Consider the following 72089-nt stretch of genomic DNA (forward strand, 5'->3'; position numbering starts at 1 on the left):
ACGGAATGCCTTGCGACCTAGTGTCAGATCGGGGACCCCAATTCGCCAGCCGGTTTTGGAGGGCCTTCTGCCAGTTGATGGGAGCCATGGTCAGCCTTACTTCAGGTTTCCACCCCGAATCGAATGGACAGGCTGAACGAACCAACCAGGACCTTGGTCAGCTGCTCCGCTGCTTGACGGCAGGGAACCCAGCCTCTTGGGTAGACCAACTGCCCTGGGCGGAGTATGCTCACAACACGCTTTGGCACTCATCCCTGGGCATGTCTCCATTCGAGTGCCAATTTGGGTACTCTCCTCCCTTGTTCGCAGAACAAGAGATGGAGGTGGGGGTTCCCTCTGCTGTGCAGCTTGTCCGTCGATGTCGTAGGACCTGGCAGAAGGCTCGGGCCACCCTACTGGCAACCTCGATGGCCAGAAAGCGGATTGCGGATCGCAAGAGGTGTTGTGCTCCATCTTTCCATGTGGGTCAAAGGGTGTGGCTGTCCACCCGAGACCTCCCGCTGCGGGGTTTCTCGCACAAACTGTCCCCTAGGTACGTGGGGCCCTTAAAGATACTTCGGCGAGTGAACCCGGTCTCCTTCCGGCTGCAACTGCCCGCAAGTATGAAGGTTCATCCCACCTTCCATGTGTCCCGCCTGCGTCCGTTTGTGTGTGGGGCCCCTGTGCCTCGGGCCCGGCCCCCTCCCCCACGCATGGTGGGGGGTGCCCCAGCGTACACCATCCGGCGTTTGCTGGACATGCGTACGGTCCGGGTTGGTACTCAGTATCTGGTTGACTGGGAGGGCTACGGGCCTGAGGAGCGGTCCTGGGTTCCAGCACGCCAAATCCTGGATCCTACGCTGATCAGGAATTTCAGGCGTGATCGTGCAGCTGGTTTGGGGCCGTCGGGTGCCGTCCCTAGGGGGGGGGTACTGTGAGCAGGCAGCATGTACCGTCAGCCACCAGCAGGGGGCCCGGCCAGCAAAGTAGGAAAGCTGGTGGGGTTGGAGCAAAGAACTCCAAGCCCCAGAATTCCCAGCGGTAATCAATGCTGACCAGACCCACCTGTGTGGCATGGTATAAATACACCCAGCCAAACACACTTCCCCGTCGCACCTGTTTATGTTGAGAAGAGAAAAGAGAAAAGTGAAGTTTAAGCTGTGAACGGAAAAGAGAAAAGTGAACAGCTGTGAAAAAAAAAAGTAAAAAAAAAAAAGAGAAGTTTAAGCTGTGAACAGAAAAGAGAAAAGTGAACAGCTGTGAAGAGAAAAGTGAAAAAGAGAAAAGAGAAAAGAATTTGAGTTGTCTTTAGTTTGGTTTTCCTTTGTTTGTTTTCCCGCCTTTTTGTGTTGCTTACACTCAGTGCTTATACTGCCACCCCTCACAGCTGTGGTGGCACAGTGGAAATACACTGGGCTCCCATTATCAAGGTTGGGAGTTCAAGCCCAACAGTCACCAAGCACACACCACAAAAGGAGTTGTCTCATTTGACAATAATAAAACAAACTTTAACTGCACTTGAGTCCAAACCCCACACCACACCGTAACACTATTAGGCAGTTATAGTTAGTTTTTAATACTCTGAAATGACCGTATATTACATCTTAAAGGAACGCCAACAGAAATAGCTTGTTTTTCCCTAGGGGAAGTTGTAAAGTGGTTGAGTAAAAATGTATGATGACTCTTCTTTGTACATAGAGTCACACAAATGTATTTAGGCGTTAAATGGCATAAAATACATTTCTAAAAATGATAATAAGTGTTTTCTAGTTGATATGCTCAGATACAGACGACATTGTGTCCATTAAATGACATAAAATGGAAATGTCCTTGAGGCAATAGCACTGCACAGCATACACAATAGTTGTATATTAAGATAAATGAAGATGCAATGATGTCTGACATCTGTATTTTCCGATATCACCAGATACTAAAATCCAAAGCAAGCTATGCAGATCACCAAAATGTGAAGTGACTTGTTGTACAGTGGTGATGAAAGGAACCACAGGTCACCAACACCATTCTCTTTACTACCCAAAACAATCAGTGAAACTACATGTGTGTGTTAGATGTAATACTGATTATGGGAAAAATCACTTTATTGTGTGAGGTCCATTGAAGATCTTCATCAACCATGGTCAACACATCATAAAACAGTGTGTTAGACATCTTTTGAGCAAGCTAGTGGCAAGAAAAAACTTCCTCAGATCAAGAGGAAGAAACCTTGAAGGCACCAAGTCACAAAAGGGGAAACCATTCTCCTCTGGTCGACACCGGATAGCACAACAAATGACAGAACAACTGATAATTTGACAAGAAAAACAAAAGTGAATAAAGAGGATATGATAAATGTGACATCAAGCCATAAATGATGAAAATATGAGGGAAATGTGATGAAAGTCCATGCAAGAAAACAGTCACAAGCACAGCTTGTGACTGGCGAGAATGAAATCAATGGGAGGACCCAGAGCAGGACAGCATCACAGCAGGCAGCTGTGTAGTGCAGAGCCAGGTCTGTCAGTACCAGGACAGAACAGTGCGAATGGGGCATCTTAATACATGGGAATTCACCACCACTGTGAGCGAATCTGGTAAGTATTGCCAGTATCTGTCAGATGCTGATCCTTTTTAAAGCAATTTTCATTCTGGTATCGTTGTGCATCGCTAATGAGAATTCATAAATGAGAAAAATGGTTGGTAGAAAAGGGGAGTGATGCTCCAAACGCACACACACTCACACACACGCAAACACGCTTACTGTGTGTATCATGTGAGATTGGAGGAGGAATAGAGATATTGGAGAGGAAGTAATTTTTCTGAAAACATCAATTCGGCCTGTCAACATGCAGCCGTTATTCATATAAACTCTCTCTCACACACACATGCGCACACACACTCACTCACTCGCTGAGATGTGGCCTTGGCCCTCAGACACATTCACACATATAAATGACACTGGAGAGAGAGACAGAGAGAGAGAGTGTGTGTGTGTGTGTGTGTGTGTGTGTGTGTGAAGTACCAGTCTGCATACAGTGAGCAGCAGCCACATTTGAAAAACATCCACTTGCTGCTTAGTCTGCAGGTCTGACACCTGTCTACACACACACACACACACACACACACACACACACACACAGACACAATCACACAAATTCTTTTCAGTAACTTTCCAAAATGAGTAAGTCCTGCAAAGCAATGAATCATTTAATTAATCAATATATGCATAATTTATGTTCTTAATATTTAGATTAATATAATTAATATATTAATCTGTAAAATAAATGTAAACAATATATACAACGATATATACAAATAAAATAAATAAATAAATAAACTTTGGTTGGGGTGACTCAGATGCTCTTTTACAAGCGTAATTTACAACCCTGTTATTTTGCCTTAAAAATTAAGGCTCTGAGCTCTTCCTTGATTGGTTTGTTCACAGAAACACAGCACAGCTTAGCACAGCGTCAAACCTTAACAGATGTTGCTTTCCTCTCTGTGTCCTTGCAGTGCGGTGTGTGGCACTCGCTTGATTCACCTCACTTTCCTGCAACACCACTCTGCAATAACTCATTTCAGGGAAATTTACATGACGTTTATCACACTCATCATGAAAGACATCAGTGGAGCAGCACAGATGGCTAGTTTGTATATAGCATTAGCTATGCTAATGAACAGCGGCTTTTATCACTCCTCAGCTTGTCTTTTACAGTCATTTAACCCCCATGAGCAATAGAAAAGTCACTGTTGTGCAACAGAGCAGGAACACTGTCATTATTTTGACCCTATAGGCAGAGGTAGAGCTTCCTTCAGCCAGCCTTTCTCCCTTCTCTGGTCGGCCTAACTTAGGCTTTTAGCCGTTTTAGCCTTGCTACCATATTTGTCTGAAGTAGCTGCTGCCTAACAGTCCACTTGCTGTGTTGTGCATCTCCTGTTAGTTTCTATTTTTTCTATTATTTGTGAAGAATTTATTATCTGTTGGTTCTGAGTAAAGTATTCTTATTCATGTACATCCTTTGTACAAACACTCACACACACAGAAAGGTTTGAGGATACTTTCTGCCATATATACCAATATGTTCAGAACACATCTGAGACTTGTGGGTTTTCCTGCGGTTTCAGAGGGTGAGTCACTGTGACATGTCATGAAATTGAAGTTGTATTAAAGGTCAGCAGAGTGGTGAGCGCTTCTTTATTACTGAGAGGGCTAACAGCCCACTATTGAGGTCAAAAACAGGGTTAGGGTTTATGATGCCAGCTTATTTTTGGCAAGAGAGGGTATTATTTTATGGTTGTGGATAAGGTGCCTCATTGAAATACTGCACCTACTGTAACACTATCATTCACTGTCATTACAACATCATTAGCCACCAAACACCATCATCCTCTGTCATTCTATGATACATTTTCACAAAAATATAACCATTCTTTACCAAACACTATCATCATGTCATTAAATCTCTTTATTCTCCAGCAAACATCATTCTACCTCAAACACCATCATTCTCCATCAAACATTATCTTTATCCACCAAACAGCAACACCTACATTCTCAACTTGACGTCAACATGCTCCATCAAACACCACCATTTCTCAACAAACACCACCACTCTTCAACAAAAAACATAATTCTTCATTAAACAACATTATTCTGGACCCCAAACACAATCAATATTTAACAAACACCATAATTCTCCACAAAGCACCATATTGTTCAACAATCAACATCATTCTTCATCAAATACCATCATTCTTCATCAAATGCCATCAATCTCCACTAAACACCACAAATTCATCAACAAACACCATCATTTTCATCAAATGCCATAATTCTCCACCAATCATTCTCCACGCATCATTCTTTTACAACATCATTTCTTTTACAGCACCATTATTTTTCAACAAACACAATCATATACCATCATTCTTTACCAATCACCAACATCTGCATTTTACACTAAACAGCCTCATTCCATCAAATTCCATCAATCTCCACTAAAACACCATAATTCACCAACAACCACCATCATTTTCATCAAATGCCATGATTGTCCACCAAATGTATCTTTATAAATCAAACACCTACATTCTCAACCTGACATCAACGTTCTCCATCAACCACCATAATTTTTCAACAAACACAATCATATACCATCATTCTTTACCAATCACCAACATCTGCATTTTACACTTAGCAGAATCATTTAATCAAATTCCATCATTCTCCACCAACAGTCTCTTTCTCAAACACCGACATTCCCAACCTAACATCAACGTTCTCCACCAAACACCATAATTCTTCAACAAACACCATCATTCCCCATCAAACACCATAATTCTCTGTCTTTATACCAAATCATATACCACTCCATAAACATTGCAGATCATTATCTTAATATATAATGTATTAGCCCTGCACCAGAAGTCATATTCATATTCCTATGCTGTTTCAGGACATCTCAGCATCAGCCTCCTAGACAAACTCTTCTTGACATTGTTTAGATCTCTTCTAATTCCTTCTGCTGGCTAAGCAGTAGCCCGGGCTGCAGTAGCTAAGCTCTAAATTCTTGGCTAAATGAAGATGTCTAAGCATAAGGCATTAGCAGGAAGAGTCGTGTTAATCACTCAAACAAGTTCATGAACTCGCTGTGAGCGATGGACGTCGTTTCTGCCTCTTAATTTTTATGCGACGTTCAATTAAGCTGAGCAATTGGATAGTTTCATTGGAAGAAAAATCTCTCACGGCTAATATAGACCTATAGACAGAGAATATATTTAATTTGACTTCATAGTACCACCTTACTGTACCCACATAGCATGAAAATACAAAATCAGTGACTGGTAGCTGTGCTGTATCATATTTCATACTCTTTCCAAAACACAGCAGCATAGAAACCAAGAAACAACAGAATATGAACATCTAAAGGAGATCTTGCTTTGTCACATCACTTTGTCAAAACCTGAAACATGTTTTTGACAAAACCTATAAATTCTGCATCATAAATTGCACCCCACTGTCTTGATACTGGTAGAGCCACTTCCTTTTTTTCCCCACTGTCTTTGCCTGGGAAGGTTTCGTAAGTGAAACTTGTCCATTGCATTACCAGTGACAAGTGTCCTCATTTGGAATAGATGAGGGAGGCAGAGGTTGCTGGTCTCTCTCTAATTGAAAGAGAGTCAAGGTGCTGGACATGGGGAAAGCATCCTCACATGGCTGTGTACAAATGGATAGTTAAGCAGGGCACAGCCGAATGTTTTTAGTCGATTTCCGTCACCTCGTTTGTCAGGAGGAACATTTGTCAACAGGCATATTGATTTAGCAATGTGGCGGAGATTGGCTGGGAGTTAGGGGACTGTAAATCAGGTTACAAATCAAGAGAGCCGGGACGCAGAGGAGTCTGCGGCGCTCAGAAAGCGCTCACCCAGATGAAGGTTAAACGCTAGCACATAATCTGGAGCGACTTAGGGAATTTCATGTCCCTCAGAGTTCATTTGAAAAACATCAGTACACACAGAACAGGTAGCGTTAAAAAGAGAGATGTGTTATCAAAGTGAGAGGTGGACGATAAGGCCACAATTTTATATGCTGGACTGAAAGACATCGCCGTCATACACAGTACATATCAGGAACCACTTAAGGTGATTTGAGGAACCTACAAAGAATCTTTTCTTCTAAAAAAACTTTTCTTCAAGTTTCCTCAAAGCTCCTAAAGAGGTTTCTCCACAGTTTCAAATTGAAAAGCCTCCAAAAGTTCCTCAAGGAGCTTTTAACAGTTATTGGCTTTAATGATTTTTGCTACTGGAGGGTCTTTAACCCCTTAAAACACCTATATTTTGATGGCTGTTTAATAACTTCTATTGCCAAAGAATAGTCCTTGTAGGTAATTATTAGTAATTAATAATTATTAGTTCACATGTTCATTTTGTGCTGCGTTTAAACCCTAGCAGTGTTGTACTCTGTTGTCAGATCCCACTGTTCTGATTGGATAAGATTATTAGCTTATGATGGGGTATTTTTTTATATTATGACAATTTTCCTAACATTACATTTTAAAAAATACATCGCCTTGGTTACACTGTCGCAATATATCGCAGCATATTGAATCGTAACCCTGTATCATGACCTGTATCATATTGCCAGGCCTTCACCAATACACAGCCCTAAAACCAACTGAGCTATTTAGAACAACTGACCTAATACTCAATGAGTTTTTTCCTCCCTACATCATTTACAAAAGTTGACACAAGTTGAGAAACTTCTGGTCTGTGACGGTGTATGTGTGGGTTTGCCGGCGTGTGTATGTGTGTGTGTGTGTCTCCACTGAAGGCGAAAGCCCAATTATATTTGGTGTAAGACTGACAGAATTCACCTGAAAGCCGAAAAAGCACACCTACACTCCATCTGAGAAACCTGTGAGCAGCACGATCAGACTCCCCCGCCACACACACAGGAGTACACACTTCACACGAGCCCCTTTTAGCACATGGACATCACAGGAACCCCTCATAGCACACATACGCACACACACGCACAGATCACAGAAAAACCTTGAATCAAGTATTTCACTGTTGTTTCTCACGCCATCAGCATGAGGGGACACTTCTGACGGCTTTCTATCGCACTTTCACATCTCAGTCGGGAGTTGAAGACCACCTCGGAGACGCTCTCATGCAACACACTCTCACTTACCACACCGTTGAAGGCAACAGCTGGATCCTTGTACTTAAAGAAGTATTTTAAGTTGTTCCTTGATGTATCAATGGTAAAAATATGATTTTTTTTGCTTGGGATGCAAAATGCTTTGATTTACCACCCTGTTATTTCACCTATATTTCAAAATATGATGTTTTTTCCTTTTATGATGGACTTGTTAAAAAGAAAACTCTGCTTTAATTGGCTGGTTTATGGCACCGCAACAGCTCATTGATCATTGATCATCAACAGATCATTGTAATTATTCTTTGTTAGTTTTCTTAAGTCTTACTGGATAGCATTGCTGTCGTCTCTGGGCCCTGCAGGCTTCCAGACAGCACAGTGTGTGGTTAGCTAGCTGAAGAAACTGTGGTAAGGTTTGCTTGCTGAGGTTCATTTTAGCTTAGCACGGCTATTCACTCACTTCACCAGCTTCCCCACAGCGTGCCACGCTCTCCTGGCCCTTGTGCAGATGCCTGTAGTGCTTCCTCTTGTCAGTCCAAGTTGTGTCTTACCCTGTGGACTAGCTTTGGCTTTTGGCCTTTTTAACATAACTTCCATATTTAACAGCGCTGTTGTGCAAAAACCTTCTATCTCCAAAATGGTACTTCGTGAGAGAAGGAAAAAAAACTTCTAATCGTTCAATGGAAGTCAATGTAAAAAGATTTTATGTCATGTCATTTTGAAACATTTCTATTGGTCCATTCATCATGATATTTGAATGCAATGTATATAACTGCCAGATTCAAATGAGGTCAGAGTAAAAACTGGCAAAAATGGAGATACAAGGTTTTTTACGTGACAGTGATGATATTCTCATGAAGAAGCGATTGCATTTATCCTTGAAATGATTTTGTTACATTAGAGTTTTGGGGTTTTGGTGTTTTACAGCTTTATTTATGTGGCAGTTGCTTTTGAAAGAGGACACAACATTGTTCTATGTACTAAACTCTCATTTTTCAGGTAAACACAGTTGTTTATGCTAGGGCAAGTTCTAATAAGTATGTTTAATTAAAGCAAATGTGAAAGGAAATTATAAAGCATTTTCCTTCTGTACCATGACAGCCACAAGATAAATACCTTTTATTCATTTTTAATCCTTCTGTGAGAACTGCACACAATAGAAAGATAAAAACAAATCACATAAATGTAAATATAAATAGCAATAAAACAATGTAAAATTGTGAGAATGCATTAATAAAATAGCATTTAAAAATTGACATAAAAATAATTATCTATGAAGACAAATATAATTTTAAATATATTTTAATAATTATTTCAATATACTAGTCCTTAGCAAATGTATGTAATTAGCCATAATTAGTAAGAAAAAATAAAATTACTACAAAAATGTTTACAAAATAAATGTCAAAGGAATCTATAATGATTAATAGAGATATACATGGTCAAATTGCTCTTGCACTGCAGCTATAACAAGCAAGTATATTTTAAGGTAGATAATATAAAATGTATATAAATAGAGAATTGAAGTATATAATTTATTCTTCAATAATGTCTTTTTGATATCAACATGAAATGAAATATAAAATGTTGAAATTAATTAAAATAGTGTTGGTGTCTGGTTTAGAGTATTCAAATCAGCAAATTTTGTACATACAATTTCTAAAATTCTTTTCTTTAAAAGACTTTTTGTAATTCGTAGTTGTAAAAATATGGTATCAGGGAAAACTTTTGATATAGATGAGCATTTTAATAGGTGGGGTGGTTGGAGGGATAGTAAATCATGCTGCTACAGGTTAAAATGGTCCCACTCACTAACACATGGTGACATCATCAATCTTCAGACCACACTTTATAGGTAGCACTTTACAGTAAATGTAATATTTAAAAAATGATGTGATATAATAAATCCTTTCATAATGTGACCAGACATTAACAAAGTGAACAGTCTATTGACTTTAAAGGAAAAGTTTCATTTTTTTTAATGAATCAAACCGTCGAGTCTTCCATCTTACCCAGAATCAGCCAAGACATGTTTTGTGTGCAAAGTTTGTTGCTTTGGTTTCTTACTGGTTCTACAAGGCCATGAAGCTTTGAGGCTTAAAACACAAACAAACATAACAGTGTGTTGCTGTAGCCTTTTGCCCCACAGCATGTGTGGCAAAACACCTTGGCCTCAGAAAGCCAGTTTAAAGCCCCCTGCAATTCAAGCCCCCACGTTCCACGTGACTGAGCAAAGTGAAAGCCCTGTTGGCACCATGTTGGCCCAGATAACATGTAATGAAGCAGTTCAGAGCCCAACAACCACAAAAAACACCAGAAAATTAATGACGCTCTCATTTTTTTTGAAGCCAGAGTACAACACTGCGGGGAGCATCCAGCTAGTTTTAATACCACCATAACAGAGATTTTAAATTAGAGTTATTTCCATACTAACACATAGGCCTAAAACACGTGTTTACCATATCCACTAAACTCTTCAGCAACTTATTCACTGTTCTCAAGTTTGTTCTGTATACTTACAGTGATGGTCAAAAACAACCCCTGCGCTTCTTTCAGAAAATGCACCACTTCTTTCAAACTGTTTGCATTGGAACAACACAAAAAACAGATAGCAGTCCACAATTCCATAAAGTGACTGAACAAAAGAAATATATATTTTTAATATTCAGTTAATTAATTTAATATTCAGTTCAACTTAATTCCATTTCATTCAAATAGCCCTTTTTGTCAAAAAGCATGTCATCGAAGCCACCCGGACCAGCAGCACAAATATCCTCCAAGGTCGCCTCCCACTCCCAGCTCCTTGCCCAGGTCGTGGTCCACATTAGCAAACAAAGGTTTGGTTAATCTCTCTTAAAAAGCCTATGGACCACCGGCGGGGCCAAAAGTGTTATCACACACTGGACCACCGGCTGAGCCAAAAGTGTTATCACACACTTCTATTCCAAAGAACAGCCCCACCAGTTTTGCACAGAAGATCCTGTAGTTACTGAATACGAGACCATAGTGTGTAATAAGAATTGGAGTGTGGAGTGGTTAAGCATTTCTCATCAACACTCCCAAGCTATTGCATGAATTAGCTTCAATCCACCAGCTGTACAGCTGGTTTCACTTAATGAAGCACAGATCAGCCTAACCTGGTAGTTTCCTGCACTGCATATCCAGTATCCAGCCACTGCAAGGGTGATTCCAAACCACTGAAAGTGAAAACCTTCAGTTGGACTAAAGGTTTTGGGTTGAGGTTAAGGTTTGGAACAGAATGAGGGTTAGGATTAGGTTTTAGGGTTGAGGTTAGGTTTAGGAAAAGGATCAAGATTAAGATTAGGTTTTGGGTAAGGATTAGGGCCAGAATAAGGGTAAGGATTAGGTTTTGGGTAGAGATTAAGGTCAGGATTAGGTCCAGGATAAGGGTAAGGATTAGGTTTTGGGTGGAGGTTAAGGCTAGAATTCAGACCAGGATTAGGTTAGGATTATGGCCAGAGTTAATGTTTAATTTTTGTTTAAATTAAGTTCATTATATATCATATTATATTATATTACATTATATTATATTATAATATATTAAAATCCATTTACTGATTTCTGCAGTAATCTGAATATTCAACTGGTCATCTAAACAGCATACTTTAGTTAGTAGATCAGAGTAAAGTCTAAAAATCTGATAAAAAAAACTAATAAAGAGAGCTGTATATTAGCTCAGTTATCAGATGAAAAAAGACCACGATATCAGAAATCAGCATTAACATAGCACCCACAAGACAGCTAGAAAAACATTTGGAGTGATGCTGAAACTTGCTTCATGAAGTTTGGGTTTTACATGGCATTAAGGTCACGTCTTATTCTGTTAGATTATTGGCTGGTTGCAAAGCAGAACTCTGATTACTGCCTGATTCATGTAGACCTGGGTTTTTCTCATTATCTAATTAATAAGTCTATGTAAACACATTTTATCCTTGATTTTCTGCAGTTATCAGATTGTAAAGTGCATGTAAATGCACTTTAATAAGTACTGATTTATCTGCCAGGCCTAACTCCACCCCTCAGCAAACACTGCAAACAAAATTCTGCTTAATCTAGAAACAATGGGCCTCATTCCAACCGTTTTAGGAAAAAAAACTGCTCCTGAAAATGCACTTTTCACACGAAACATTTAGCAGTTCACCACATTCTCCAGTGTTTTCTCATTTGGGATTTGTTTATCGACAAGAACGATGGGATCCATCATTTAAAAAAAACACATCATGAATCTGATGTAGACTTTTTGTTTGAACTTTCTCAAGAACAAATTTAAGAACATCCATAGGACAAACTGCCTAGAGAATTCCCACTCTAGGCAGTTAATAGATTTTAGAGGTGCAGAATCACTTTAAACAGATAATTAAGCCCTTTTCAGATGGGATTAAATTCGCATGGGGTCTTTGAGTAATTCTCTCTTTTACAGATATCCCTCTGTGATTTTATTTGTGTCCAGATAGTCCACGTCCATCTTCCCCCTCCTCTAAGAAAATGACAGGGGGAGTTACCTATTGTTTTTCACTGAACTTGGAGGACATCTGATCATTTTTATCCTGTCTGCATACAAATCTCTGTGATTTCTAAGCAGATGTTGCCTTATGCTGGAACAAAAGGTTTCTGGCCACTGCTTTGAGCTGTATTTACTCCCCAAGTGCATGTATCCAGGATGATCCAGAACATATTAAACACTTTCTGAATCATGAAAAAAAAGAAAATCCCAAAATAAATCTTAATCTAAATCTTACAGAGTGGAATTAAATGAAAAAAAATGTATTTTGGGAGGAAGAACATGCCTCTAGTGCCTCCTCCTCCTCTCAATCGAATCTTTTATGAATGCCTATCTTTCCCTTCACTGTTCATGATGACGTTTTTGGATCCCATAACCACCCCGTCACATCCTTTTAACTCTCAGTCCTAGCGAGGCGTCAACTGCGCACCATCTCACGCACCATATTGTCTTGCGTGGCTTGAAACAAGCAAAAGGTATGTACTAAATCTCTTAATTATCATGGGTTTGTTTTGGGTGTAACATGCAATAAACCAATCAGCGTGTTACTTGCCATTCCCTTTAAGAGCCAGGTGCGATCTGACTTTGCCCGATTGCTATTTCAATGGCGCAGCTACCTGGACATGTCCAGTGCTTCTCAGCAGAGGGAACTGACCTGCTTGTTCACGCTGTGAAGGTGTGTGATCAGTTAATTTATAGGAACAGCAGGAACACATTGTTGATGAAAAAGTTTGCATAGCTGCCAACTGGCATACCCTGTGGGTTTGTGCAGTGCTGCATGTCCATGTGTGCACACCTCTGTGTTGACAATTCACAGCTAAGGAGGAAATGAACATCTGACTGTTCACATCTGCCTAGTTTGTTTTTAGTCAGTGGTGCAGTGAATGGGAAGCAATTGAAACTAACCTCCTTCTGTAATGGTTGGTAGCTGAAAAGCTACCTTCATTCCAGGCACTGAATTAAAAACAAGCTTAGGTTAAGTTTAGGTTGGGTTAATGTTAGAATTCAGTTTAGGTGTGGTAGGTTAAGTTGAGCTTGAGGTTTGGGTCAGGTTAAGTTTTCGCTGGTGATAAGGTAATAGAATTTTACTGGTTGCTTTGTAACATTCTCTGTTCAAGTCATTTGATTTCTGAGTATCTGGGTTGCGTCAGTAATTTGTGTATATGTACGAGGGCTGAACTATATTTAGTATATATTGATGAATCTTATAAATGCTCTTTTACTCACATATGTACAAATTCCTCTTGGGACCAGGCTGAACCTTGATCATAAAATACCTCCAAAATGGTGCTTAACCTAAAATGAACTTTGCTGATGGGCTTTAGATGGGGCTTGAGTTTACACAGGGTCCTGATGTATTTTTATCTTTCACAGGAGCTCCTTTGTGATTTTATCTAGATCTTTTTTGTTTTATCACTGGGGAGACGTGTTAAATTTTGATCACAGATGTCCCATTAATAAACAAATCTAATCTGAATAGACTTTAAGACTGCAAGGCTAATGACTCTCATGTAAAGAAATAGTCATAATAAATGAACCAGTTTCCAAAAGAGCTTTTTACATGATGACACCTCTATGTAACATCAGACCTGTGCATCTGTGCTTTGAGAGCAAAGAAAGCAACGGTGAACGAGGGGGAGAACTGTTGTTCTTATCTCTGGCAGCTGCATTGTGCTTTGCTGGTAGACCTCTGAGGATACTGTTTCTTTAGAACTTGTGAACCGTGAAGATTTTTGTGTATGTGTGAAAGCTCTAAAGTACTTAACCCGCTGGGTGTGAGCAATTATGCAATTTTCTCTCACCGTCCAAGGTTAAAAGTAGAACAAGAAAAACCCCATAAACTCAAATAAAGAGTGACCTTTGTTTACTATTGAGAGTTATTCAAATGGGGAATATTGGGGATTTTTTTCCCCCTACACAGAATGCAAATAGGTCAGCGACATGCCTTGGGGTTGCTGTGATGTAAGATAAAAGATTTGTGAATTTGAAATCCCGCAGCTGTCATGTTGTGGATAAAAATAAAAAAAATAAAAGACTTGATTTAGTTCTTACTGTCTGTTTTCCAACTATATCCACAATGTGGCCTCGTCATCTCCCACAGGATTGGAGTTAAACTTTTGTTTGCAATCAAGAAGGACAATGCTATTTATCTAGTCAGCGCACTGGTGGTTCTACCTTGTCTGGCACCTTGGGTGTACCACTGCTTCATTAAGATACATTAAAGTCCAAATGTTTGTGGACACCACTTTTAGTGAATAAATAATTGGCTTGGGTGATACGGTAATACTGTATACCATGGTATTTAAAAATGAGGATGGTCTTTCAAAATGACAACATATCTGATGTGTCACATTTCTGTTATGTCTCTATCTAGTACAGGGCCAAATAAGGCTTGTTTTTGTGCATTTAAGAAAGTCACAGGGTGGGGGGGTCTCTCATTGGTGATGTAATACTTTGAAAACAAGTGGGAAGCAAACATGAACCATGTGTGTTTTCAGTCAAAAACACTCCTAAGACCATTCACTAAACTAGATATGTGTGATTTGAACATAAGTAAGCTGATACACCTTCTCTGCTGTGGGGTTTAGCCTGCTAGCTTACACAGTCCAAACATGGCAGAACCGGTCTTGCATTTCATCTTTCTGTCACTCCCAACACCAGTCGCTTGACTTTGTTCTCTTGAACTCCAGTTTCATTGTCAACACTTCTGTAAGGGAGCTCAGCAGTTCGACAACAGTTGCACTGTAGCAAGTGGGCTACAGATCCAATACCATGGGGAAAAAACATAGCTTTCTGTCCTTTCAACACCACTTGCTCATCATTAGTCACCAGTCACTCAAGTCATTCCTGTCAGCCAGAGCTGAATTTCTATTGATGTTCTAGAGTGGAGGTGTACCGAGAATGGACGTCTCGCACATTGAGTGCCTTCCAAGAGCATAACAGTGGTACCCCAGGGGCCATTAATGCCAGAGGGAAATGACAACGAAATGGTGAGCAGCACAGGGCAACCAACGTGCCACCGTGTACCAGTTACTCTCTATAATAAATACCTTCTGTAACCTTAGACGGTCCATGCCACAACATCTCGCTAGTGTCATCCGAGCCAAATATCTCTCATCTGTACCAAGAGCCCTTTGAGCTTCAAGTATGGCTCCCCTTGAGCTGCCATCCTTTAAGATTCACGAAAGACAAGCATCCAGACTTTTTCTGTCCTGGCACCAAGTGGTGAAACGAACTTCCCCTGGGTGTCTAAACGGCAGCATCGCTTGCTGTCTTCAAACATTGACTGAAGACCCACCTTTTCCAAGAGTACTTGGGCGAAGTGTAGTGCCAAGTATTGTGGTTCCCATACTGACTTTTGTATTTAGTAGTATCCTATATTCTTTATACTATGTGTCTGTTTGATACATGTCTTCATACCATAATTATTCTTAATACTTAATCATTCTTGGGGTAAATCTAACTTATATTTTTTATTGAAATGCATGTAATATTGAAGTGCTGAAAGTATAGAAAGCATGAAAGTTGAAGTACTTAATGTTTGCCAAATTTCTGTAATACTTTACAATACCACTGACAAGACTGGAGTAAAACAATAAAGTTATGAGTCTCAGTCTTGCTTTAAAGTACAAGCTGTCCACCCTGGTTAATGAGCACCACAGCTCTGGGGAAGAAACTGTTAGTATGTCTAGTTGGGCTGGCTTTGATGCCCCTAAATCTTCTCCTAGAAAGAATTGGATGGAAGAGGTGATGACCGGGGGAGATGGGTCAGCTCTAATTTTGCCAGTTACTCTGCTGTTCTGTGATGTCCTGAAGCATTGGCAGGTTACATTCAGTGGTTCCCTTCACTGTCATTATTCTGCACTAATGTTTGGTTTATTTAGTTTATTTTCTTTAAGGCTTAGGATTCAAACCATATAAGCAAATCAGGGCTCTAACCAGTCAGTGACTGTATTAGTGATGAACCAAACCTATCTAGTGGAGCCAGTCCAGGAATATTTTATTGGATTAGGATCCAGCTAATTTAAGCCCTAATCAATTTCTAATCCTTTGTTATTTTTTATTGCATTTTATTGATGCTGACATTGTTGAGGCTCTCTGTGAGGTCTATTCACAGAAGACAAAGTGGTGTAAATGTCGATAGTGTTGATCTATTTTGAAGTTAGATATGAAAACCTGTAATATCTGTAGCCCTGCTCTAAAAATGAAAACAATTTAGGCATTTAAAAGCTATAAGAAGATAGCAAAGCATTTTCAGATACCCGTTTCCTCCATTTGTAATGTGATTAAAAAGTGACAGCAAACTAGCAAGTAAAGTCAAGCTGAGACCTGGAAGACCAAGAACATTTCAGAGAGAACTGCTCGTGGCATTGTTAGAAAGACAAATATCTGCTTGAAATATTGTCAGGAAGATTTAGTACTCTGGACACTGGTGTGGTGGGGTACTCTCCTACTGTGCAGTAACACATGTATAAATATGACCTTAATAGTAGAGTCATCAGAAGAAAAGTCATGCTCAAAGGTTTTAAAAATAGCATCTTAACAAGCCTAAAGAGCTATGGAAACAAGTCCAGTGGACTTCCAGTATGAAAGAAAAAGCTTAAAAAAGACATTTTTTTGTTTGTAAAGCCAAGCCTGGTTCTGAAGAACCCCATGCTCTGGACATTTTAGTGTTTACCCTGCTTCCAACAAACCTGATCCAGCTTATCCGGTAATTAGCAAGAAAAATGTGCAGGGCAGGAGGTCATCCATGACCAGGGTTGAGAACCACTGAAACAGTGAACCACTACCACTTAAATTACCATTTGAAAGTTTTAATAATTCTTGGCATGGCTGGTTAATTGGTTCTTCTTAATGATGAAGAAAAGGTTAAAGACTTTTTCAGTGGAGTTATGAAATAACTGAATTGTGGGAGGAGGAACATATCTGAAGCCCCTCCTCCTTCCACAATCGTCCCACAGTTCTATCTCTACTCTCCATGTTAATGACAAAGTCTTCACACCAAACCACCACCCTGTCTCTCCTCTTTAACTCAGTCATATCTCTTAGTCTTAGCTGCACTTATCTGAGGTCTGGCCTTCTAGCTCAACTCAGAAGCCTCCTGAACTCCAATGCAAAGTTCTCAGCATTGCCTCCCTGTTACAGTCTCCTTTCACATCACATGCAACAATGGTTCTGTACAGAACAGAGGATTTCACTATTTTCACAAGTCAAAGAATCCTTTTTGGTTCTAGATACACTGTATAAAAGTTATTTCACATGAAAGCAAAACTATGAAGTCAGAACATACAAGGTGATTATCCACATTTCCAAAAGTTCATGTTTTGCTGCAGTATTTAAACCAGTCAAACAAAAATACAGATTTTCTTTTTTTTAAAGAGCAAAGTTATATTATTAGTGAATGTCGAGTAGTGTAGTGAATAACAGCAACAGACTGGGCAATCCTACTAAGCTTTCCCAGTAATTTTCCCAGCTTTTCTAAGACATGATACCTACACTACTCAACTCTACTCTGCTTTTTTTCATTAGGCAAATTTTGTACCTGGTACCTGGAACCGGATACTCTTTTTGTACCTGTTTGCTCGTGGTTCCAAGTGAAGCGAGTAGGGGCTAAAACATAACATATAAACCTTGCAGTTTGATGTCTGAAAGGCCAATAGACAATTGTTATACAATGTAAAGCAAGCCTCTCAATGGCAGATTGATTCGCTTATTAGCTACATGTGTATTTTAATAAAACAGCGCTAACTTAAAAATCACAAATAGCACCAAGCTAACCTGGCTAGCTTGACACAAACATAGCTAGCTACCAAAGGCTATTTATCTACCAAAAATTATTTACTTTATTAAGGGTTAATAATGTATTGCGATGTCACCTAGTGGAGAGCTCTAGAAGTGGAAAAGGAACCAGGTACCAGGGATCAAAAAATGAGCGATTGAGTCAAATAAAGTAACTTTTAAATAAAAAAGTTGAAAATGTTATTTTAACATAATGAAAAAGAAGTGTTTTTTTTACTGTGGGCGATTCATGTCTTACTTAAAAGATGTGGCTGGTGTATGTATAACAGTACACCAAAAATAGGTTGTTTAAATGTTTGCTGTGAGCTTTCTGGACAATTCCAGATGTTCTTTCGGTGTTTGGATGTATTACATAACCCATCAAACATCTTTTTTTTTTCTGAAAAATACAAATTTGCTGACGTACAGACATCCAGCAACCACAGTAAGAAGCAATGCAACCCCACTATGCCGTTCTGGACATATCATCCAGTCCTACCATGGAGCTATTTTTATTTCTAACCAACCCTTTTCCACATATTGCAGGTTTTTCTCGAACTTTCTTGCAGTTTAGTGCCTCTGACAACGGCGGAGGCGGTGAGTATTGTTTTCCCATTAAACAAAGCAAAGTCGATCCCAAAGCTGTACAGGTCAACGGGAAGAAAAGCTCCGCTCTCAAGCCTCAAACCCACTAATACAGCAATTTAGGCATGTTTACCAGCAAAAGGCCTATGTACACACACATGGACAAACACACACATACAGACGCGGTGCTCATCCATTAAGTCCCTGTTTTATTGATCCACAGGGAAGGACGATAAATTTAGACTGGGATCAACTGTGATTCATTTACAACAAGCATTCACAGCTTGATCTTATGACCTTAGAGACACAGACATACACACACAAACAGGCGCACACACACAAACCCTGAAGTGGTGAAGCATTGCGGGGACAGGTGCTTCTGGGCCTGTTCCCATGGAAATGCAGTGATTATCTTTAAGTCTCTTTGTGTCACTGACCACTGCCTTTCAGACGCACTAACACACTCCACTCAGTCCCCACATGAAGACAGATGAGCCTGTTAAAACACACAGCCGTGGCATCTCTGGGGAAACGCACTGATCCAGACACGGCTTAACTGGCTCACGACTTGACCTTGGTCATTATAAGAGGCAAACTAAAAACTCGCGTTATGGGGTGTTTGCTTTATGACAGTTGTGGGGCTGCACAGTATTTTGCGGTTAATTGTCGCTGTAATACTGATATCACAGAAGGCTACAATAGGCCGATTTGAGTCAGCTTAATTATAGGGTGTTTCTGTTGTGTGCTGTGAGCACCATCTAAACAATTGCAGATGTTTGGGGTGAATTTTAAAGTGCTAATCTTATAGTTTTGAGGATTTGGGGATTTAGGGACCTCTCTAGTGAGAGTGTGTAATTACACCAGTCATGTGGAAGTTTACATTTATTCAGTCAGTCAGACTGCAGACAGTAGTGGAGTGTTCACAGAGAGCTGAAGAAAATGTCTTCAGAAAATTATCAGAGAGTTATTAGTAAAATAATTGTGCATAATTTGCGCAAAAAGTCAGGTGCAGCATGAATGATGGCCCAAAACCTTTTGCAACACTTGTTTCACAACAGACACAGCGTTGTGAGGCTAAAGTGCTTTCTGTTTGTCTCTCTACATGGCTGTATATGGCTTGGATAAGTAGCGTGAAAGACTACAACAGCAGTAAAGCTCTATTCCACACTATTACGGTTAAACTTTAGCAGTTAATCTGTGGTTCACATGTGTGCCGATCCATACCTGTGACAGTTCGTTCTGAGTGTATGGAGGTGCTATATTTGATGCACTCCTTACCTACATGTTAGATCTCTGCTAAAATACTAAAATACTTGCAATTAAACACAATGGACAATCTAACATCAATTTTATGATAAGATGTAATTATCGCGACAGGCCTATTCCAGCTTACTACTAATTAGGAAATTTCCTAATTAGTACTTAGAAGGGCTCAAATGTAAACTTCCCATTTGATTCCCACTCAAAATGAACTTTTTCAAGAGTGATAATTGTGTCCTTTTTACCTCAATATTATTCAGGCATAGTGCATCATCCCAAAAACATGTACGCAAATGTGTTTAATAATTCTCACCCAGTAAATTTAGTTTTAATTGTCATCAAAAGCTACTACTACTGAGTTCCTGAGGTTATTTTTGGAAGGCATAAAAAATCTGTGTAGTGGAGGTTTGCTAATCCCATTCACAATACATACAAACTATTTTAGTGGTTGTGGCATTCCTGGACTAGGTAGGTAATTTGTTGTAGTCCATCTCCCTCAAACGCAGCTTTTAGGAAGCTCCAGGCTGTTTGCTGTCACTGGAATGACTGAAGCCATCCTGCCGGACTGGCCATCACCTACTGTGGACAGCTAGTTTGACAGAATGGGTCAAAATTCAGAAAAAGGGACATCTCTCTATATGTAGACTGACTGTATTACGTCCATGCCTGTTATGTTTGTGTGCTGAATTAGGGTTTCTTATGGATCACTTGATAAATTACGTCACAATTCCTGAGTTGGCACATTATGTATCAGCAATATTTCTAGAATTTGAAACAATTGAATGTGTAATAACAAGATTATGTTCAATTCTACAGCCTGTAAACAAAAAGCATAGTCCACACTGTGTAAAGTAACTGACTGAAATGATATAGCAAGGCATATTGCACACTGAGATATATTACACAGTAACTACAGGGCTATTCTTTGGTAATAGAAGCTTATAATACTACTTTTGGCCTGCCAGAGAACCATTTGCTAGTTTAGGGGTTAAGCCATGATCCAGCAACTGGTTTCATTCCCTTTTTCTTTTTTAATGTTGGTTTAGGAGTTTTATGGTTGCCTATTATGAACATGCGGCATTAGACTTCCACCTCAGAACATGTAAACATCTCACGATAACAAACTAAATACTCAACAATGTGTTTATTGTGATGTCAAAAACTATTGTGATGTATTTCATGCCACAAGATTATAGAAATATTGCCTTTTTATGGCTATATGAATTAAAGCTGCATGATATTGGAGAGAAAAACTGACATTGCGATATGTTGTTGTTCTGTGCTATATATTTTGATATTAAATAATACAGGAATTTTCAATAGATTTCACCAGAAGACACCAGAAGTCAATGATCCAACATGTCATAATATTAGAAATGATATAAGACTGGAGTAAAATAAATGATAATGGGCTGATAATCTGCGTCTCATATTTATATTTAAGGAATTCTCTTATATTTAACATATACACTCTCTGGCCAAAAAAAGTCCACCACCTGGATTTAACTTAGCCAATAGATAAGAGTTTCCCATTGAATAATTACTGCAATACCATGCCGAAAGAGACATCCTGTGTTTGTGGAAAAGATGATAATGTGGAAAAGTGGAAAAGATGTTAATCTGTTTCAGACGTGTCAAATTATTGACATGCATCAAGCAAAGAAACTACTTAAATTGGGTTAGAAACTGTCCAATGCATTATTAAAAAGTGGAAGATGAGTGGAGAAACATCATCTTTGATGATCTTAAGTTAAACATTGTTGAACGCAAATTGTAGAGAAACAGTAGTAGAACTCAGGGACATATTTAATACTGAAAGTAAAAGCATTTACACATGCACAGTGCAAAGGGAACTCAAGGGATTGAGACTAAACAGCTGTGTAGCCTTAAGAAAACCACCTGTCAGTAATGCTGACCGGCAAATAACGGTTTCAATTTGCTAGGGAGCATAAAGACTGGACTCTGGAGCAATGAAAGAAGGTCATGTGGTCCAGATTTACCCTGTTCCAGAGTGATGGGCACATCACGGTAAGAAAAGAGGCGGCTGAAATGATGCACCCATCATGCGGTGGGGGCAGTGCTTTGATCTGGAATTGCTGCAGTTGGTCAGGTCTAGGTTCAGCAATGTTTTGTGCCCAAAGAATGAGGTCAGCTGACTACTTGAATATACTGAACGACCAGGTTATTCCACCAATGGATTTTTTCTTCCCTGATGGCACAGGCATATTCCAAGACGACAATGCCAGGATTCATCAGACTCAAATTGTGAAAGAGTGGTTCAGGGAGCATGAGGCATAATTTTCACACATTGATTGGCCACCACAGAGTCCAGACTTGAACCCCATTGAGAAGCTTTGGGATGTGCTGGAGTAGACTTTGCGCAGTGGTCCAAATCTCCCATCATCAATACAAGAACTTGGGGGAAAAATTAATGCAACTCTGGACAGCAGAAATGCTGTGACATTGCAAAAGCTTGTGGAAACAATGCCACAGCCAATGCATACCATAATCAAAGCTTAAAATGGCGTAATTTTAGAGTGTGTGAACTTGACAAGGCATATAATATAATATGCAAAATATATGTGATATATATATGCTATGTATATATCTAGATACATAAACATATGTTAAAAATATATGAAAAATGTTGCTGTTATGTATATATATATATGTATATTATATATACATTTTTTCATCTATGATAATACCTATATTATGCATCTGATGACATCAAGTTTAATGTGATGAATTTGGGTTTTGAAGGCACATCACTAAACCTTTCCCTTTGACATTTTAGGCCATCTAATGAGTAGCTCAGCAAAGCTACGATAAGCCACTGGAGCTGCTAGATTGTTAAATGTGTCTCATTGGCTAATCTTATGCTGTGTCACAAATGAATGCCTTTCTTAAGGTGGTGCACTATTTTTATGTTACTTTGCGTGGTAGTGTGGGCTTTGGGGTGCAGAATCAATAATACAATAGAGAAATCTCCTGTTGGAGCTCCTGCTTTCACTTGTTATCACTACTGCATCAAACAAAGACAATAAACACAGTCCCTGCCAGGGAAAACCCATTTTTCACCCGAATTTCATGATGCATGGACCAATAGAAATGCTCTTGCTGTGTTAGAGGTACAAGGTTTTTGAATGGCATTTCAAAGGTTTGCTGTGAGGTCTGGCCCCAATGAGAGAGTCTTAATTCATAGCATGTGTTGAAAAAAGTGCAGGGGTCGAGTCCCCAGTGTCCCCTACGTCCTTGGATAACATAGTTACAACCTTGTTCGTTTGATGTTAAAAATGCAGGAGTTTTACTACGGCAGCCAAGCATCGATTAAAAACATCCTGCTCTTCTGGAGTTTAAGAAATACAACATCAAATAAAGGTTTGAAATAGTCTTTTAATCGATTGCAATGTCATTGCGCATCACTATTTGATGTAAAATTCCCCTTTGAAAGACTTTCATTGCATGTAATAGGAAAAATACAAGCTAATGCCACAAGCTAAAGTCCCAAACTCAGTTTCTCTTCCACGATTACTGAAATCAGGCAGTTCTTTGACAGCTTACTGCTTTGCAGCAAATGGAATCTCTCTGAATATGCAATAGTTCCTAATTCACTACATGTGGTAGCATACTATGCTGGTAAATTAGTTAAAGGCATATTCATGGCATGACAGGATCAAACTGTCAAAAATACATTAATAGACAATTGATTGTTTGTGTAATAAAAGAAATCCTGTTCAAATATTTAGAATCATTCGTTTTTTTATTTTTATTTTATAGGCAGTAATAACAATCTCAATGTAGACTGAAGTACAAACTAGAGGTTTATTCAGTATTCTTCTTTTTTTTTTAAACAATAATAGCATTGTAAACTGTAACTGTTAATTGTACTTTGAATTGTAATTGAAAAGTAAAAAAAGAAACAAAAACAATAAAAAAAACATTTCATCACTTTTTAAAATTAAATATTTTCCATTTTAATCTAAAAAATGTATAAGTAAAGTGGTTTGTACATTTTAAATAAAAAATATTGTTTCTTATTTCTAAATAAAATAAGAAATACCCAATATTTTCAATGTAAAGATCTAAGAATAACAAAAAATAAATACACCTGCTTATCATTTATAGTTATTTGTCTTACTTTTAAAATGCCATTTGCATGTTATTGTATCAATACTACAGCCTGATCAATTATTTTAAAATAATCTACAGTTCTGTTTAATATCGTATTTATTTTATTACAAACATTGATTTAACATCTTGATTGATGCTAATGGTTTGAATGAATCTAAAGGAGCCTAAAAAGACTGAAAGGGCAAACGTTCACAGCTACCATTTAAATTCAATAACAATCTGCAGCCCCACTTTAAATATTGTCTGTAATTAAGTTACTATGTAGTTACACATTAACGATTCATTAACATTCATTAACTGTGTAACTAATGGTGGAGTAATTACTTTAATGTATGTATTAGAGTAGTATAGCTTACGTAATTACACAAATACATCTGATTTCTATCGCTATGCACTACGATTTTTAATTTGTATTTTTATCTGCCTCTGTGCTGTATTTAAGCTTCTCTTATGTGTGACCTTTCCTCTGGTATTAATAAAGTGGTCTGTCTGTCTGTCTGTCAGGGTTAAATAGCATATTTTTGTAGGGCAGATAGACCTGGTTCATGTATGACAATAGTAACAAAGCAGTACCAGTATGGGGATGTCAATAGGATGTAAAGGTCAACACAATGCATTTTAGAAAAGGCACAGATGCTTTGTCTTCCCAATGGGATCCATTCTAATGTCTTCTGGAGACCATGTCACATGGAACTGTACTAAAGGCAGCTCAGTTCTATGTGGGCCTCTCTACTTTGTTGCTTTGTCAGGAATTTACACAATGACAATCACACAGTCTTTGGTCCAAGACCAGGTATAAATGCAGGGGTTAAACCAGCCACAATGTCAGCACACCAGTTGGATTCAGCTCTGAATCGAACCGACCAACCAGCCAAAATGAAGGTAATCAGCAAAGACTGAACATTTGTTTAATGTTTTATGACATTTTCCTTAACCAACATTGGCTGAAATGTTCTACCACTTCCACCCCATCAGGTCACCTTCTTTGAGGACAGGAACTTCATGGGTCGCTCCTATGAGTGCACCGGTGATTGTTCCGACATGCACTCCTACATGAGCCGCTGCCACTCTTGCAGAGTTGAGGGCGGCTGCTGGATGGTCTACGACCGCCCCAACTACATGGGAAACCAGTACTTCATGAGGAGGGGCGAGTATGCTGACTACATGAGCATGTGGGGATTCAGCAACTGCATCAGGTCCTGTCGCATGATCCCCATGGTATGATATTAGATCTGCTACACCATATCACAAAATTCCCAGTGTACTAAATTTAATTCAGTTATTGTAATGGAGTTTTGTCCCAAATTGACTCCTGGTTTGTTTTCCTCCCAAACAGTACAGAGGATCCTACAGAATGAGGGTCTACGAGAAGGACAACTTCATGGGCCAGATGATGGAGATGACTGATGACTGCGATTCCTTCATGGACCGCTACCACTGGTCCAGCGGCTGCATGTCCTGCCATGTGATGGATGGCCACTGGCTCATGTACGAGCATCCCCACTACAGAGGCAGGATGTGGTACTTCGGGCCTGGAGAGTACAAGAGCTTCAGGGACTTCGGCGGCATGAGGTTCATGAGCATGAGGCGCATCATGGATTCCTGGTACTAAATTACACCCGAGCTGAAATCCAAATAAATTAACTTTGAGTAAAAACCCCAAAATCAGTGATCAGTGTATTATTTTTCCCAAACATTGGTCTTCAAATGGTTGAAAAAAAAATCCTTTTCAAATCTATTAAAAATTAATTGACAGCCCAGAAAGACAGTTGGAACAAAATGAGAAAAAAACGTTTTTTAAGGGCCTAAACTAAAAAATCTAATTTTCGAAATTAAAAATAACAAATGAAACCTTATAACTAATAGAACAAATTTGTTATTAATGACTCAGGATTTAAACTTGTGACCCCCTTCCTTTCAATTTAATAGTTAACCTTTACACTAAATATAGACCCTAACGCTCACTGTAATCTTAAATAACCCTTATCTAAGCACTGGACATGGTTAAAACCCAAACCTAATTCCTAACCCTAAAACCGACTCTAATGCTAACCTTAACCCTAATCACTCTGACTCCCCAGATAGCTTGTTCACAATAGCAGTATTTGTTCTTTAGGTTTATTATCTATGTATAAACAGTAGGGGAGAGGGAGCACATTCCAACATGAATATTGTATGTAGTTAAAAAGGTTTAGGTAAAACATGTTTTTTGGTCACCATCTTACATTTCCATAGCAACAGCATCTGTGGATTATCATATCAATCAGACTTTCCAGATTGAACAGATATTTCTCCAAATGTAATTTACAAAACCTCACACCTATGTATATTATGGTAACTTCTTAATTCCACCATTTTATAACAAATAGACTACTCACATTGAGAGCTAGCCAGGCTTAGACAGAGACTCCACATGACAGGGTTACGTCAGTAGGGCATTACAACTAAGACCCTCAAAGTAAACAAATTGAGTCCATATGCTCTCATATACTGTATGTTAAAGTTATGTTCTAAAATACAGTATTACATGTTATTTGAATATAAATAAGCCACTTTGACAACCTCTTCACTGATATTTATTTATGTATTTAGGTTGGAAAGCTCTTTAGGTATACATTTATTTCCTATATTGTTCTGAATAAAAAATAGGGGTTTACATACATCAAAAAGGAATGCCTACCTGTGTCAGTCAAGCAGATTTAATTGAAATCAAAAACACATTAATATTACACATTTAATTCTTGTTAAATAAATGAAACCAAATAAACAGATGTGTTTACTAGGTTTTCCTCTTTTCTATCTGTTTCTCTTTTCTCAAAAGTTTAGATTGCTTTTGACTAAAAAACAGTGGGTATTGCAACAACTGTGAGACCTGTGCTCAAGCTGTTAACATAATAGGAGTTTGTAAGGCCAGACTTCAGCCTAAATGTTGGTCCAATTCACTCCCATTATGAGACAAAATTGTCAGCATACACAGAAACTGTGGAGCCAAAGCCCAGTAATGAACTCTGGTAAACACATAAACTTGTGGAAATTTTGAAAAATCACAAAAACTTTCCTCTTGGAAAAAAAATGGTTTATATAGTAGATACACTAAAAGTGTTTTAGAAAACAGATCATTACTTTGAAGCTTTGAGAAAAAGTAATTATCAAATAACTGCGAGCCTAGTGAAGATGACAGCAACGAGTCCTATTAAACCTCATCTGACAGAAGCTTCATAGAGTTTACAAATAGAATAATGAAGTATTGAGGCAGTTCTAAAGCTTCATAGCTGAACCTTAATAAAGCACAAAACAACTGGCAACTTTAATTCATTACTGTCAGAGACTCATTTCATTCTTCATTCATTCATCCAAACATCTTGTGCCTCGTATGTTAGTTTAAAGATACTTACCAGAGCCCTGACTATGTGTATCCAGGTATTTTAAAAAATATAGACTTTTCTCTGTATTTTGTCCCCTTGCCCACATGAACACAGTGTTGTAGCTTACATTTTTTAATGCTGTCCACAGTGGAGGTTTTTGAGAACTTGTGTGGACAGGCACACAACTTTTTGATTATAACCATACAGCCATATAACCTTTCACATGGCTGTTTGCCAACTAATAAGGTTTACTAGAAACGTACTCTTTCATTAGACTTTGACAAAACATGCTGCGCTCCAATTTGGATAAAACTTAAACAGTTACAACCTACTGTTACAACCTGCTGTTTGACCAACACACAATGACAACATTTATTGTTGAAATTTTTAAATAAATAAACTTATTTTCTATTTATTTATTTATTTAGTTAGTTTTGCAGTATTTCTATATACATTTTGGAACCATAAGAAACATTACCTTATAGGCCTCAGAGAGGCATCAGTACAAGTACAGAATGTAATACATATCCAACTGTACAGTAATACTTACAGTTAGGGGAAAAGCGGACTGGGAAAAAATACAACACTCGTTTTCCAGACACACAGGAAGTTCAATATTTCCCATTTGTAGACAAATGGGCTGCAACCTTAGACTTCAGCAATCTTAGACACTTTTTATTTTATTATTTTATTTTATTCTTTTCTCTTTCTGAAAACTGAAAGAAAAGGTTTTTACTTCCATTTTTGAAGTTATTAACCAACTCTATGAAGGGGGTACCGTGCAGAAGTGATGGGTTTCTTTTTAGCTTTCCTTTCATTTTTTTCCCGCTGATAAAAGTACCTTTGGGCTGTGGATTAATTCTTTAATAGATTTGAAAAAGCAAATTTACTAAAACTGACCCATTTGAAGACCAACGTTTGGGAAAAATAATACACTGATCACTGATTTTGGGGTTTTTATTCAAAGTTAATTTATTTGCATTTCAGCTTGGATGTAATTTAGTACCAGGAATCCATGATGCGCCTCATGCTCATGAACCTCATGCCACCGAAGTTCCTGAAGTTCCTGTACTCTCCAGGCCCGAAGTACCACATCCTGCCTCTGTAGTGGGCATGCTCGTACATGAGCCAGTAGCCATCCATCACATGGCAGGACATGCAGCCACTGGACCAGTGGTAGCGGTCCATGAAGGAATCGCAGTCATCAGTCATCTCCATCATCTGGCCCATGAAGTTGTCCTTCTCGTAGACCCTCATTCTGTAGGATCCTCTGTACTGTTTGGGAGGAAAACAAACCAGGAGTCAATTTGGGACAAAACTCCATTACAATAATTAAATTAAATTTAGTACACTGGGAATTTTATGATATGGTGTAGCAGATCTAATATCATACCATGGGGATCATGCGACAGGACCTGATGCAGTTGCTGAATCCCCACATGCTCATGTAGTCAGCATACTCGCCCCTCCTCATGAAGTACTGGTTTCCCATGTAGTTGGGGCGGTCGTAGACCATCCAGCAGCCGCCCTCAACTCTGCAAGAGTGGCAGCGGCTCATGTAGGAGTGCATGTCGGAACAATCACCGGTGCACTCCCATGAGCGACCCATGAAGTTCCTGTCCTCAAAGAAGGTGACCTGATGGGGTGGAAGTGGTAGAACATTTCAGCCAATATTGTTTAAGGAAAAATGTCATAAAACATTAAACAAATGTTCAGTCTTTGCTGATTACCTTCATTTTGGCTGGTTGGCTGGTTGGCCGGTTCGGTTCAGAGCTGAATCCAACTGGTGCACTGACACCCTGCCTGGTTTTAACCCCTGCATTTATACCTGGCCACGTTCCAAAGAACATGGGCCTAGTATTGTGTAAACTCCTGACAAAGCAAACATGGGGTCACAGGGGCCCATAGACTGGCTCAGTCTCCAGAAGACTTTAGAATGGATCCCACTGGCAAGACAATGAGACTGTACCTTTTCTAGAATGCATTGTGCCAGGCATTATTTTCTACGTACAGCCCATTGCCATGTCTTGCCATGATTTTGTTACTTTTGTTACATATCAATTATCTTGACCTTGATCTTTCTTTTTTTTCTTGTCAAGGTAGCACAATACTTTCTGTTATTGCCAGAAAGGTCATTCAAATGATTTGTGTGTTTAGTCTTGAGTATTTAATTCATACAATGCTTAGCAAGCTAAGCTCTTATTTAGCAGATCTAGCATTAGTCCATTCATATTCCTTTCAGAAGCTATAAAGAGTACTTACAGTACAGCAAAATCTTGGGCACCTGTCTGAACTACAATTAAATGTGTCCATATCTGGGCAGTAAGTGCTTATTTACTAATAACATTCATACAGAAAGTCGTGATTTTACATCACTGTGTTCATTAAAACATTTACATTTACATTTATGGCATTTAGCAGACGCTCTTATCCAGAGCGACTTACAAAGTGCTTTGCTATTTACCCAAGAAGAGCCTTAGCTAGTTAGAATAGACTAATAATTCAAAAGATAATTTAAAACATCTCCAAAGCTCTCCTCATGGGTCTATTATTATTTATAGTTATCATCCAACACCTGGTTTGGTAAATCAGTGCTTAATGATGGTGAATTAGGTGAGCTGGTGATGGAATTGAACACATCCACTCGTTGGCTGGAAGCAAATAACTAACTTAAGATTTTGACTACTTTCTTCAAAATGAGAACTTCAGTAACAATACCTGGCAAAAGTGCTCTTATTATCACATTCAACCATTTGTTTCAGAGTCTGTTTGCAGTGTATTTAAATATACAATTTAAATATACAATTTTCACTCTTTTTTTTTATTTTACATTTTTTAATAAAAAAAAACTTGAACTAGTGTTATAATCAAGTCAAGACCAAGACTTTTAGTAGTTGAGTCAAGTCAATATAGATAATATCAGACACATTTATATATATATATAAATGTTTACAAAATAAGTATATTTTAAATATTGTTTTAATTCTAAAATAAATAATATACAAACTAGTGTTATAGTCAAGTCACTGCTAGATGATGAGACGAAAGATGAGACGAGATTTCTTTCACCATATAAAAATACATATATATAAATGTACAAATATATTTTTATATATATATAGTTTCTCTGGTCATAGTGACATAGCCTTTACTTTTGATGGTTAGGGAACATTTTGGACAAGGGTATACATAATATTGAACTACACATTGGACTATTGGACTACACAAGGGTTCATTTTGTCCCCATAATTAAATTGGGACACATTTGTCCCTGCAGACATTCTCAGTATGGGACCAGCAGCCACAAAGTAACTTACAACAACAACAACAACAACAATAATAATAATAATAATAATAATAATAATAATTATTATTATTATTATTATTATTATTATTAAAACTATAATTACCTCATTGTATCAATAAAGTAATGGACCACATCCAGCATTGTGGGCCCAGGCGGGAAAACAATGCAACATTGCTGAGCTACATGGTGCTGTAATTAAGAGATTATATACATGACATGATCAGCTGAGGGAGCTGCCCATGTTCATTTCTCCTAGGGTTCTACTCCTGAGGTTTAGCACACAACCACACAGCAAAAGCAGTGAAATGGTGCAGAGCAAAATGCAACACTGAGCGTTTCTAATCATCTCCGTAGTCCTGGTTAACGCTCTGCCCTGAGCAAGGGGGTTACAGTGGAAGAAAACATAAACGTCAAGTTCAATTTAAATGTACATCAACCATGTCACAGAGCTCTGGAAAAGAACAATTACGGTTCTGCACATCATTAAAATGTTCTCTTATCTAAAGCATGAAAGCGTAAACTTTTATGTAATGGCTCAATCAACTGAGGACAGGACTCAAGGGAATAATTGTGCAAATTGGAAGAACATGGATGTAAGAAACTGCAGACAACTGATGTGTAATTTTATTTTCATAACCTGCAGGCCTATAACATTCTTATTATGATTATTATTATTGTAAAAGTATAAGTTTTCATGGTGCTGCCACCTCAGGCCAAAACCATAGTTCAGGCTGAACAACAGCCTGAAAGGGAAAATCAGATTGTAATTTTAATTTTTTGCAGGTATATACAGTATTTAATTGAATAATTTAAAAAAGGTACAAAAAAGGTAGTTTATCCATAAAGAAATATGGCATTCGTAAATGGGTATTGCTACAATGGGACACTTTAATTTTAAAAGCAAAAATGTAGAAATACAAAATTTGAAAAAAAAAATTTGATAAGATAATCCTTTATTAGTCCCACAGTGGGGAAATTCACAGTGTCCCAGCAGCAAAGGGATAGCAAGACACTCAGTTGAAAAAGTAGATAAATTAACAGTATATATACCATATAAATAATAAAACTCAAAAATGATAAGATCCTGGAATTTCTTTTTTTTAGGTTCAGTTTGTAGATCATTTACATATTTCTTTATAATTCTTCCATTTTGGTACTGCTAATTAACATACCCAGGCAGAGCACAGCTGATTGCTCTCTGGGACCACTGATGGTAAAGCTCGGGATTGGAACTCGCAACGCCCGGGCCATAGCAGCAATGCATTAGACCACTGAGCCACTCTGAGCCCAGGTTTGTCACATTAGCGTCAAAGTGGGGCCCTGCATTTCTTTACTTCTTCTTTACTTTAAATGGGTCTGAACTGCTACTTTAATAATCCATATATTTTTGGTTTATTCTTTCTTACAAATGTAAGCTGTATGTCCAAATTTCTATTGTTGTGATGGACAATTGCTGACCCAGATGTGCAAATGAACACACACAGCTTGTCTAATCCCTGTAGAGAAGTATTGCCAATAGAATAGACCTTACTAGAGGAGATAAACATGAACCTATTGGCTTCATACCTAATACCAGGCATGGGCTAGAGAAGTATAAAGCTCTCCCATCACTTGAGCTGTGGAGCAGTGAAACTCTTCTCTGGAATGTCTGTGCTCCATGTAATACTTCTGGGAATAGGTGGGGTAGTGATCATCCAATATCCAGACCTCAACAATATTCTTGTTGCTGAATCCAATCAAATCCGCACAGCAATTGTCCAAAATCTGGTAGAAAGCCTTCTCTGGACAGTAGAGACAGTTTCTCCAACACTTTAATACACCTGATTTCAGAAGAAACAATGAATGAGCAGGTGTCCCAATACTTTTTAATGTATGTTATGTAGGTGTCTGTGGAAGAAATGAATATTGTTGTTTTTAAGAAACCAGTTATTTATATCTGTACAATTAGTTCTATAGTTACTTATTTATACACTGTTATTATTAACTGTAATCATTATTCTTAATATGTAAACAAACAATAAAAAATAACATAACATTATCAATTTGTAAGCTCTGCATGCAAGAAAGCAAAGGCTGGGAAAGCGAACAGATATCTGTGCATTGGCTAAAATCTAAAACTAGCCAACCGGCTACTGTGAGCTATTGCCGTGCCAAAAACCAACCAATCAGAGCAGACTTCATCATTTTGGATTCGTTGTTTGTTCATACGCACCTACCATACACTCCTATTTACGTCTGAGCATCTGACCATCAGACAGTGATGGAATTTGGTCAAACCAGAAGTTATGTTATTAATAGTAGCTTATATACAAGCTGGCTAGGAGACCACCTGGCTGAGAGAGGTGATTCCACGGGCAATGTCAGAGAAAAGTGTGGCAAAATGAAATGCTAGGCTAAAGGCTAATCCCAGTGGCCGTATACTTTTACATATTTCTTGCAAATGTCAATTTCCTTTATGAAAAATGCATTTTTATCTAAAACAGTAGATAATTTCCTGAATTTTTATACATATGAATCATTAAAGTGGTGTTTTGGGTTTTTTTTACAATCAAAATAATCAAGCTAACCTTTTACAGTGTTATAGTAGTTTGCCACCCACACCCCCACACACACACACACGCCCACACACATTGTTCATGGCCTTGTTTGTGCTTGGTGTGACAGTATCACAGGCTCCAAGCTTTTGTCAAAACGTGCGAGTGGCAAGGTTATCCATAAAGAAATGGATGCCCCTCTTTGTTTAAGATGTCATTGGGCAATCCGTCTCAATGTCGGGTTCCATAATGAACGCTCAATAGCTCGCTCTGTACAGCCTCTGTCTGAGACACACTCTGCCTGTCGGTGGCATTAAGGAGTGTATGAAGAAAAATGACCTGAGATATCGCTTTCATTTAGAGGGAGGAGGAGGAAGTGTAGCAAAGCGGGACTCGTCCTCTAAATGCTTTGATTCACTCATACGGTTTATGCCTGATCTGCACAAGGAGATTGTCTTATTACGACACAGGAAGCTAAAGCAACCAATAGGTGATACTCTGTACGGTCGATCTGAAAAGGAAGGGTTTTGGATTTGACACTTTTTCCTTCTGGGAATTATTGGAGAAGGTAAATCTAGACAAAGAAAGTCTAGTAAACTTTCTGTGTCCTGCCAAAATCTTGTATTTCTAAAACAATAACTTTTTTTCTGATGCAGTTAGTCATCACACACCAGCACTTGATGACTTTATCATATACTTGGATGAGTAGCAAAATGCTAGACAACACTGTGTACTATCAGATATAGGCTGATCCCAAATAATAAATACAGTTCTTAAGGATGCTGCCCATGATATTTCTCAATAGATTTACAGGTGTAAAGTGTTATGTTTGACTTGTCGATGTTTAAAAGGTGCCATTACTCCCACATTTGTTTCAAGGTGAACAAAATCTAGGTCTAATTTGTCAGATTTAACTGGGTCTCATGAGTGGAACAGGCCTGCGGGACTAAAAATACCTGCCTCATCTACAACTTTTACTGTTACAATAATTGCAAGAAACATTAATGCTTTATTTAGATTCTTGTCTTGAATAATTATCAGACATTAATGTGAAAGACCTATATGGGGATTTACACTAGCCACTGCCATTACACTAGCACTGTGAAATAGTTGTTAAAAATAAAAAATAACCAAGAAAAAAAAAAAAAAAAAAAAAAAAAAAAAAAATATATATATATATATATATATATATATATATATATATATATATGGAATAGCTTAGAACATGTCTGTTTTGTTCAAAATTGGACAGTTATCAAGTGAACAGAGACACTGGAACATGCGGCTGAAGTTTCTTGTTGTCCAGCTATTATATTGATTGTTTAAACAATGACTAGATCTGAGGGCCTGCTCCTTATTTGGAGCTCTGGGTTTCACCTGTGAAGACTGAATTCTTCATTGCAAAATAAACCAACATGAAGACTAGGTAGTTGTCTGTGGGAGAAAAGCAAGCCATTTGAAAGCTGACAAAGGGAGAAAAATCGAACAGAGCCATTGTAAAGGCACTGGGCATAGAATAAATGTCCTGAAAAGGACATAACATAGAATTGCCAAGTCTATTACCAGATTATTACTCAACTGAGAATTCATTGCAACCTAATGCATCATAAAAGAGGGCTTTGGTGACGTTAGTGGGTGGCTGGCTTGATGCAGTTCTTGCAAGCAAAAACATAATGTTTCTTTTTTGGTTGTTTGTTTTGTTTTGTCGTTGTTTTGAGGTTTTTTTTAGCTGTAAAAAAACAATGTCGCAAAAATGGGACAAAAAATCCAAACTCAGGAACTACAGGGACTTTAGTACACAATGGTTTTGGCTATTATATTCTATTGGTAATAGAAGTTTGTAACAACACTTTTGGCCTACCAGTGGGCTTTTTAAGAAGTCTCACACAGAGTCTTTTTACTGTTACTCTGAAGAACCAAATCAATCATAAGCATTCTGTTGTGATGTAAATTGCAATCTGACTATGAGTGCTATGGCCTGCTTGGAAACTAGCACAGTGCATCTAACAATAAGGACAGCACGGTGCTTACACTATGTACAGTGGGGAAAAAAAGTATTTAGTCAGTCACCAATTGTGAAAGTTCTCCCACTTAAAAATGAGAGAGGCCTGTAATTGACATCATAGGTAGACCTCAACTATGAGACAAAATGAGAAAAAAAATTCTGAAAATCACATTGTCTGATTTTTAAAGAATTTATTTGCAAATAATGGTATTTGGTCACCTACAAACAAGCAAGATTTCTGGCTGTCACAGACCTGTAATTTCTTCTTTAGTGGGTTCTCTTTCCTCCACTCATTACCTGTATTATTACCTGTATGTTTGAACTCGTTAACAGTATAAAAGACACCTGTCCACAACCTCAAACAGTCACACTCCAAACTCCACTAAGGTGAAGACCAAAGAGCTGTCAAAGGACACCAGAAACAAAATTGTAGACCTGCACCAGGTTGGGAAGACTGAATCTACAATAGGTAAGCAGCTTGGTGTAAAGAAATCTACTGTGGGAGCAATAATCAGAAAATGGGAGACCTACAAGACCACTGCTAATCTCCCTCAATCAGGGGCTCCACGCAAGATCTCAGCCCATGGGGGTCCAAATAGATAGATAGATAGATAGATCACTTTATGTATCCCATGGGGAAAGTCAGTTTTTACAGCAGCAAAATTTAAACAAGAGAGCAGCATAATAAAGGCACTTAAAATAGTAGTAAGATCACAAGAACGGTGAGCAAAAATCCCAGAAGCACACGGGGGGACCTAGTGGATGACGTGCAGAAAGCTGGGACCAACGTTACAAAGGCTACCGTCAGTAACACACTACGCCACCAGGGACTCAGATCTTGCAGTGCCAGATGTGTTCCCCTGCTTAAGCCAGTACATATCCGTCTGCACGTCTGAAGTTTGCTAGAGAGCATTTGGATGTTCCGGAAGAGTATTGGGAGAATGTCTTATGGTCAGATGAAACCAAAGTAGAACTGTTTGGTACAAACACAACTCGTTGTGTTTGGAGGAGAGTGAATGCTGAGTTGCATCCAAAGAACACCATACCAACTGTGAAGCATAGGGGTGGCAACATCATGCTTTGGGGCTGTTTCTCTGCAAAGGGACTAGGACGACTGGTCCGTGTACATGAAATAATGAATGGGGCCATGTATTGTGAGATTTTGAGTGCAAACCTCCTTCCATCAGCAAGGGCATTGAAGAATGTTCAGCATGACAATGATCCCAAGCACACTGCCAGGGCAACAAAGGAGTGGCTTCGTAAGAAGCATTTCAAGGTCCTGGAGTGGCTTAGCCAGTCTCCAGATCTCAACCCCATAGAAAACCTTTGGAGGGAGTTGAAAGTCTGTGTTGCCCGCCAACAGCCCCAAAACATCTCTGCTCTAGAGGAGATCTGCATGGAGGAATGGGCCAACATACCAGCAATGGTGTGTGCCAAACCTTGTGAAGACTTACAGAAAACGTTTGACCTCTGTCATTGCCAACAAAGGATATATAACAAAGTATTGATATGAACTTTTGTTATTGACAAAATACTTATTTTCCACCATTATTTGCAAATAAATTATTTAAAAATCAGACAATGTGATTTTCTGATTTTTTTTTCTAATTTTTTCTCATTTCTCAACTATGTCTCTCATAGTTGAGGTCTACCTATGATGTCAATTACAGGCCTCTCTCATTTTTTTAGGTGGGAGAACTTGCACAATTGGTGACTGACTAAATACTTTTTCCCCCCACTGTATGTTTTATAGCACAACCATTTCTCTGGGTTAAGTTAAACCTCAAGCTTATTATTCAGTTTTAAATCTTAAGACCCACTCTGCGTTTACATCAGCATCCAGAAATCTGAATGTTTTTTTTCAACAAACACAAAATTCTGACCAATCTAAATAGAGTATTATCTTAAACACATATTTAATTATCATAACTTATCATGGCTAAAACCGAATCCGCCATTAAAGTCACTGTAAAACGCTGTAACACCTTCCTACTTTCTGCAGCCACAACAGGAACGTTATGTGCCAGAAAACTGTCTTTGTATCTCCATATCCAAACTTCCTCCTAACAATGATGCAACATCACGAAACTCAGAGAAAGTGACACTGGCTGCTCATGGCAAGCACTTACAGCCTCTGATTAACTGCAATATATCATTTGTAGGGTTAGTGGGTTATCCAGTTTCCACCCAGCTTACCATACACACAGGACACTGCACTAATGACCGCCTCTAATTGCTCATCCACTGGAGCAGGCAGGATGTTTTTACCAGTCGCTATTTTTAGCACTGTCTCCTGGACAGTGTAAATATGCTATTCTTTTGGATCCTCTCTGTTGTGGCAAATAATCAATACCGTTACTAGTGAACACATGCCGACCTTGCCTGGCAGATTGAAACCAGCACACTCTAAAAGACTGATGACCTCCTCTCAGCTAGAGAGAACAATTCCAGAAGTAACTCAGCAAGACTTTCTAGAAAGATCTTTTTACTGTACGGAAAGCTATGAAGGCCATCATTTGTGGCTAAGCAAAGGCCAGTCAGGACTGCTGTTTTTTTGAAAGCAGCCAGGAACAAAGGCCAAATTCAGCCCAAGAACATTCAGCCTAAATCTGACATGTCTGGATGCATAGCCCCAAGTTTTTATTCCAAGAACAATTAAGGCCTGATAGACCCGTTTCCATTAATGTCTATATTAATACTATATTATGGGTATTATAATTATTATATCATGATATTAAGATTATATCAATAAGACAGCTTTGGGTGGTGGTTCAGTGACTTTTATCAATCATTTCATATTAGTTCTGATACAAGTTTGTGGTTGGTGTGGCGCAACAGATAATACCACTACCTCTCTGTGAGCTTCCACACCATGTGGGAGACCAGGGTTTGATTCCTGGTCTGGGTGACTATGCTGCGCAACACCAATAAGAGTCCTTGGGCAAGACTCCTAACACTACATTGACCCACCTCTGTAATACAAGTAACCTTGTAATTTGCTCTGGAGCATCAGCTTAATGCTGTAAATGTAATGGTGAGGAGGATGGGTTCCTCCCAAGGTTTCCTCCTCCAGCTCTGAGGGCCTTTTTCCATGCCACTGTTGTCTTTGGCTGCTCACTGGGGGTCTTAGATTTTCATGTTTTATGTTGTTCCTGTGCCCTCTTATTAACTACTGGTTCTGTAAAGCTTCTTTGTGACAATGCCAGGTCTAAAAAGCGCTATATGAATAAATTAGATTTGATCTATTGAGCTAGGAAACTAACTGGTACAGGGTTAGATGCTGGTGAGGCCGTGTCATCTTCTACACAGTGTCTTTCCTGGACGATGTACCAAAATATTAGTCACACTACTTTTGCCTTTTCATCTTCCTGTGGTGAAATAATGAATACTCTGATATTTCAGCAGTCACAGAGCCAAACTTTGAATGGTTATCTGCGCACCACCTGCACAACAAGATCTCATGAAATCTGTACATTTGAAAGTGTACCCCAAAAATCTGTAACATTTACGCGAAGATATTTTGTACATATTTTACAATTCAAAAAATGAGCTACCATCCACCGGTGGCGCTGTTTTGCAGATACTTAAACATATTATACTATTTACACTACGTTTGAGGGGATGCCATTTTTTTCACTGGGTGTCCGAAAAGCGAAGTTAAATTTGAACGTGACTTTGAAGGCACTACAATCTCCCACTGGTAATGCACTGATAATTTATAGTAAACATTGTAGCTCACTACATCAGCTGAATGTGGACCCAGAGGCATTGTGTGTGCCATAACTAAGAAACAAATAGTGGAACAAGGAACGTGGAGCCGATGAGCCATTTGCTCATATAAGCAAGCGATCGCTACGAGCCACTGAATGCAGTGAATTCCAGATACTTTCCCATGCAGTTTGTTAATGAGAGGCTTTATTTCAGATGTCAGTTTGTGTGCGTGCGGCACTTTAAACATGGCTTTGTCTGTGTTTCTGGTGCTAATTAGTAAACTAAATAGTCTCTCCCTATATCACACAGTACTAATGAGAGTTCCATTTTAGTCACAGCCTACAGCTTTTGTCCACTGGAATCATTGGGCACAAGGCAGGAATTGTAGTTATTGTACTGTCTTGGACGTCTGTCCTGTACTGTATTGTTTTTGTTCTCGTTTTGTTCCATGTAGCACCCTTGTTCTAGAAAAAAAAATATTTCATATCAATGTATACTTGTTCAGCGCTGAAATGACAACAAAAGCCACTTGACTTGACTTGACTTGACTTGAGGAATACCCTCTGGACAGGTCACCAGTCAATCGCAGGGAGCTATAAGTTCACGTAATAAAATTTCACTGGAGAAAAAGGAGGCTCACGCTTATGCTTATTTATCGGCAGATGAAAGCAGTGTTATAGAGTCCTGATGAAACTATTATGGGAATGTGAGAACCATCTATTGTCCCACCATGTTGTACAAACTCCACTATTCCCCTAAACAGTTCACAGACAGGAAGTACGATGAAAATGATGCACGTGTTGGTGTGCTTTTAATGCCGGAATGTAAACAGAACTCTTTTGGTCAGGCTTGGGATGCAGTTTAATGACATTTAATGACATTTACTTAAGTATGTGTTTAGCCTACTCTTTCCACCTCTTAAGGTAATGATAAGGCAAAAGGGACATGGTTACTTGCAGGAAAGACTAGAAGTGTCTGAAGACAAATTCCTTGTATGGGTAACATACTTGGTGAAATAAAGAGATTCTGATTCTGATTCTGATTCTGATTATTATTGAACCTGGATTGTTCTTCACCTCTCAATGGTGAAGAGAAAAACATGATTTGACAGCTAGGTAAAAGTGTTAATGCAGTCCTCTCAGTGATTATCTGGTGTCGACACCTTGCTTCTTCAGGGTAACAAGGAACTGTGTGTGCATGTATAATGAAGGGTGGTCAATGTGTGTGTAGCTCTTGTAAAAGGTGTTGTAGGTGGGTGTTGGGAGTACCTTCACACATAATATAATATGCATACTTGCAAACACCAGCAAACTGTCACATTTTATAACATGAAAGAGGCATTTCACTAAACTGTAAGCCTGTATAATTTATGTGCCTGCCTAGGATGAAACATAACGAACCCCAGGACAGTCATTTCAGTCTCCACATAGTGGAAACTCAAAAGGTTAACCGAGTATGCAAGCACCTGTCCATGTCCCTAGTGGTCACCAAACATCCTCCAACCCACATCTAACACCTCATTTAGCTAATCAAGGACCTCTGAAGGCAGTAATTAGATGAATTAGGTGAGGTGAATTAGGATTGGTAATACAGTCTGTTGGAAGGTGGAGCTCCTGGAACAGGGTTAATGACTGCTAGCCTTAAAGCCTTACATTTACATTTATGGCATTTAGCAGATGCTCTAATCCAGAGCGACTTGCAAAAGTGCTTCACTGTTTACTCAAGAATAACCTCAGCTAGTTTGAATATACTAAAGATACCTACGAGAGATACTACTAAACACAAGTCAATAAGGAGACCATAGTACTCTACTCTTCGCCCAAGTATTGTTGGAAGAGGTGGGTCTTTAGCCTTCAGACGTCAGTTTTCCTTCGTTGGATTTCAATTGGGCAGTACTAGATTTGGCCAACCTGACGTCAGATTGGCCAAAGAACCAATTAGAGTTCGTCACCCACCTCAAATCCAATAGATAATTCCACTAATTTATCTAAGCTGCTTCCCTCGGCTTCCCATAGGCTTGCTGGTTATACTGGCCACGAACTTGCTTGGTTAAACGTCATGTGCTTGTTTAAACTTTGTGCTTAACACATACTCCTGTGATGTCTTCACCTCGTTATTCGCTAAAATAGAACAGCATGAGACTATTCTGTTGGCTGTGAAAATGTAATTGTTTCACCTGAAATGGTGCAGAACGTACAGCAGGTAGCCTTATGCTGCAAGAATTTCTTTCAAATTATATTTTAGAACATTTTATATACAGTCAAATCCAGAGAATTTATGAATCTCACCACTTTATTAAAACAAAAAATGACTATAATAATAAAAAATGCAATTGACACGTAGAGTGACATTGTGCTATTTGGAAAATGTAAAGACTTTCTGAACTTAAATTTTTTTTTTTAAGAAGGGAAATGCAGTTTTTTCATCCTTTCATTCTAGGCTGAGCAAAATAACACATATGAGTAGATTATAAGGTCCTGTGTTAGAGTTTCTGCAGTGCTTAAAGGCGTTTTGGCACAGTTCAAAGCGGATCAACCTCTTTACAGGAGCGACGGGAGTCATTTTGAATGATTGTCATTTAAATATCTAAACTAAAAACAGAAGTTATTAGTTTTTGTTTAAACCTCATGAAAATGCTACATGTCACTCTACACGACTGTCACTGCCAATCTTTGTGGAATCTGAGATTGACACCCTCCCAATTCTGATCCTGCAGGTTGCAGGTTGCGATTTCTAGAGCATTTAACTACGATTAAATTGCATTAATACGTTTATTTATTAATTTATTTATGAATGCAATTTAGTCATAGTTAAAAAAAAAAAACAAAGTTTAAAAACCAAATAGTCAGGGATTTTAAATAAGAACAATTACATTATCAGCAACACCAGGTTACCTAGCCACAGTGGCAGCCATAATAAGTTCATTTGGGGAAAACAAATGAATGACTACAAACAACAAAAAGACAAAGTTTAAGGACTAAAATTACCATGACTTAGACAAACTCTTAGCACTTCATCTGTTTGCCAGCCAATGGCCACTTAAAGCTCAAGGGCAATGTATGACTTTGTGTGAAGTGTGGAAATACTGTTTTAGGTCTTTTCACATTTTAATAGTGAATTAGATTGGATTGGATTGATATAAATGCTGATTCAGGTCGATTTAGAATTTTATAGGTTTATTGTCAATGTCCATTGAAAAACATGTATCTCCAAAACGGTGACTTTATAGGAGACTGCAAAAATGTTCTTGGCTTTGAATGGAAGTCAATGTAAAATAAGAGCTTATTCCAAGTGGTTTAAAGAATTTCTATTGGTCCACCAAGCAGCTACAGGGTTCAAATAATGAAAACTAAAAATGAACAAAAATAAAGCTACATTGTTTTAATTGGACAGCAGCCATATATCAGCAGATATGTACATAAAAAGTATTGGATGTCAGCAACAGTCCACGATTTCTACACCCCACATTTCCACTCTTCCTTCTTACATTGAGTATAAAAATAAAAAGTACTGTTCTTATAGTATTTTATTAGCATTTTTTTTTTGTGTTAGTTTTGCTTTGTTGTTTTTGCTGGTGCATTTTACATAGCCTTATTAGCAAATCCTAGAAAAGAAAGACATATTTCTTGGGTGTAATGATTATAAAAGTTATATTGAATTAAAATGCTATTTAATTTGATACAATTTGATTTTGCAAAATAATGGATGAAAATGTGCCTTACGTTAAGATGTTAATATATATTTTTTCAGTTTAGCTAATTTGCTGTTGTGTATTCTCAGTTTATAGATCATTTAGCATGTACATGTTAAATAACATTTTTAAAAACTTAAAAAAAAATATTTGAAGGGCAGCGGTGGCTCCAGGGCAGCTGTGGCCCAGTGGTTAGAACACTGAGTTACTGATGACAGGGTTGTGGTTTCAATATCTGGGTTCTGTTGGGCCCCTGAGCAAGGCCCTTAACCACCTCTGTTCCTTGGGCGCCACAGCGGAGGCTGCCCACCGCTCCGGACATATATACTCACTATCCACTGTTTATATTTGCTCACTAGTATGGATATGAATACCAAGCTCGCTTCTTCTTATACACTATATGGACAGAAGTATTGGGACACCTGCTCTTGTTGGAGAAACTGTCTCTTCTGTGCAGGGAAGGATTTTGGAGCACTGCTGTGAGGATTTGATTGCATTCAGCGGTAAGAATGTTCACCATCCCACCTCATCCCCAGCTCCCCAACTCATCTCAAAAGTATTGGATGTAGTAACCATCCACCATTCCAGCCCAACGTTATAAACCCCTCTAGCCCACATCTTGGCATGGTGCCAATAGGTTCATGTTTATCTGCTCTAAAGAGTCCTGTTCTATTTGCAATACATCTCTACAGGAATTAGGCAAGCCTCCTTTGTATGTCCGTGTCAGCAATGGGAGCTACTGGGTGCAAAGTAGCTGAATGCATTAATTAGAAGGGGTGTCCACAAACATTTGAACAGATTGTGTAGCTAGCTAAAGAACCATAGTTGTTGATATGTATTGTATTCTGTAAAGGGTTACACAGGTCTTGCAAAAGTTACCTAGTGCAGCAGCCAGTATTTCAGACCCAGAGTAGGGTGGGATGCTGTTCTCCCTATAAGAAGTCAATGGAGCATCAATGTGATTCTGAAGCTGCAATTTTAATGAAGGTAAAACTGCTACACAATGTTGCTTAATGCGTTTACTTGTTTAAATGTGTTTAGGCTGCTCTTTCCACCTTTTAAGATAATGATGAGGCAAAAAGGGCATGGTTAATTCCAGGAAATACTGGAAAGAAGCCACACAGATTTAAAGGGATGATTAGGATCTAACTCTGAATGTTCTTCACCTTTGAAAGGTGATGAGAAAAACATGATTTGACAGTTAGGTAAAGGTGTGAATGCAGTTCTTTCAGTGAAAATCTGGTGTTGACACCTTGGTTGTACAGAATAAAAAGGACCTGTGTGTGCGTTCATAATGGAGAGAGATAAAGAGGGTGTGTGTAGCCCTTGTAAAAGGTGCTGTAGGTGCGTGTTGGTAGTACCTTCACAGTTGCCACTGTTTCATCACTTTTTAGACTGAGTGAAAATCACCTACTGTATAGAAAGGCTTAGACAAACACACACACACACACACACACATACACACATCCTCGTGGGGTGTCATTGGTTTAACGACTTGTCTTGTGCCTCCAATAGCACTGCAGGCTACTGAGGCAATTCTTTAGAAACACACCCACACCCACCCTTACACATACTTACTAGGTCATGCAATACAGCTCAGTTTCAGTGTATGACATTCTGTATGAAATATAGACATAGCTTGTGTCATGTGTCTGCTGTATCTTTTCAGCAGACACCAAACACAACAGCCCCTGTCGTCAGCCTGCATTTCAACGTCCATCCACTGTGACTGATCAGAGTGATCAAGACGCACCATGTCTAACATGCACAATCTCGTCTTTGCCTCCTCAGTGTGTGCTTGGATGTCATGTGTAGAGCCTGTTTACTTTTGACCACCATTTTACAGCGATGACATGCACGCCCGCACTATTTACCACATACTAGACAATATAAAGAGACAACATGTTCATCAAGCTTCCTTTGTATAATGATGGCCATAGTTTTGGACACAGACTGCATGATTTGCTCTTTTGTCCATAAGTATGTAATCAGATGGTCTTAAAATGAACATTTCTGACAGTTTCCAAGTAAAAAAAAAAATAAATAAAAATAATACACACAAAAAAACACATATTTTAAAGGGCCTAGATCATGGAAAACATATCCCTCACATTTTAAAATAAAGAAGCTGCTGATATAATATGTAACGAGTGGACGAATCTCAGTCCATCTATGGAAACAATGCAGCACAAATAATTGCCATTAAAAGCACAGTATATACATAAACTCCACCTATTCAGCTAATGTGTGGATCTCATTTATAAGACTTAAAGACACAGTCACAAAAACTGAAAAAAGCATAAAGGTGCATAAACCTGTAGTGTTAAAAATAAATACATAAATAAGTACAAAAATAAATACAGTTTATATTGAAAAATAAATGCATAAAATCAACATAAAAAAATGAGTGAAGAATGAATCTATTTGTCTGTCTATCTATCAATCTCTTTATCTATTGATCTATTGATCTTTCTGTATCTGTCTGTCTGTTCACCTGTCTGTCTCTTTATTCATCTGTCTGTCTACCTGTCTTTCTGTATCTATCTATCTATCTGTCTACCTGTCTTTCTGTATCTACCTATCTGTCTGAGTTTGAAAAGTCTGAAAAGTCTAAAGTGCAGATATGCAGCTTTATTTGCAACATGTAATATGTTCATTTTTCCACTGTAACTTTCCACTTGTCCTAAACTGAAGACTTAGCCTTGCCTGGCATAACCTTCAATTCTTTGCTGATGTCACTGTGCATTACTTCTAATCAGATCTAACTGGCAATTACTTTGATACAGTTTATGTTCTTCCAAGCACGCCAATTAAGCAGACACAGAGTGTTTGATTCGTTGGGAGTTAATTATCTTGTTCTGTGTAATTACTATGATAGCAGGGTTATAAAAATGAAATAACTGAGCATCGAAGGAACTTAATCCTGTTTCCAGAAAGTTCACTGCTAGCTGCATCATTAGTCCCATTGAGTAATTTGACTGAATGATGAGTGTGATCCTGGTCAGTTGCTATAAGCTCAGAGAAATAGTATCATCACTGTCAAAGTAAAACCATCCCATTTGTTGTTTATTTATTTAATTTATTTCATGATGAATGGGCCAGTGAACCAATTCCTTTTATGAAAAGGTTAAGTTTTTGTCAGGCCATTTTATACAAGGTACACATAGTTTTGTGTTAAAATGTTTTAGAATCCTAAGAACACTGCAATTATGCATCACATTATCACAAAGCTTTCTGGCATATTTGGAACAATTTCAGAATGCTGCCTTAAATCCAGTTAATGTCCTTAATGTACCAATGTCTCTTTAATATTCTAATTTTGTGACATCATTAGTGGATCCCTTCTTTGTGCTGCTAATAACAGACCTTTAAAGAAAGATGTATAGCACATTATCCAGCATAGAGCCATTTGACCATGTAAGGAACTATTTAACACTGAAACTGTTCTACCGTATGTACAGTGACATGCCAAATGTTGAGCACCCTAGGTTGAGTGTAAGATATTGTGAATAGTTAAGTAAGTAGGAGATTAACTGATTCAAGATGTCAGACCTTAATTAGATTGTAAGGGCTAAGGCTTGTTCACAATCGTTGTTTGGAAAGACCAGGCAAATTTCAAAGCCTTACAAACACTGACCCTGTTTACACCTGGCAGCCGTGGGCTCCTCTAAGCAGATGCCTAGCACTCTCATTGCTAGATATTATGAAACTTCTATACAAGCCTGATGCAAAGATTTGGTTTTCAGGCATTAGTACCACCTGCCTGATATTGAGTAGGCTCCCCTTCTGCCACCACAGAACAGATCTGATCATTTGAAGCATGGACTTCACAAGACCTCTGAAGGTGTTCTGTGGTATCTGGCACCAGGATGTAAGTAACATATCCCTTAAGTCCTGTATGTTGTGAGGTGGGGCCTCCATGGATTGCATCAATGAGTCTTGGGTGCCCATATCCCTGTTGTGAGTTCACCTGTTGTTCTTCCTTGGAGCACTTTAGATAGGTACTGATTACTGCATACCTGAAAGACCTGCCTAATGTATTGAAGATGTTCTGAGCCAGCTGTCTAGCTTCCATAATTTTGTCCTTGTCAAAGTGGCTAAGATCCATATTCTTTCTTTGCTTTTATCACTTTTTATCACCTTCATTAAGAGACTGTTTAACCACTGCATAATGTATCCCACCCCTTAAAAGATGCCATGATGTATATAATTAATATTTTTCACCACACCTTTCAGTGGTACTAATGTTATGGCTGATCGGTGTATGCTGTGCTGTATAAGTACTGTACAGAAGGCCAGATAGTTTAAAATCATTTATCTGAGGAAAAACAAGGAAAATCCAGAGCTGTCTAGCATTGAATTAGGTTACAAGGGTCTACCCAATTAATCAACACGTCACACCGATTCTGAACTCCTTGCTGAACAGCAAATGGGGTTTGTGGGTAAGACGATCCTGTCTGACGTGATAATTATTCCTCACACACACCCAGAGTATTCTTAGTCATGGAGCCGTCCCGTGGGCATGTGCTGGTGTGCAAGCAGATCCAAAGCTGTGGGATTAGCAGGAGGCATCCTCCATCCATTTCTTCATTTCTCTCCATTCATCCTTCTCTCACTCTCTCTCTCTCTCTCTCTCTCTCTCTCTCTCTCTCTCTCTCTCTCTCTCTCTCTCTCTCTATTCATCCTCCTTTCTCCTTCATATGAACGGCTGATGGCCTCGGGGCTGATCCGCTAATGTCCTTTCACTGCCATTTCGCTATCGTCCCATCGGCCTTCTCTCTCTCTTTTAATTTATCCCCGCCTCTCTTTCTCACTCTCTCTCTCTCCTGTTCTCTCTCTCTCTCTCTCACTCTCCATGTCCTCCCTCCATTGTAAGCCCTAGATTAGAAGGACAGTGAGGTGTGGAGAGGCCAGAGTGGAATAGTATTTGGATTTAGCTCTGAATGGACAAGGAGAGATTGTGGGGAGATCCATAGCTTCTCCTTTTTTTCCCCCTGGCTCCCCAGATGATTCCTGTCCTCCTCTCTCTGTCACTGGCCTCTTGCCTTGCATCAGGCGGCCGGGCTTTGATAGGAGCCGGTGCCGGAGCAGCTTGTCATAGCGCTGGAGAAGAAGCTGCCTTGTGATCACGAGCAGCTGAAGTGTCACTCCACAGTCAGCTCAGTTGTTCCTCGGTATGCAGCATACTATCCGGCATCTTCGGCTTACAGCTGTGAACCGCTGTTTATGTTTACCCGGCATATGGAACAGGAGGGGACTTGCCTGTCAAAGGGTTTAGAATAGAATCTGTGGTGTAAGAAATGCAGAAACAGCTAAAACAAGCCTGGGTTTTATAGAGGCTTGGGTAAGGGTGTATCGATTCCCATATTTATCAATAAATTGAATTTCAAACATCATAGCCTCAGAATGAATCATCAACATGCTCCCTGGCCTCTTATGAAGATTTCTTATTTGTCATTACTTGTGGAAACTACTCTCCACAAGGAAACTGGGAGCAGGTATAGTTACAGGTTATTGTTATGCTGGCCCTCACACTCAAATTGCTGGGCTGTTTATAGATCAATAAAAAACTTCTAAGGGTTGTGATTTTGGGAGTTTATTGGCTATTTATTTATATTATAGAGTAGCTCAACAGGCCATAGACAAGCTATATAGGAGAACACTTTATTAAACTAATTTGTGCAGAGTATTATAGAATCATTTTTTGACATTCTGGACATACATTGACATTGAAATTTTGAAATTGAATAATTGATACACCTGAAAACCTGTGTAGTGTGCATGCATGTAAGACATACGCATGAAGCAGACCAAGATCCCTGTCAATCACAGATCTCCATGTATCGTACCACATATTGGTAGCATGAAAGGGGTGTTTATGCTTGCTCATATTTTCCCAGCTAGCAGAGAATGTTATAGGAAGGTTCAGGAATGTTTCCGGAAGGTTAGCCTGTAACGTTACAGAAAATATGTTTCAGGTACATTCCTGACAACATGTGATGTGTTAATGGTATGGACAAATAGACATTAGACAAAAACTAACTTTATGGAAGCATCTGAAGTAGCTTCCTCAGGACTGGAATATAATAAATAAATACAATAAAATAAAAACACTGATAAAATCGGTACAGCGGTCTAATAAGCTGCCACTATTTTGAGAGTTCAAATCCGAGTCATGCCTCTTTGCCACCTGTGACCAGAGTCTGAGAGAGCACTAATTGGGAGGGTGGATGGGTGGGTGGGTAGATGTTGCTTTCTTCCCTCACACTCTCTTAGACGGCACAGGTGTCTAAAAGGCTGGTCAAAAGAGGAGGTGGCTGGCTTTGCATGTATCAGAGGAGATGTGTTAAGTCCTTACCCTTCTAGTGTCAGGAGCATTGCTAGTGCTAGGTGGAGCTTTGAACAGGTGGGTTAATTGGCAATACCAAATTGGAAGAAAAAGGAAAACATATTTACACTAGTAAACAATATTTAATGAATGTATCATAAAATATTTTCCAAGCTATAGAATTTATTGTAAATTTACACTGATAATAATACGTTTAAAAGATGAACTTCATTCACTTTTGAAATGTGCATACCAAATGAGAAAAGCACAAATTTAATTGCGGGAATACAATAATTCTAAGAACCAAAAGTTGTAATGTTCAGAACGTTCGCCTGCTGATGTTCTACTAGCTGGGTTTACTCTCAACTAGAAAAGTGTTTGCTTGAAAAATGGTTGCACAGCTTAAGTGGTTTCCACTTTTCACCCAGGTGGTGGCTGTGGCGCTGCTAAGTGGCTGATACGGTAAGCTAGGTGTTTGCTATGAAATCCATTCAAAAAATTGGTTGCTACATGAAAACTGTACAAAAGCCTAAATCACACAATACGTTCCACCAGTGTGGAGTTGGAGCAGTGTCAGTATCTATGAACTTAAGCCTCTGGGAGGAGTTACACTGCAAAGTATGAAGCATTTAAGATTTAAAATGTAGACTTTTAAGGTTCTTTTTCTTAAATTAACCATTTAGAAATGACAATCCCATTTTCTACCCAGTTCCTCCATTTCCACAGGCTTGAACGTAATTTGACAATTAACTGATAAGCAGTTTCATGGCTAGGTGTGGTCTGTTCTCTCATTATTCCAGGACAAATTAAGGAGATAAAAGGTTTGGAGTTGATATGTGATGCAAAGAGGTGTCAATGTAAGTGAAGGAAACCATCACCAGGCTGAAAGAAAAAACAAACTTATCATAGAGAGAGAGCAGAAATGACAGGAGTGGTTAAATCAACAACTTGGTGCTTTCTTAAAAGAGAAGAAATGCACTGGAGAGCTAAGAAACAACCCAAAGAAGACATGGAAGACAACTAAAGTAGATGAAGGCAGGTTTCTTTCTTTGGTGGAGGAAAACCCCCTTCACAACAACTATTCAAGTCAAGAACACTCCCGAGGAGGCAGGCATATCATTGTCAAAGTCTACAATCAAGGGACGTCTTCCTGAATGCAAATACATAGAGTTTCCTTCAAGAAGTGGTTTCCACTCAGGCACTTGCAGGGCTGTTGCTGCGTGATCACTAGTTTGTAGTGGTTGGCTATGGTATCCCAGGTTTTTATTACCCCATATTGCTATGATGTTGCTAAGTGGTTGCTAGACGGCTGGTATAGTATTGCAATGTGGTTGCTGTGAAATCCAAAGCTGTTGCTACATGGAAACCAGTCGCCTAATCAGAAATCTGTATGAAAGCCTGGTATCTACAATCAAGAGACGTCTTCCTGAATGTATATACAGAGGATTTGCTTCAAGACGCAAACCTCTCGTAACACTCAAGAACACAAAGGTCAGATTAGACTGATAGAAAAAAATATGAAAATAAAGCCTGCCCAGTTCTGGAACAATGTTTTTCGAACAGATGAAAACAATATTAAATAGACTATGAAGAAGGAAAGAAAGAGTTCACGACCCGAAGCATAGCACACCATCTGTCAAACATGGTGGAGGCACTGTTATGGCATGGGAAACCCAGCATTTGGTGTGTCCAAACATTAATATCCAACAGAGGCGAGGCGCTGGTGAAGGAAGTGTACAGTGAATTCCGCACAGTAAGTAATGGACACATATCCTTATGGTATATTTTACGGGGGTGAGAATATTTCTATGAATTCCTTCAAAGCGGTGGGACTGCATAGCTCATTTGCCTCGGAATGTTGCAGGAGATGACCTCAAGACCTCTCGCACTTCGTCTTTAATAAGTGAATTTACAGTACATTGTCCTGAGTCTGCCATCCCTTTAAAGCAGTTTAAAAAAACAAGCACACTAACTGAATCTCTTACATCTGGACTCACGTGATGTTAGTTGTCATGGTAACATGCACACTAAGGTTTACTCTATACATTGGCAACATTTTGAATCGTATTACTTGTAGAATGCATGTAATTACACTGATGAGTACAGCGTACATATAAACACCTCAGCCTTCACCCTCTTCACCCACCCAAAATCTATGCATGTAAACACTGCCACTGTCCAATAACCTATGCATCTGACTGTACCCGACCACACCTACTTACATAGTAATTAATGTGACTTGTCAAAAAGGATCATAGTGGGCACCTAAGTAATCTTTACAAGCTTACAAATCACCTACAACCACACTTCTTGTCTGGAACACTAACGAACTACCAGGTCACATGAAACACTGTCAATCACTTACAAAGATCTACTTCTAGTTTCCTTCCCCGCTTAGCTGAAGCAACACAGCGCTTTATAATTCATCACATTCCCTCTATAACTGCACGGCTCTGTGATTTCCTTTAAGACAAAACTTCTAACACCCCCATCTCTCACCACTTCCCGTCGCTGAAGGAGAGAAATCCTGAAACTGGGTTACATCGCCGATTCCCTTTGAGATGTGTTTCCCTCTAATGTTCAAATTTTAATCTGTTTATATTTAGTTGTGTCTCTCACAGACTGAATAATGTATTTCCACCTCATACAACAACTGCAAAGAAAAAAAAGGAAAAAATATCTCTGTCTGGAACACGTTAATAAAAAAAATAAAATAAATAAAAGGCAAACATGCCGGACGTGGATGCCGCGTAATTCCATTTTGAGGTTTTAGGATTTAAAGACAGACGCTTTACCCATCAAGCTAACAAGCTAGATTATATTCCACTGTGTACAGGCCGGGTAAACACCCAAAATCTGACAAAATAAATAAATAAGATTTAAAAAAAAAAGAAGCTTATAGTGCATCCTAAGACTGCTTAAGTGAATTTGTATAGATTCATGGATTAATAATTAACAGGGAGACTTCGGGAAATCAATGTCAATGACGTTATCCAAGCCGGCATAATCCGTTTAATCGCACATTAAGACGGCACAGAATAAATCTTTACTCTCTTTTTTTTTTTTTTTTTTTTGCCCGCATGTGTGATGAGACAGATAAGATGAATGTAAATGAATGGCAGAGGCTACAGGCCAAATTCCTTCGTAATTCCCATCTTTACAAAGCAGTGTTCCAGTGCACTTGGCTTGTCTTTATGGAGAGCTCTTTAATAATACATTAAAAAAGGTTCTGAAATTATATATTAAAATATGCACATTAATGATAGAAATGGAAAAACTGGAAATACATAACTGCACTGTTCTTTTTTTCACTCCTTCTTTCTCTTATCACCCCCCATACCCTTTAATGTGCTTGTTTTTAAGCATGAATCTCAAATAACATCAATCAAATTCAGTGCCCCCTTAACCTAAGCGCAGTCGATCAGTTAAAGCAGCATTATGGAAGAATTGGTATTTCATGTTCCTGGGCTCACCCTACAGTCAGGAAATAGAATGGAATTCATGCTTTGAGCCACCACTTAAGGACACGCTTTGCACATGCATTTCTGAACAAGCTGAGAGATACAGAAGCATCACTGAAAGTGAAAGAATTATGTGGGCTGAGGCTGTAGAGTAATATTATCCATTATTCCAATATTATCTCCACATTTTACATAAATGTATCTCCACATTTTACATAAATATATCTCAGGGTCACTAGCAGTTAGCAACGTGCCAGGCCCAAAATAGCAAAAATACAGACAATATTGTCTCTTTTACAAGTCAGTGGAGCATCACAACATTTTAAAAGCTTATGTTTTAAAGTAAAAGTGCTACATAACATTGCTTTAAGACTGCATTCAATTGTTTGAAGCCGTATTGGACGGGATAAGTTTTACACAGGATGGTGAAGTACAGCAATTTTACTACTGAATGTCTATAAAACTCAAGACCAATTTACACGGGATCAGAAATCTCAGCATTAATGACTAAGATGGGAGTGGCGACCTTATTTGTGTACTGCAGTCACCACCCAGAAATATCCGGCCCACAGAATCCTGTGACCAATCATAACATATTATAGAAGGATGTTGACCAACCTTATAACCCACTAGTAATTATACAATTTAGCTTGAAAATGAGCAGATATGTTTTCAGAACACGTATGTAGGCAATAGCTAAACATTGACTTGCCTAAAGCCGCCAGAAGCGTCAGAAGGTATCTGCACAAGACACAACAAAACTAAATGTCTCCTCTTGCACCTCCATACTAGAGCATACTTGAGCAAAAACATGATGTTTTCCACAGGATATGACGGAATATTTACCCACATGTTGATTCACACAAAATAGCCAGAGGTTATTTTTACGGAAGGTAAAAAGCACTGCAATCTTTACTGGCATGGGAGTGCACAGTCTGTAAAAATGACCTACTGTGCTTTCAGATGGGCCTAAAATCACAGAGAAACTCAAGTAATAATTAATTCATAAATATTTACATTACCCCACCTCCCCATGTATAACTAACCTTGTCCGAATAGAGCTTCATACTTCATACTTGTGCTTTCTCAATGACAAAGTCGAATCTAATCTGATCTGAATGATGTTTGGTGCCTGAAGGTTGCTACTCTAGTTTTCCACTGGAGCTAAGTGGAAGCTTAAACTCAACCAATGAGCATGGTGCTAACTTTAGGCCTAAATAGTCACACCCTCACCTCAAACCATTTAGGAGGTGTTTAGTAATTGCTAACAGACTTGCTTATGTGGCTTCTGCCTCTATGAGTCACACTGTTATCTATAAATATGGACTCAGTGAAGCATCAGGGTGGTTGTTGGTACTATTTTTAGATATGTGATGTATTTGTACTTTTGTTTTCTGAACTTTGCCTATTTTTGACTGTAACTTCAAAAACCAAGAGCATTTATGCGTTTTTTTTTTACTATTTCATTACTGTATTTTTATTTGTTTGTTTGTTTGTTTGGGTCAAAAGTGTCACACAGTGTCAGAATGTTCAAGTTTTCATCATCTCTGCAATATTTTGACCCAAAAAGGGCTAAATACAAAGGAACTCACACACGCATATGCCTGGAAATCAAACGAGCAACTGCAGACAAACACAGCGAAATACAATCTCTACATGTGGGTAGGAGCCCGTGAGCGTGAGAGAAACTTCCCTTACACATCTGTCCTGCTGCTGCAGCTCTACTGTGCCACTGTGCCATCATGTGGCTCAGATGGATTCTGACAGAGGCGTTTTCAGATGGACTAAGCAGGAAGTAGAGGTGTTCATCTCTGACTTCGAAATGATTTGATTCACCAAGGATTCTTTAGTAAAAGAAGAAGTGAGTCATGAAATCTCTGTATTGCTGTGGCTTGATTCAATTTGGCTTCATCAAACAATGACTCTTTTGGAAAAGAATCACAGACTTTATAATGGCCTTAATTACTCCTGACTCTTTAGAGGAATAATGAAATCTTAGATTCTCACAGTGATTTGGTTCGGTTTAATTTGATTCAGTCAAGTTACTTTAGAAAATGATTTAATGAATTGTGAAAGCTCTGATTTCACCATCATTTAATTCAATTCAATAAACATTTTCTTTTTTATATCTGTGATGCAGCAAACCATGAAATCCCAGATCCCAGATAATTTGATTGGGAGACACTTTATTTGGAGTGGTTCTTTTATTCTCAGTGATGATGAAGCAAAAAATAGAAATAGACTATAAAAAGACCCAGCTGCTCTTCACTTTACTGCTCTTCACTGGACAGTCCAAATTCAGATCTGTAGATGTTCACCTGAGAAACCACTGATCATCTAACAGCTCTAATACAGACCTTCTCAAGATCCTCAACCAGCTGTTATAGACCTGCTGCTGACACTGGTCTGGAACTGGAGCCTAACTGGATTAGGTTGAGATTACGGGAACAGGATGAGGGTTAGGATTAGGTTTTAAATTGAGGTTAAGGTTAGAATTAGGGCCAGTATGATGTTACGTTACTGGATTAGGTTTTGAGTTGAGGTTAAGGTTGGGATTAGGGCCTGAATGAGGGTTAGGATTAGGTTTTGGGTTGAAGTTTAGGTTAGGATTAGGTTTTGGGTTAAAGTTCAGGTTAGGATTAGTTTTGGGTTAAAGTTCAGGTTAGGATTAGGTTTTGGGATAAGGGTTAGGATTAGGATTTAGGATAAGGGTTAGGATTAGTTTTGGGTTGAAGTTCAGGTTAGGATTAGGTTTTGGGTTAAAGTTCAGGTTAGGATTAGTTTTGGGTTGAAGTTCAGGTTAGGATTAGGTTTTGGGTTAAATTTCAGGTTAGGATTAGGTTTTGGGTTGTGATTAAGGTTAGGATTAGGTTTTGGGATAAGGGTTAGGATTAGGATTTAGGATAAGGGTTAGGATTAGTTTTGGGTTGAAGTTCAGGTTAGGATTAGGTTTTGGGTTGAAGTTCAGGTTAGGATTAGGTTTTGGGTTGCGATTAAGGTTAGGATTAGGTTTTGGGTTGCGATTAAGGTTAGGATTAGGTTTTGGGATGAGGTTAAGGTTAACATTAGGAACAGGACAAGAGTTAGGATTAGGTTTTGGGTTGCAGTTAAGAATAGGATTGGGAACAGGATAAGGATTGCAAATAGGTTTTGGTTTCAATTCAATTCAATTTCAACCAACATATGAGTTTTATTGAATATTCCAAAACTGATGCAGTTCAGTCACCACCTTCTGATCAATACAGCACAATGTACTGATGCATTTTTACTCCCCCAGAAGGAAGTGACACGGTGTCAGTGACCGTCTCCAGCGTGTGATAGGTCAGAGAGGCGTTCCGGGTTGGAGAGGAGAGGGAAAAGGCGCCGGCAGATTTTTAATGGAAGAGGCAGAGACTGATGAGATGTGTCACTCGCATGATTTGAGTCAAACTCAGCTGCCATTAATTCTGACGTCCGCCCAACAGCAGGTTATAGGAAGTGTGTGTGTGTGTGTGTTTTCATTTTGCCCATCCTCTTTGTTTCTTTTGTCACTTTTCCTTTTTTTGTCTTTCTTTTCCTTTCTCTTAGTCCCTCTTGTTCTCTCTCTCTTTCTCTCTCCTTTGTTTATTCCCTCTCTTGCTTTCCTCCAGTCCCCTCTCATCACCCACCTCCTCTCGCGCCTTTCTTCTCTTTCTCTCTCCCTCTCCCTCTCTTGGTAAATGCCATTCTCTTGCTCTCTCATTCCCCTTCCTCCCCCACTCTCACTGTGTAGTCATTTTGCCCCCCCCCCCCCCCCCCCTTTCTCTCTCTCTCTCTCTCTTTCTCTGTGTAGCTATATAGCTCTCGTTCTTCTCTGTTTCGGAATGTTCTTAATTACAGAAGTTGACTTGCAAATCCGATGCACGAGCAGCTGTCTGCATTTCCATATCACAGCCTATCTGCCTTTCTCTCACCCTGACAGCGCAAGAGTGAAAAAAAGAGAGAGAGGGAGAGAGAGAGAGAGAGAGAGAGAGAGAGGGAGAGAGACAGGAAGGATGAAAACCAGTCAGAAAGTAAGAGAGGCAGCGGAAAAAGCAACAGACACACAGTGAGAAAAAAAGGAAGAGGATGTACGTGTGAGAAATGACAGGGGAATGCCTGCACACTCTCTCTCCCTCTATCTCTCTCTCTGTCTCTCTCCCTCTCTCTCTCACTTGTTCAATATCTCTGCCTTTCTTCTCGTTCCTCTGCTTCTTTTTTCTGTATACTCCATCAGTCTCTCATGTCTCTCAATCTCACTCGCCTTGTCCAACTGTCTGTCTTCACATTATTCTCATGATCTCTCTCCCTCTGTCATTATCTCTCTCTTCCTCTTACATTATCTTTCGCTGTCTCTCTCATTATCTCTGCCTCTCATTATCTCTCTTCTCAGTATTTCTCTCTCCCTCTTATTATCTCTCTCCTCCTCTCATTATCCTTCTGCCTCTCTCATTAACTCTCCCCCTCTCTCTCATAATCTCTCTCCCTCTTTCCCATTACATCTCCCCCTCTCCCATTATGTCTCTCTGCCTCTATCTTATATTATCTCCATCTCATTATCGCTCTTCTCAGTATTTCTCTCTTCCTCTCATTATCTCTCGCCCTCTCTCATTATCTCTCTACCTCATTCTCATAATCTCTTTACCTCTCTCACATAATCTCTCGCCTTCTCTTGAATGAACACTCCTTAATATCTCTCTCTCCCTCTCATTATCTCTCTCAGCCTCACTCATTATCTGTCTCTGCCTATCTCTGAGGGGCAGTGGTGGCTCAGCGGTTAGAGCGCCGGGATATCGATAACAGGGTTGTGGGTTCGATTCCCGGGCTCGGCAAGCTGCCACTGTTGGGCCCTTGAGCAAGGCCCTTTACCCTCTCTGCTCCCCGGGCGCGGGGGTCGCTCTGGGTGTGTGTGTGTGTATTCACTGCCCCTAACATGTGTGAGTGTGTGTTCACTACCAGATGGGTTAAATGCAGAGGACACATTTCGCTGTACACTGTACAGTGACAAATACATGCACCTTTACTCTCTTTGTTCTCAGAATTTCTCTGTCCCTCACATTATCTCTTTCTCATTATCTTCCTGCTCTCAGTATCACTTCTCTCACTCACTATCTCTCTCCATTTTACTTCTCTCTCTCTCTCATTCACTCTCTCTGTTCTATGTGTCTCTCTCTCCTTTTTTCTCATTATCTCTCTCCTTCTCATTTGTTATCTCTCTACCTCTCTCTTATAGTCTCTCTCCCTCTTCGTTCTCAGTATTGTCCCTTCCTTACTGTCATTATCTCTCTATTCTCTGTATGGCTCTCTCTCAATATCTCTCTCTGCCCCCCCCCCTCATTATCCCTCTCTGTTCTCTGTATATTCTCTCATCTTCTCTCTCATCTGTAATGCTCTTTCTTCATCTACTCCATTCTCTCTCTCTCTCTCTCTTTCTCTCTCTCTCTCTCTGTGAGTGAATGATTTGGCTCAGTTATCTCTAAATGCAATACAAACAGTCTTTCTCTCCAAATGCCAGAGTAGAAAAGCATGCCGTAAGATTTAACATCCACCGAAGAATCTGCTCAATTAGAGCACTGAATAATGCCACAGTCATTAGAAACAAGCCTGACCACGTTTACGTAAAACACAGACGACCTCATACTCTCCCAGAGGGAGCAGATAAAACCAGACAAGTATATGAACAGTCATGACCTGCGGGTCAAAAGTGAGGGAGAACCCCCCTCTGTGTTTAATATTACTGACCGAACACTGCTCTCAGAGCTTCAGTGCATGAAAAGTTCTGACCTAAAAGATCATTATCAGAGAAGGTAGATTTCAGCCCACAAAGTAAAAAAAAAATCCCCCTGTTTTAATCATATCAGAATATTATGACCATCCCTGGTTTTAATATTGGAGCACTTCTACTTCTACTGTAGTCCATCTGTTTCTCTGCATACTTGGTTAGCCTCTTTTTACCCTGTTCTTCAATGGTCAGCATCCCACAGGACCACCACAGAGCAGGTGGTATTTGGGTGCTGGTTGGTGGTCATTCTCAGCACTGACATGGTGGTGGGATGTTAGTGTGTGCTCATCTGGTATGAGTGGATCAGACACAGCCGTGCTGCTGGTGTTTGTAAACACCTCAGTGTCACTGCCGGACTGAGAACAGTCTGCCAACCAGAAATATCCAGCCAACAGTGTCCTGTGGGCAGCGTCCTGTGACAGTCCTGCAAGTGTTATTCTGTTAATACTAATGCAGAACCTATTGTAAATTATTCCCCAGATATGCTCATGCCTATGTCAGGTCTGCATGGTTAGCCCAACTGTCATGTTAGCCCCACATATGGACCCACCAGGGCCAGGTGGGGTTAAACACGGGCCCCATCTGGGTTCTACACTGCACATGGGGCCTGGATGGGACTCACATGGGATGTGAGATTAGGGTGGGCTGTAACGACTAAGTCCATTTGGGAAGCCCAACTGGGTCCCAGTAATAATGCATGGGCAAACCCACTCACAGCCCATGCCCATCTGGAACCCACTTGGCTTTCCTTCCACCCATGTGAGCTCCACATGAGCATGTTCTGCATATTCTGTGGGATCCCACAGGGTTCTATTTTAGGACTCATGAAACTGATGTTAATTATGACAGTATTCATGAGAGTGGCTATAGGGCTAATTGTGGGCTTATATACAGGGTCTAAGGAGTTAAAGAACCCTTTGTGGCTTCTTTTATTTTAAAGTGTAATGGTTAAAAAAGTTCAGTCTGATCCTTGGTGGAAAGGTGAGTGAAACACAAGCACTGAATTAAGACAGGTGGTTGGATTACGGACAGTGACGGCCGCAGTTAAGGGCCAACAGACGCTAGGAACGTGTGACAAGTATAAATGAGCTTTACTGCCAGTGGTGAACTGGGAGAGAACCTGTGTCATTAATTATTGTACATGGGAGTGTCTGTGTGTGTGTGTGTGTCTGTCCTGTCAGGCCGCAGCATCCACTCTCTGTCTCTCTGCTGAGTCAGACGGTCATATTAGCATACAGCTGCTGTTAGCTAAAGTGCAGCTGCTCACTATCTCTCTTCCTCTACCTCTCTTTCTCTCTCTGTCCCTCCTTTCCTTCTCGCTTCCTCTCTCTGCCCTTAATATCTTATCTTATCGTACCTTTCTTCCCTGGGTTTTTCCCCTCTCTCTCGCTTTCTCTCCCTTTCCTCTCTGCTTCCTTTTTCCCCATTCTCTCTACCCCAGTCTTTCATCCTTTCCAACTCTGTCTGTATCCCATTCACTCTATCTCTCCCCTCTCATCCTCGCCCCAGTTCCCCCCCCCTTCCACCTTTGCCAGCGTTCATTTCTCTTTTTTTCCCAGCACTCATTCTTCCATCCCTTTCTTTATTTGTTGGTCAGTGCATGCATGTGTGTGTGTGTGTGTCTCCATGGGGAGGAGAGCAGGCATATGTCTCATTATTGTCCTGTGCTCTGTCCTAATGACCACAGAGACCCAGGCCAGCGTCTGTCCAACACATACACAGTCCAAATGACTGCATTCCAAGAAGATTCCTGCAGGCTAAGTTTTTTTGTTTGTATGTTTGTTTGTTTGTCAGTTTTTTTAACCCAATTTTTTACCCCAATTAAGAGTCATTTGCAATTCCCACCCACTAGCAAATACACCCCCTATTATACTGTGCCAGGAGTGCTCAGAGGATGAAGGCCAGCACATACTTCTACTGAGTTACACGATGCCAGCCAACCACTTCTTTTTTTTTTTTTTTGATTGCCTCTAACACAACATCACTGGACAGCTGAACACGCTTGGAGGAGTACACTAATGCCAGTTCAGCTAACAGACCCCTGCACTGTTTAGGAGTACTTTAGGAAACTTTAGGATTAAGCACACATTACCGCTATTACACAGCAGCACAGCAGAATTCAACCTCTCCATTTAGCTCATTCATGGCAGTGAACACACATAATAACAGTAATGATTAGGGAGATGACAACACACACTCACTCACTCAGCCACCTCAGCACCCAGGGAGCAACTGGAGGTTAGGCGCCTTGCTCAAGTGTACCTCAGCAATGGATGCCAGTCCTGGCAATCAAATCAGTAGGCTTTCGATCCCAAGCCTGCTTCTCTAACTTTTATAGGAAAAGAGAAGAGGCTGTGCCTAATTTAAAAAGCCCTCAGCCACTCAGAAAATGACAATATGACGGGATGGGGCTATGCTACAAAAGGCAAAAACATGTAAGTGAATTGAAACCGAAGTAATAAGCTCCTCTGATTAAAAAAAATATATATATAGTGTTAAAGGTGGTAGTAACTTCAGGCTCCTGCAAATGGCGTTGCATGAGGATAATCGGGCTATAAATACCTGTAAGGTGTGTGACGGGATTCATAAATTAAGAAGAGGTGGTATAGTGCAGTGAATGTCTTGTTGGATGTGTGGAAAATAGGTTGTAAGATTTGGGCGGGCCAAAGGCCACAGTGTGAAGGAAGTAGCTGAATTTGCAGGTGTATGGAAGCGTATGGTCATACAGGTCTAACAGCAGTGGCAAAAATCCCGGCCTACAAATCCTTGTCAGAATTGTGCCTAATAGACAGGAACCATCGATGTGTTTCATGGCTTGTGGATGAAAATCGCTTTGTTTCCAGGCAAGAGTTGCTTCTAGAAGTCAACACAGGTCCTTTACCACCAATTTCTGAAAGATCGGGGATCTGCATATAATCAACATATGGATCAGAGTGGCATGAAAGAGGTCTTTGCTCAATAGTAGACTACTGCTAGACCCATATGACCATACTCTTTGACATACCTGCTGATTCAGCTACTTCCTTCACACCCAAATACAATCACTCCCATTAACATCTGTTTTGCAAATGAGACATTTACTACACTGTTCTATGAATCCCCTTCACTTACCCTGCAGGTATTTATAGCCCAATCATACTTATTTAACACCATCTACAGAAGCCTGAAGTTACCACCTTGAACAAGCATGGTGACAAAGTTTTTGTCTGGGGAGTGTCAGGCCCTCATTGCCACGCTCTCCTCCAAGGCAATCTCAGAACTCCACCTACAATTCCAAATAAGGGCTTCCTCCTCGTTGCTCACGATTCACAGCACCTGGTAGGTGTGGTGAATTAGCCCTGCCGTAACCACGGTGTACACTGCGGTCCATAGTCTGCTCTGAGAAAACTGCCAAGTTTGCTTGCTCCTGGTCTTGTTTCTCTTACCTTGCTCATTGTTTCCCCTCTTGTTACTCTGTTGGTTTTGTTTGGTTTGCCCCAGTTCGGCCTAAGCGCTGCTTCGTGTTTTGTTTGATTTAGCCCTTGCCCAAAGCTCGGCATTGTTTTTTTGTTTGGGTTTGCCCTTCCTTTCCTAAGCTGCTTCGCCCTTTCAGCCCTGTCCTGTTTTTACGCCCAAGCTTGGCTTGTGTTTTTTGTTTTAGGTTGTTTTCTCCTCTGAACACTGCTCAGTTACCTTTGTTTTACCTGCCTTGTCTAGTTCCTAGCACCCTGTCCCAAGCTCTGTATTCCTCACAGTCCCCTGGTTAGTTTGACCCAGTCCTGTTGTAGTTGTCACCTTCTAGTTGGTTTATCGTTCTGTCCAGTAGATTGCTGTATCCATATGTTATCCCATCTTGTTTATATTCTCTGTTTTGTGTTTCCCTACCCTTTTTTAAAAAGTCTTGCATCTTTCCATCCCTGCAAGTCTTCACTGCCATGCATAGCCAGCATGACAGGGAGCTTATTTCTATTTGACTTAAAATTATTTTACATGACCACTAATAGTAAGTTTTGCATGACATGGGCCCTTAAATTTGACTTTGTGGTTGGTGTGGTGCATTGCATAGCACCACGAGCTGCTAGTGAGCTACTATACCAAGTGGCAGACTGGGGTTCGCTTCCTGGATTTGTGTGTAATACGAACAATATGATTAACCTTGTAAGTCACTCTAGATAAGAGCGTCAGCTAAATGCCATAAATATATAAATGATACCCCAGGAGGCATCAATATGTAAATGAGTTCCCTAGCAATGGGTCTCAAGCTGTGGGTTGTACTAATGCGTGAAGCTCAAGATGAGCTTCATTGACTGTTTTGCAGAATTTGAAGGTTTTCATTTAGTTTAACATCAGTTATTTATTTTTGGTCAAATCAGTGTAGGTAAATGTCTAATTATTACATTACTGTGTATACTATTCTGCTCCCAATATACTGCAAGTCATATTAATATTGAAATATGTAGCAATATAATTCAAATATAATTGCAGTATAATTTTAGTTACCTTGCAGCCCTAGTAACTACTAAGACACTATAATACCAGTTATATACATAGAGATGGTTAAAGGCTTCTTTGCATTGGTGGAAAACCTTTTGTAGGTGGTTCTATACAGAACATTTTCAAAACGGTTTAACTATTGCAAAAAAAAACATTTTTAGTACTATATTAAACCATTTTTACATAGAGTGTAACACAGTGCATCCAACAATAAAGGCAGCATAGAGTTTTTTCTAATACAGTGATAGAAAACATAGGAGCTCACAGGCAGCTCCAATTCTACCTGCTGGTATATTTGACTGTAATCAACATGGACAGACACCTCAGCTAAGCTTATTTCTCTGGAAGAAGATTTTATTTAGTTACAGGAGAGAAAGACTGTGAAAGGGTCATTGATAAGTTGCTAGGGTTAACATTCTTGTTGTTATTCATTCTTATTGAATCCACTGAAGGTTAATTATTCATTTAAATTATGTACACAAAACAAAAACAAATTTTTCAGCTTTTATAAAACACCTGAGCTTTTAAGGAATCATCTACCAGATTCAGAAATTGAATAAAAATCTGTGGAAACAGTGGAAACTCTCTCTCTCTCTCTCTCTCTCTCTCTCTCTCTCTCTCTCACAGTGCTCTCAGAATAGTTCCACCATACAGGACTCGACTGGCTGTCGTCTAATGGTGCTAATAACGTGCGATAAACAAACACCTGAAATCTGGGCAATACGCTAGGTGAGTGTGTGTGCGTGCTTTGTACCTGGTGACAAAAACAGAACTCCATTTGTGAAAACAGTCCCAGCATCAGTTTTGAAACATTCACCGCTTTCATCACTTTAATTTCTTCATCAACTCTCTCTCTTTCTCTCTCTCTCTCTCTCTCTCTCTCTCTCTCTCTCTCTGCCAGTTCCTCGCATTTACCAATGAAATCAAACGTGTGTCCTTCCATCTCTCTCCATCTCACTGTTCCACGATCCAACGATACAATCCCTCCATCCGTCCCCCTTCAAAAATCCCCCACCCCCTACCAGTCTGCTGGTATAAAGAGTATGGATGACAGGCCTGGTTGCCGTGGTGAGGTAGGGTTGTGTCATGCGGCTCGACAGGCGGAGTGATGCGGGTGCAGATGGCCTCTTCACTTACAGCCGAGAGCGAGAGAGAGAGAGAGAGAGAGAGAGAGAGAGAGAGAGAGAGAGAGAGAGAGAGAGAGACAAAGAAAGAAAAAGAGCAATACGATTGCGCAAAAGGTTGACCATGCTTGTTTAAAGGAATAATGGCAGAAATAGCTACTTTTTTACATCAGGGCCAAGTGGCTAACTGGTCAGCCTGGTCTCAATAGGAATCTGTACATATGTGACTAAAAGACCATTTCAAGATTCGTACAATGTGTACTAAATATAGTTAGACCCTCGTACATCTGCATAATGTGAACAGAGAACATTACAAAGCAACCAGGAATTTTATTACTTCAAACCTACACTTAAACCTAAACTCAACCTACTACACCTAAATCTATTTCTAACCTTAACCTAACCTAAACATAAACAACTGCACCTAAAGCTAATTCTAACCTCAACCTAAACCTGAACTTAACCTACTGCACCTAAACCTAATTCTAACCTCAGCCTAATCTTAACTTAAACCAACATACACCTTAACCAATACTTAACCTACTGCACCTAAACCTAATTCTAACCTCAACCTAACCTAAACTTAAACCAACATACACCTTAACCTATACTTAACCTACTACACCTAAATCTCTCAATTCTAACCTCAACCTAACCTAAACTTAAACTAACACACACCTCAACCTAACCTACTACAACTAAACCTAATTCTAAACTAAAAGCAGGCTTAAATTAATCTAACCATTAACCTAACATTAACCTAACCCTAATCCTTACCTTAACTATAACCTAAACTTAACCGAACCTTAGTCATAACCTTACACATAAACATAGTTTCCTCTTTGCAGAAGCTCCATAATGGAGAAAAGCAGCATTTTGTGATGCCACTGTTTTCTCAATTCTTCTTTAAGTACAAATTTTTACAAATTTCTTGTATATGTATGAATTTGGTGAGATCTTATCGACCTGGTAGAGAGAGTGTTCCATGTGCTGCTCGCTCCGCCACTTAAGAGCTATCTTTATGCGTCCAGAAAAAAATGATGGCATTATTGAATTTGCGTGCTGCGCTCATCCAGCCAGGAAATCAAACTCTCGTCTACCAAGGTAAAGGCAGTGTTGTCACCCACTACACTACATCAACCTATCAGGGCTTAAAAAAAAAAAAAAAAGAATAACACATATGCAGACTACTAACAGCTATTCAAAAGAATGCACTTAGCAGCTTTACATATGTAACCCCATCCATGTGTGCAGGAGAGTGTGGACGTTCTGCATGTATCAGCAGTTCCAGCTTAACACTTGTTGGAAGGACATTTACAGGAAATTCTATTCTGTTTCTCTAAATTGAATAATAACTCAGCGTCTCCGCGTTCGAGTTGGAAATCACTGCTAACTACCGCAGACTCCCCTCTCTCTCTCTCACCCTCTCTCACTCTAAGTGGATGTTTACGGCAGGAGGTGATCACTGTGTAGAGTGCTGTTCCAGTGCATTAGTGTTTTATTACTCCATTAGTTACTCCTCGCTTCCATTCGCGAAGCTCCACAGGGCCAGACACCTCCCGCAGAGGAAGGTTTATTTAGAATGTAAACATCCACATGGTCCCAAACAGACACACACACACACACACACACACACACATACATACACACACTAATTTAGAAGGTACAACACTCCTGAAGCCCCACAGGGCTAGGTTGTTCTCACTCTTTCATGACTTTTCCATTTTACATGGTTTAATTAGCAAATAAAGAAGCATAACCAGAAACAGACCAGTACTGAGGTCTTGATCTTAGCAAAAGGAAGGTATTCACCTTGCTGGTCAGTGACAAGCTATCCACAGTTGCTGTAGATTCTCTACTGGATCTGTGTGCAGAATTAGGCTACTTGTAATTTTACATAATAGGCTCTTAAGTGGCACATCTGTCTAAGCGCCGGCCCTGCCATTGGGTTCAACCACAGGTGATGCCACAGCCATCCGTGGCCAGGCTTCCCAGAGTGTACAACTGGCCTTGCTCTCTCTTGGAGGGTAGGCTAGCCCCTCCCTCTACTCTCAACACTAGGAATTTTGTCCATATCTCTCACTAGTCTTGTTTACTCGTTCTTGAGGCCTCTGTTATATGTCCTGCTAATGTTTACATGCACTTAGACTGTGAGTACAATGAATGCCTACTTAAACACCTAATTTTGTGTAGTTCCCAGTCATGCTGCCAAAACAGGTCTGACCCCTCAAGGCATGGACGTCACAAGATGTCCAAAAGTGTCTTATGATATCTGGCACCAAGATCAAGACGTTAGCAGCAGATCCTTTATGTCTTTTAAGTTGTGAGGTGGGACCTCCATGGATCACACCAGTGAGCCTTGGGCACCTATGACCCTGCCTCTGGTTTAACGGTTCACCAAAGAATCATGGGTATACTATGTCCACAAGGGTATATCATTTGTACGCTATGCATTGTGGTGCATACTGTAGGATTTGCTACAGTGCACTGAGAATTGTTCACTATGTTTTTGGACAGCAATGCAAAACGACAGAACCCCAAAATAGTGCACTATATAGTAAATAGGGCACAGTTTCAGTTGTAACCATTGTGTATCTCTTAACCCAAAACTCACACTTTGCAGGCAGAATGAATTCACTGGTATGATATTATAATACACAGTTTACACTGTTACTTGCATATCAATGCACATTAACAGAATTCAAACACAGTGCTCACATTATTTACAACAAAATCTTCCCAGTTAGAACCAAATTAAAGCAAATCAGCTAGTTAGTCTTTTCCAGTTGTGCACTCCTAGTTAGTTCTTGGCACCCCCAGCCACATCTGTATCCATGACAGTTTAGCATTACCTAATAGCACAGCTGCAGTCTTTCTTAGACAGCTCTTCACGAAAAGCAAGGGGAAAAGAACGAGAAAATGTAATCAGGGAATTCCAGTCTGCTTCAGCGGATTTCCAATTTGTTTCAGATTTAGTGCCACGTTTAAAGGGTGTGTGATCATGTTCTTGCTGTTTACACATTTATAGACTTGACAGAGGGGAAACAAAACAATTTTGAGTTGTTTCACTTCATTTGTCAGTGTAAACACAGTTTAGAGGCAAGCAAGTGCTAAGCAAAGCTGGTTTTCTGTATTACAAGCCTTGAATCAACACTAGACGCTTAAAAAAAGACATTTCTTACCTGACACCCATACAAAAATAGCAATGATACCAAGATATAGATTTTTTTGTCTTTAAAAATGTAAAAGATGCAACTGTGCAACTGGGCTATTTATAAATGAAGCACTTGACTTGGTGAAAGATGGCCATCTTATTATACTATGCTGAAACTCCTCAAACACTCCTATAAACAAAACTATAGGAGGTATTCTCTTTCGGTGTAGACTTTCACAACAAATTACACACATGGACAAAGTTGACTGAAAATTAACTAATGGAAATTAAACATAGCTTTTCTAAACATACCATCATGTTTGTCTAGGCCACTTTCATTTGTTTGATTTTTAAATGATTTAGTTGAACCACAATTCAAACGCAATGACTGATTTTCAGGGTTTATTTATTATTACTTTTTTCAAGTTATTCCGGCGACCATTGTGGGGTTTTCTTATTTTAATGGAAGGGTCCTAAGAATTCTGTCCTTGTGTGTAAATGTTGCAGTGCAAATATGTGCAGAAATAAGCTACTTTTAATTCTACATGCTGGGCTCTTGAGTGGCACAACTGTCTAAGCGGCAACCCTATCTTTGGTTTTACCACTGCTATGATCCCTGGTGATGCAACAGCCATCCGTGTTTTTTCCAGAGAGTACAGCTGACCTTGCTCTTGCTCCCTTTCCGTCCCTCTACTCTAAACTACTTAGCATGGATATTTGTTGGCTGATATAACAGAACTAGCAGTTCTTATAACAAAACACTCGCTGTGTTCTTCTCCAAATGTGTGTTCAAATGTCCAGTGACCTTGCATTAGTGGTTGAAAACATGCAGTTGGCTGGGTCAATGTGACTGTGGGGAACCGCATGCTAGCCTTTACTCAGCCAGTCGGGAGTTCGAATCCCAAGTTTTGGCAAAGCAGCAAGTGTGTCGGAACTAGGGACTTGACGCTTATTCATGAGCATGTCGACTACCTGGCAGTGCTTGAGGCAGTTTGAAAAAAGGGGATGTGACAAATATATACATTTATATATACATATCTAACACTTGACTTGAATAAAGTGACTTATGAGCATCTTCTCTAACAGTGTAATAAGTTAATGTAAATTATAAGCTAATGTGACTGAATCATTTATAATAAAAAACTATACTCTATACTATACTATACTATACTATACTATACTATACGTACTATAAACATTGGTGGTTCAACACAGCTGTTTAGTTGGTAACTAAAAGTTTGTCAAACGGGCTTATTGGCACCCTTCTCCTGTAAGCTTGTTCGTTTTAATCTACCAGAACTTCTCCATTTACATAAACCCCAGTATTCTTTAGCAGCAAATCTAAGTTACAATCTTCCTAAGTGCCACTCAAAGGGCCACTCAGCTTTCTTTTCTGTAAGGTCACAAATGCAGTAGAATGCACTGAGAATGCTCTACAGCACAGTGCCATATATAAGTTCTGTCTTTTTGGAAATCCTGAAGTATGTCCTCAAATATTGACTTGCAATTGATGTAGTTTGGTTGGTGTAGTTTACTTGGTGTAATGCCACTGGTGTCGTATAGCTGGTATAGTGTAGTGTAGTTGCTATTGTGTAGTGCGGCTGGTGTAGTGTACTTCCGTTTTGTGTAGTTTTGGTTTGTGTAGAGTGGCTGGTGTATTATAATTTGGTTGGTGTAGTGTAGTTTGGTTGGTGTAGTGCTGCTGGTATACTGTTATTTGGTTAGTGTAATGGTTTTCGTAGTGTAGTTGGCGTTGTTTAGTTTGGTTGGTGCAGTGTAGTTTGGTTGGTATAGTTTAGTTTGGTTGGTACAGTGTAGTTTGGTTGGTGTAGAATTCTCAATGTCATTGAGAATTCTTCCAAAGTGTGTATGATATGTGTGCAGTGATTTTATTAATCTCTTTGGTGCAGTCTCTATACAGGCAAGTCAAATCTCTATAGTCAAGTCAAGTTAAATTATTTGTATAGCGCTTGTATAGCGAGGAAGAAACCTTGAGAGGAACCAAGACTCACAAGGGGGGCCCATCCTCCTCTGGTCAGAACTATTTATAAATTATTGATAAAAGTCACCAAACCCTCTATACTGTTGAACTGTTGATCATAATCAGGTAGGCAGGTAGCAGTGGTAGGTCTATACAGGCCTCCGTAAACTCAGGGCAGATTCAGTACAGAACTTCAGTATTAAGATACAGTCTAAACATCTCCATCTGAACATCCATGATTAGACACTGACCCAGATACTGTTTTCTTTGCTCTTGTGTATTTAAATGAGCCCTGAATGTGTCCAGTCAGATTTGGGAGTGTATTTACAGGATTTACACCTGCCCATCAGTACCCGATCTCAACACCAAAATCTGACACAATCAATATAAATCAACATAAAGACATAAACAGGACAGGAAAGACACATGGCACACAAAGTTCACCAAAGGTAAACAGACAAAAAAACATTTGCTTACCTTAAGAGTCTCCTACTGGTTGAGTTGATCAGCTTCTGTTGTTGCCTTCCTGACTGCAGTTTCATCTGCACAGTCAAATCAATCAATTGGTTGAAGCAAATTTAGGAATAAAAATGGCAAGATACTTTACCTCCTCCGCACAAGACAAACCAAACTACACCACATTGCATTTAGTGTAGTTAGTTTGGTGTAGTGTAGTATGGTTGGTGTAGTGTAGTGTGGTTGGTGTAGTGTAGTGTGGTTGGTGTAGTATATTACATTTGATGTAGTGTTGTGCACTTGTTAGTGTAGCTGGTGTAGTGTGGTCGTAATGTAGTTTGGTCTGCTACAGTATGTAGTTACTGTTTTATGGTTGGTGTAGTGTAGATCAGCAGGTGTAGTGCGGTTGGTGTAGTGTATTTTGGATGGTGTAATGTAGTGTGTTTAATTTTATGTGGTTGGTGTTGTGTGTTGTAATTGGTGAAGTGTAGTTTGGCTGTTGTTATTTAGTTAGTGTAATTAACTGTGTTAAGTAACTGTGTTACAATACAGTGTTATCAGTTTCCTCAACATTAGAAAAAATCGCTTCAAGAACCTGTAGCTGTTTTGGCTGTATTATTTCAGGGATCATATTCCCATTATTGTGGAATGTTTATCTCTGATCTCAAAGCTTTGCTTCATGTCTGTTTATGATGATACTCAGGCTATTTGACTATTTGCCATATTAGTAATTGAGCTATCTACTGATGATTTTGACTTTTAATCATGTATTCAGAGATTTTAGGCCAAACTGAAATTAATAAACCATGAATACACTTTAAGAATGCTAAAATATTTCACAGGAAAAAACTCAAAAGCCTTTAAAGATAACTCATTAAAAAACTGCAGCTGTCTAGATACCAGACCCTACTTCACAGTGGGGAGTGTCCCTTTTACAGTAGATACACTTCAAATGCTTAAAAAACTGGATGTAAAGAAATGATTGGCAAACTTTACTACTAAAAGCAAAGATGATAAAAATACCATTTAAGAACAATCTTTGGTTCCATTTAGAAGTATGTTTTATAAACGAGATATGTGAAGAAGTATTGAACTGGTAAAGAACCTTTACATCAAGTGATTGTTTATTAAACCTTTTAAAGATCTAAAGAATCTTCACTCTCACACATCTATATTAAAAAGCATGATTTCTCGGTTCTCTTATGATATCACTTAAAGAACCATTTGTAGCACTTTTGCTTTTAAGAGAGTTAGTTTAATGAAAGGGGTGTCCATTTCTGGTCCTACATTCATGCCCCTGAAGGCCTGTTACATCAGGGTTGGAGGTAATCTCTGCAGGTTGGTAGATTGGATGACACTAACGATGTGACATGGACTGGCATAGTGGTGATGGAAGGTGTTCATTATAGAGGTGTGCTGGTCCGCAGTTGGGAGGCACTTAATGTGCAAGAAGGCACTAATGCAGCTCTAGAATATCCCAGGAAGTTAGCAGTTTCTGAGATACTACCACCCACTAGCCCCGTACACATTTTGGACATCAGTCGACTTGTGTCCTTTGCGCTTGATGATCGCTTTGCACTCTGCAACAACTGACTGGTGTGCTCACTTATTTACACATGCAGTAAACCTTGGCACGTGGCATCTCTGATGTCCCAGGTAGAGTTTTTCAAATGAGGGGTGGTCATAATATCCAGGGAAGGCCTTCTACTTTTACTAGATTTCATAAATTGCTGTGAGGATTTGATTGCATTTAGCGACAACAGTGTTTGTCAGGTGAGGATGTTGGATGATCACCACCCCACCACATCTCCAACTCCTCAACATATCAAAAGTACTCGATAGAATTATGATTGAGTTAAAAAGAGGAGATGAGGTGGTGGTGGAGTGCAGAAACCTCGGCATAAACATGGAAGGCAGAGATTTGTAAGACATTGGATTTGGAGGGGGCGGGGCTTGACCCTCCCAAAATTTCATAACTCTGGTATATTTAAATAGTCCTGGATATGGTTTTACTGTGGATTCATTTGCTGCAACAATGGTCAACTATTAGATTATAATGTTTCTAGTTTTTTATTAAATAATAAAAAGGCTCTAATTAAAACGTATTAAAGATTACTTGTCCAATTAAGGACTAGATCAGAGGTGAATTTATCAGCTATTTCTTTGATTTCATTTAATGAAAAGACAGAACTGACAACAAATAACAGCTCAGTTGGTTTTTATGTATTTGTATGTAATTTACTACTAGCTTTCCATGCCTTTCTGCCTTACTGCCTTTTTCAACAATTACCCTTAAACTCCCACACAGTTATCATTACGCCACACCGAAGAATTCATTGAACACTGAGCTGTGTGTAGAGATACACTCACACTCACAAAATAACTCCTCAAAATAGAGCAGAGAAGATTTTTTTCTTTAATGACGCCCTGTGTGACTTTAGGAAGCAGGCACTGTTTGGCTCAGTAATTCAGCCCACCCAGGATAACAAACCACTCTTACTGTTCCTGTCTTCACTTTCGACTGAAAAATCACTGCATGTACTCCTTCTTACAACTTCGCAGAAAGAATAGCAAACCAGGATCATCGGTAACAGGTGCAATTAATCATTTATGAGCTGTTTAATAGAATAGACTTAGCTTTTTGTCTTATCATAACAGCCATAATAAGCTTCTGAACCCAGGGCTATGCAGTCAAACAGCTGAAATCACTGGGATTCATAAATATATGAATGTGTACAGTATAATGTGGATTCAGAAAGTGTTCGGTATTTGCTATATGTAGGCCTATATATATGTAGGCCTATA

The 72089-nt window shown here is 39.3% G+C and overlaps 2 protein-coding genes across 2 annotated transcripts; one reads left to right on the top strand and one right to left on the bottom strand.

The window, feature by feature from the left end:
• Positions 1-24875: 24875 nt before the first annotated feature.
• Positions 24876-25527, top strand: LOC140546655 (gamma-crystallin M2-like; the record flags this gene model as incomplete). Its single annotated transcript, XM_072670039.1, has 2 exons — positions 24876-25133; positions 25252-25527. Coding segments are annotated over 2 exons (534 nt in total), but the record flags the coding sequence as incomplete, so codon positions are not given.
• A 2752-nt stretch (positions 25528-28279) lies between these two features.
• On the bottom strand, positions 28280-36039 carry LOC140546465 (gamma-crystallin M2-like). Its single transcript, XM_072669740.1, has 3 exons — positions 36005-36039; positions 28674-28911; positions 28280-28555 (listed from the first exon to the last, which is right to left on the bottom strand). Exons 1-3 carry the CDS (start codon positions 36037-36039, stop codon positions 28280-28282), a joined length of 549 nt encoding a protein of 182 aa, XP_072525841.1.
• Positions 36040-72089: the final 36050 nt, after the last annotated feature.

This window comes from Salminus brasiliensis, chromosome 24 (assembly GCF_030463535.1).
Source record: "Salminus brasiliensis chromosome 24, fSalBra1.hap2, whole genome shotgun sequence".
Lineage (NCBI taxonomy): Eukaryota > Metazoa > Chordata > Actinopteri > Characiformes > Bryconidae > Salminus > Salminus brasiliensis.

Coding starts and splice junctions, on each gene's coding strand:
- LOC140546465 (XM_072669740.1), bottom strand. CDS start 36,039: ATGCTCTCTAGCAAACTTCAGACGTGCAGACGGAT. Junction 28,912..36,004: donor CTTCAGACGTGCAGACGGAT/ATGTACTGGCTT, acceptor CCATCAGGTCAC/CTTCTTTGAGGACAGGAACT. Junction 28,556..28,673: donor CCTGTCGCATGATCCCCATG/GTATGATATTAG, acceptor CCTCCCAAACAG/TACAGAGGATCCTACAGAAT.